The 63,793-nt window shown below is 32.5% G+C and overlaps 9 protein-coding genes across 18 annotated transcripts in view; 4 read left to right on the forward strand and 5 right to left on the reverse strand.

Annotated features, from left to right (window-relative positions):
* The window catches only part of LOC100801380 (putative transcription elongation factor SPT5 homolog 1), an 8,363-nt gene extending 399 nt beyond the window's left edge, over positions 1-7,964 (forward strand). Inside the window, exons 2-23 of the mRNA XM_006581550.4 lie at positions 1-262; positions 2,469-2,707; positions 2,795-2,941; positions 3,035-3,193; positions 3,273-3,356; positions 3,476-3,546; positions 3,643-3,997; positions 4,109-4,264; positions 4,359-4,456; positions 4,556-4,604; positions 4,687-4,839; positions 4,923-5,066; positions 5,146-5,236; positions 5,351-5,509; positions 5,587-5,632; positions 5,716-5,810; positions 5,922-6,000; positions 6,340-6,394; positions 6,484-6,598; positions 6,687-6,830; positions 7,429-7,526; positions 7,664-7,964. The exon at positions 1-262 is cut by the window's left edge and continues 152 nt beyond it. Of these exons, the coding sequence (XP_006581613.1) occupies positions 1-262; positions 2,469-2,707; positions 2,795-2,941; positions 3,035-3,193; positions 3,273-3,356; positions 3,476-3,546; positions 3,643-3,997; positions 4,109-4,264; positions 4,359-4,456; positions 4,556-4,604; positions 4,687-4,839; positions 4,923-5,066; positions 5,146-5,236; positions 5,351-5,509; positions 5,587-5,632; positions 5,716-5,810; positions 5,922-6,000; positions 6,340-6,394; positions 6,484-6,598; positions 6,687-6,830; positions 7,429-7,526; positions 7,664-7,909 (3,045 nt within the window). The 3' untranslated portion in view covers positions 7,910-7,964. The remainder of the gene's footprint in view (positions 263-2,468; positions 2,708-2,794; positions 2,942-3,034; positions 3,194-3,272; positions 3,357-3,475; positions 3,547-3,642; positions 3,998-4,108; positions 4,265-4,358; positions 4,457-4,555; positions 4,605-4,686; positions 4,840-4,922; positions 5,067-5,145; positions 5,237-5,350; positions 5,510-5,586; positions 5,633-5,715; positions 5,811-5,921; positions 6,001-6,339; positions 6,395-6,483; positions 6,599-6,686; positions 6,831-7,428; positions 7,527-7,663) is intronic.
* Positions 7,965-10,288: 2,324 nt separating this feature from the next.
* Positions 10,289-13,488, forward strand: LOC100801918 (alcohol dehydrogenase 1). 2 transcript variants are annotated; one of them, XM_003526625.5, is made up of 10 exons: positions 10,289-10,563; positions 11,075-11,211; positions 11,439-11,485; positions 11,653-11,978; positions 12,071-12,153; positions 12,244-12,319; positions 12,428-12,489; positions 12,607-12,702; positions 12,795-12,956; positions 13,156-13,488. In XM_003526625.5, exons 1-10 carry the CDS (start codon positions 10,524-10,526, stop codon positions 13,270-13,272), a joined length of 1,146 nt encoding a protein of 381 aa, XP_003526673.1. In that variant the 5' UTR covers positions 10,289-10,523; the 3' UTR covers positions 13,273-13,488. The 2 variants fall into 2 exon arrangements, with proteins under 2 accessions (XP_003526673.1, XP_040872352.1); XM_041016418.1 differs by having other exon boundaries at positions 10,329-10,563; positions 12,244-12,489.
* Positions 13,489-14,321: 833 nt separating this feature from the next.
* On the reverse strand, positions 14,322-18,175 carry LOC100802445 (protein trichome berefringence-like 7). The gene is made up of 3 exons (XM_003526626.5): positions 16,688-18,175; positions 15,050-15,208; positions 14,322-14,788 (listed from the first exon to the last, which is right to left on the reverse strand). The coding sequence occupies exons 1-3, from the start codon at positions 17,668-17,670 to the stop codon at positions 14,497-14,499; spliced, it is 1,434 nt and encodes a 477-aa protein (XP_003526674.1). The 5' UTR covers positions 17,671-18,175; the 3' UTR covers positions 14,322-14,496.
* Positions 18,176-21,105: 2,930 nt separating this feature from the next.
* LOC100803335 (serine carboxypeptidase-like 42) lies at positions 21,106-25,155 on the reverse strand. Of its 5 annotated transcripts, none has more exons than XM_003527918.4 (10): positions 24,741-25,155; positions 24,033-24,140; positions 23,825-23,917; positions 23,583-23,675; positions 23,152-23,237; positions 22,731-23,009; positions 22,501-22,634; positions 22,196-22,288; positions 21,964-22,081; positions 21,106-21,819 (listed from the first exon to the last, which is right to left on the reverse strand). In XM_003527918.4, exons 1-10 carry the CDS (start codon positions 24,988-24,990, stop codon positions 21,652-21,654), a joined length of 1,422 nt encoding a protein of 473 aa, XP_003527966.3. In that variant the 5' UTR covers positions 24,991-25,155; the 3' UTR covers positions 21,106-21,651. The 5 variants fall into 5 exon arrangements, with proteins under 5 accessions (XP_003527966.3, XP_040872355.1, XP_014631856.2 ...); XM_041016421.1 differs by having other exon boundaries at positions 23,583-23,637; positions 24,741-24,769; XM_014776370.3 differs by having other exon boundaries at positions 22,501-23,009; positions 24,741-25,098.
* A 3,212-nt stretch (positions 25,156-28,367) lies between these two features.
* On the reverse strand, positions 28,368-30,959 carry LOC100803868 (uncharacterized). Of its 2 annotated transcripts, none has more exons than XM_041016423.1 (4): positions 30,657-30,959; positions 30,504-30,577; positions 29,305-30,428; positions 28,368-28,793 (listed from the first exon to the last, which is right to left on the reverse strand). In XM_041016423.1, exons 3-4 carry the CDS (start codon positions 29,395-29,397, stop codon positions 28,485-28,487), a joined length of 402 nt encoding a protein of 133 aa, XP_040872357.1. In that variant the 5' UTR covers positions 29,398-30,428; positions 30,504-30,577; positions 30,657-30,959; the 3' UTR covers positions 28,368-28,484. The 2 variants fall into 2 exon arrangements, with proteins under 2 accessions (XP_040872357.1, XP_040872356.1); XM_041016422.1 differs by having other exon boundaries at positions 29,305-29,413; positions 30,272-30,577; positions 30,657-30,955.
* Positions 30,960-32,325: 1,366 nt separating this feature from the next.
* Positions 32,326-39,593, forward strand: LOC100802965 (vacuolar protein sorting-associated protein 45 homolog). Its single transcript, XM_003526627.5, has 13 exons — positions 32,326-32,654; positions 33,276-33,477; positions 33,609-33,688; positions 34,111-34,338; positions 34,653-34,778; positions 34,870-34,950; positions 35,050-35,191; positions 35,323-35,501; positions 36,673-36,828; positions 37,160-37,267; positions 37,361-37,482; positions 38,468-38,599; positions 39,010-39,593. The coding sequence occupies exons 1-13, from the start codon at positions 32,565-32,567 to the stop codon at positions 39,068-39,070; spliced, it is 1,707 nt and encodes a 568-aa protein (XP_003526675.1). The 5' UTR covers positions 32,326-32,564; the 3' UTR covers positions 39,071-39,593.
* A 2,118-nt stretch (positions 39,594-41,711) lies between these two features.
* LOC100804401 (protein LAZ1 homolog 1) lies at positions 41,712-47,421 on the forward strand. 4 transcript variants are annotated; one of them, XM_014776372.2, is made up of 9 exons: positions 41,712-41,781; positions 43,496-44,026; positions 44,181-44,237; positions 44,761-44,869; positions 45,139-45,323; positions 45,430-45,518; positions 45,738-45,993; positions 46,619-46,864; positions 46,978-47,421. In XM_014776372.2, exons 2-9 carry the CDS (start codon positions 43,811-43,813, stop codon positions 47,275-47,277), a joined length of 1,458 nt encoding a protein of 485 aa, XP_014631858.1. In that variant the 5' UTR covers positions 41,712-41,781; positions 43,496-43,810; the 3' UTR covers positions 47,278-47,421. The 4 variants fall into 4 exon arrangements, with proteins under 4 accessions (XP_014631858.1, XP_006581616.1, XP_006581615.1 ...); XM_006581552.3 differs by lacking the exon at positions 41,712-41,781 and adding an exon at positions 41,837-41,983; XM_003527920.5 differs by lacking the exon at positions 41,712-41,781 and adding an exon at positions 41,843-41,983 and having other exon boundaries at positions 43,667-44,026.
* Positions 47,422-51,174: 3,753 nt separating this feature from the next.
* On the reverse strand, positions 51,175-54,023 carry LOC100803495 (WAT1-related protein At1g70260). Its single transcript, XM_003526628.5, has 7 exons — positions 53,590-54,023; positions 53,409-53,471; positions 53,107-53,223; positions 52,443-52,686; positions 52,187-52,345; positions 51,742-51,893; positions 51,175-51,612 (listed from the first exon to the last, which is right to left on the reverse strand). Exons 1-7 carry the CDS (start codon positions 53,787-53,789, stop codon positions 51,465-51,467), a joined length of 1,083 nt encoding a protein of 360 aa, XP_003526676.1. The 5' UTR covers positions 53,790-54,023; the 3' UTR covers positions 51,175-51,464.
* Positions 54,024-57,446: 3,423 nt separating this feature from the next.
* Positions 57,447-60,675, reverse strand: LOC102666928 (WAT1-related protein At1g70260). The gene is made up of 7 exons (XM_041016424.1): positions 60,275-60,675; positions 60,094-60,156; positions 59,800-59,916; positions 58,995-59,241; positions 58,702-58,860; positions 58,091-58,242; positions 57,447-57,951 (listed from the first exon to the last, which is right to left on the reverse strand). The coding sequence occupies exons 1-7, from the start codon at positions 60,475-60,477 to the stop codon at positions 57,798-57,800; spliced, it is 1,095 nt and encodes a 364-aa protein (XP_040872358.1). The 5' UTR covers positions 60,478-60,675; the 3' UTR covers positions 57,447-57,797.
* Between the last annotated feature and the right edge of the window lie 3,118 nt (positions 60,676-63,793).

Genomic DNA, 63,793 nt, shown 5'->3' on the forward strand with positions numbered 1-63,793 from the left:
GAGGAGGAGGAGGAGGACAACCACCGAGGACGCGGGGGTGGTGGCGGCAGGAAGAGGAGAAGATCTGGATTCATTGACGACGACGCCGAAGAGGTCGATGAGGACGAGGACGAGGAGGACGACGATGACGAGGATTTCGATGGACGGGGTGGTGGTGGCGGTCGGAGGCGCCAGTACAAGAAGGTTTCCGCTTCTAATTTCTTCGACGAAGAGGCCGTGGTGGATAGTGATGAGGAAGAGGAAGAAGAGGAGGGAGAAGACGGTGCGTTTTTTCTCCCTCTCATATTGTTTTATTAATTTCGTTTGCGATTTGATTATTAGATTGAAAATTGAAATCTATACGATTAGATATGAATGGGGGATGGATGAAATTAGGGTTGGAACTGCGGATTTAGGGTTTTTTTTTCTCTTTCAATTATATGGCCTGAAAAGCTTATTAGCTGTTTGTGGTTGATTTGAATCTGGATTAGATATGGTATACAATCCTTTCCTGCGGAGGTGTTTCAAGTTTTAACTGATTATGTCTGTATATGACTATCGTTTTTTTTAATATTTTGGATTACCTTGGGTATGTTGTTTGATTATGCAAGAACATGGTTTTAAATTGTGGTTGCGGTGAGCCAGAAAACCTTTACATTGCAGGCAATTGCGGGTGATGTGGCTGCAATTGCAGTCGTGATGGGATTGCGGAGTGTCGAAATACCTTGACGCTGCAGATCGCAATTTAACACCATGGGCAAGAGGATCCTGGAATTGAAATTTGTGGGATGCTCTTTTGTTTTATTGTCATGGCTCTTGTGGGAGTGGGATTTGACATTGACAGCCATACTGGGATTTAAAGTTACAGTTGCAGTACATGTTGCTGGCTACTGTAATCTGTACCCTTTGTAATATTGTTGTGACATTTTTCTGCAATTAAGGTGTTGTGGTCTGCTATTCGATCCTTGGTTTGGATCATGTTCATGCTTAACTGACTAGCATAAAAGTTGGATGATGGATCCCATCAACACTGTTTAAAAATTTGAAAGGAACTGGCAAGAAATTGTGTCAAGTGAATGTTATTGTGACCGGGAAGGACTACTTTGTTATTTGAGGTGATGTGTCACTAGCAATAATTATGAATATAATGTCATGTCTTCTAGTCTGTTTTATGCACCCATTTAATTTGTCTTGGTCTTATTGATGTTTTAGTAATATTCTGGTACTTCTTGTGCTGGGTTTTTCAAATTGATAAGACACTTTAAAAAATTGGAATTAGAAAATGGAGACTCTTTTTTTTTTTTTTTTTTCCAGAGGTTATACTGATACAATTGAGGATCAATTTGGTGATTGTGATAAAACATCAAATTTGAACTGCAAACATATACTGAAACAAGCTGAAATTACACGCTACAGCAATGGTATTCTCTGTGTCATTGCTCTCCTGCATCTCTGTTCTCTAACTCATACAGAACGTCATAACTGCACTTTCGCACACTGTTCCTAAATGAAGATTAAGAAAATACACTACAAAGCATAACTATTATATGGCATAACCACCATTCACTACAAAGCATAATAGCATTACTGCCTTTTGACTACACCTCCTGGAATAAACATTCCAAATAGAATATTTTGGAGCTTGATCTGTGCTTCTAAACCAGACACAGGCCCATTAATATCAGATCCAGTAGTCAGTTTCCATCAGATTGATTATATGCTATTGGATTGATGGAAATTTTGGTGTGCCCAGAGTATCAATTTCTCAACAATCTTGATGCATGGGTTAAATTTTCTTGTTGGAACCATTATATTTCTGATGACAAATTTCCACTTAGGGTCTTGGTGGTGTTTTAGAAATGAGACTGCCAGCTGCAACAGTAGCATTGGATGACGAGCATCAATGTCAGTGATGACTGTTTTATAAATAGAGTAGACGTAAACTTGTTATCTGACAGAAATTGGGAGAATAGTGGGGGTGATGTGATGCAATAGAATCAAAGACCATTGTTGATGCTTGATAAGGATGGCAAGATGATTGCAGTAGCATTTGTGGGTGATGTCGTGATTATTGCCGTGGAGGTGGCAACAACTGTAATGGTAGAAGGTAGATGTGGGATAAGTGCATACACTTGATCCCTGAAAACATGTTAAAGAAAACAATTTTAAAACATTTTGCTACTCTACGAACAGATTTTGGATGACAAGTTTTTTAAAAAATGAAATAAAGCTAAAAATCCAAACAGATTTTTGTGTTTTATTCATGTATAATTTCATGAGTATAAATGTATATTTTATTGTGAATTGTGATGCTAGATTTTTCTTTCATGTGTGACTGAATTTTGGGGAAGGATTGAACTTTGTGTGCTTCTGCTGTTATGCACATGTTGAGCAGTTTTTATAAATTTGTTGTCTCAGGAGCTCAGATACTTTGTGTGAAAGACATCCATTATTTATGTAGTTAATTTAACAACTGTTGAAACATGCAGACTTCATCGTTGAAGGTGGAGCGGATCTGCCAGAAGAAGATGATGGGAGAAAGATGCGTAGTAGCCGTATGCTGCCACACCACCAAGAGGATCATGAAGATCTTGAAGCTATGGCCAGAAGCATCCAGGAACGATATGGAAGGCGCCTAACAGATTATGATGAAGAAACAACAGACGTAGAGCAACAAGCCCTTTTGCCATCTGTGAGAGATCCAAAGCTGTGGATGGTCAAATGTGCAGTATGTTCCTATACACTGTGTGATAATTTCCTTCTACTTGCAAGGATATAGAAGCAATGTCATATATTCTTTGTTTTTGTTCATTAGATTGGTCGTGAGAGGGAAACAGCTGTTTGCCTCATGCAAAAGTACATAGATAAGGGGTCTGAATTGCAAATCAGATCAGCTATTGCTCTCGATCATCTCAAAAACTATATATACGTGGAAGCAGATAAAGAAGCCCATGTCAGAGAGGTATTGCCATGTAAAATGTCTGTTCATAAATAACACAGGTCTTTATGGATCAAATTGTGGGGGTGTGTTTTAATATTTTGCGTTTGTTTTCAGGCTTGCAAAGGTCTACGCAATATATTTGGCCAAAAAATAACACTTGTTCCAATCAGAGAAATGACTGATGTTTTGTCAGTTGAAAGCAAAGCTATTGATCTTGCTAGAGATACTTGGGTCAGAATGAAAATTGGGACTTATAAAGGGGACCTTGCCAAAGTATGCATCGCATTCTAGAAAAGTTCATGATACCATCCATTTTGTCTTCTTTATTTACTATCAAATATCTCTTCTATAGGTAGTGGATGTTGATAATGTGCGGCAGAGGGTTACTGTCAAATTAATTCCAAGGATAGACTTACAGGCTCTTGCAAACAAATTGGTATGAAATGTTGCTGTTTTTTGTAAATTCATGCATTCTATTTGACCACTGTTTAACTTCATTGGAAGTTTAAATAGCCTGAGTCTATATCTTTTTTACAAATCACTTGTGTCATGCAGGAAGGTAGAGAAGTTGTGAAAAAAAAGGCTTTTGTTCCTCCTCCTCGTTTTATGAATGTTGATGAAGCAAGGTATTTGCTGGTTCTCTCCATTCTGTTACTGAAAGTCTTCTGTTTGTTGGAAACTTTTCAGTTCCTGGTCTGAATAAATTTATGCTTTCTATTCAGGGAACTGCATATCCGTGTGGAGCATAGACGCGATGCCTATGGGGAACGATTTGATGCAATTGGAGGCATGATGTTCAAAGATGGATTCTTATATAAAACTGTATCAATAAAATCCATTAGTGCTCAGAACATCAAACCTACTTTTGATGAGCTTGAAAAATTTCGTAAACCGGGTGAGAGTGGAGACGGGGACGTAGCTAGTCTATCAACTTTGTTTGCAAACAGGAAGAAAGGCCATTTTATGAAAGGTGATGCTGTAATTGTTATAAAGGGAGATTTAAAGAACTTGAAGGGGAAGGTAGAGAAAGTTGATGAAGATAATGTTCATATAAGACCAGAAATGGAGGATCTTCCAGTAAGTATGAATGGATAATTAACTGGTTTTATTCCGTGTGTAGTCTGCCGGTTGATGATTAATAATAAATTGATTTCATGATGGTCTAATTATCTTTTTTCATTGTGTCAGAAAACTATTGCTGTAAATGAAAAGGAACTTTGTAAATATTTTGAACCAGGAAACCACGTTAAGGTTGTTTCTGGTGCTCAAGAGGGGGCTACGGGCATGGTTGTGAAGGTGGAGCAGCATGTGTTGATCTTAATATCTGATACAACAAAAGAGCATGTGAGTTTTATGGTAGATTTGCTGAAAGGCTCGTTAATTTTTGTTTTCTAATAATATTTAGTGCAGAGATGACATAAACATATCCTCTCTTTAGATCCGTGTATTTGCAGATGATGTTGTAGAAAGTTCAGAAGTAACTACTGGAGTTACAAGAATTGGGGACTATGAACTTCGCGATCTTGTATTGCTAGAGTAAGCCTTTTCTTGTGCCTGAGATTAGGCATAACACCTTGCCTTTGTGTGATATGATATGGTTCAAAGTTTTCTCATTTCTAATTTAACATGGTGCAGTAATAATAGCTTTGGTGTGATAATACGTGTAGAAAGTGAGGCATTTCAGGTCAATACCTTAAGGACTCAATTTATTTTATTAAAGTTTTGAGACATTTGTCATTAAATTAATGCCTATTGCTTTTTTCTAGGTTCTTAAGGGGATTCCTGACAGACCTGAAGTTGTGCTTATTAAATTAAGAGAGATCAAATGCAAGATAGATAAGAAAATAAGTGTGCAGGATAGGTTTAAGAATACAGTATCGTCAAAGGATGTTGTGCGGATCGTTGATGGTCCCTGCAAAGTGAGATTTTTTCTTTTGGCTAGATTTATTTCTTGAAAGATAATATTGTTAATATTTATTTATCTGTTTATTTTTTTGGTTAGGGAAAACAAGGTCCTGTGGAGCACATATATAGGGGAATCTTGTTCATCTTTGATCGCCATCATCTTGAACACGCAGGCTTTATATGTGCTAAGGCCCAATCGTGTGTAGTTGTGGGAGGTTCACGCTCCAGTGGTGAAAGAAATGTAACCATTATCATATTTTAGTTTTTTGTTTTTTAGCCTTGTAACTGTTTTTGCTTAATTTATTCCTTTCCTCCTTAAGGGTGATGCCTACTCAAGATTTGCCAGTCTTAGAAGTCCAAGTCGTATTCCACCGTCCCCAAGGAGGTTTTCTCGAGGAGGGCCAATGGATTGTATGTCTAAATTTTTCTCTGTATTATATGCTGAAACATTGAACCAGTCTATCATTTTGTTGTACCTTTTTTTAAGAAACATTTCTGATGTTAATTTATTTGAATGTGGTATAGCTGGAGGGAGACATAGGGGTGGAAGGGGCCATGATAGTTTGGCCGGGACAACCGTTAAAGTACGCCAGGGTCCCTATAAAGGTTACCGTGGGCGTGTTATAGATGTTAAAGGCACAACAGTTCGTGTTGAGTTGGAATCCCAAATGAAGGTTGTGACAGGTATGTCTTCTTAATGGGGCAAACACCTGTATTGCATGTATTTCTGTATTTGCATGGTTTGATTTGGTGATTTGCAGTTGACCGCAACCATATATCTGACAATGTGGCTGTAACCCCATATCGGTAAGTTATTTGTTCATATGATTTGTGCTTCCTTGTGTGCGTTGAAAGATGTTCAACCATCTGGCTTTTATGTGTTCTTCCAGTGATACATCTCGCTATGGAATGGGAAGTGAAACACCAATGCATCCTTCTCGAACTCCCTTACATCCATATATGACTCCAATGAGAGATCCTGGAGGTTTGTTTGATTTTATTGTTATAGATTTTTTATTTATTTTCTAGGATCAACACGTCTAATGTTTGACTGATAGTTATAACTACTAATTGTTAAATGTACTGCTATTTATAGCAACACCTATTCATGATGGAATGAGAACACCTATGCATAGCCGAGCATGGAATCCTTATACTCCAATGAGTCCTCCAAGGTTCGTCCAGTCGTCATTGGTCCTTGTTGAGCTAATATATACTGCTCTGGTTTTGTTTTACATAGTTTCTGCTTTAATAAAAAAAATTCTTCCTTCCGATTTGTATGCCAGGGCCCTTTTTAAATTTATTTATCCAATTGGAAAAGGAAAAGATTGAATAAAATGTTAAGTTAATCAACCTTCAAAAAGGCATCAATGTCCCAAACAGAAGCTACTAGAACTTGAGGGTTATAATGAATTTGTTAGTTAAAATCATTTTTACCTCTTTACGATCTGCAATACTATTAAGTTTGTAGCACATATGTGATGTATGAATTCTGATGGTGAAAATAAAATCAGGGATAACTGGGAAGATGGAAATCCAGGCTCTTGGGGAGCCAGTCCACAGTATCAGGTCTGGAGATTCAGCAAACTTGAGATACTCTGCAACTTCATACGAGGAACCATATTTTTATTGTTTTTTTTTCTTTTTAATCATTTCAGCCTGGAAGCCCTCCTTCACGGCCATATGAAGCCCCAACTCCTGGTGCTGGTTGGGCTAGCACTCCCGGTGGAAATTATAGTGAAGCTGGAACACCGCGGGACAGTTCTGCCTATGGTAGCACTACCTCTTGTTCCTTCAAATCAATAGTATATTTGTAGTTTTAATTTTATGCTAATACTCTATTCTGGGGGTTGTTTTGCAGCCAATGCTCCAAGCCCATATTTACCATCAACACCTGGTGGACAGCCTATGACACCAAGTTCAGCATCTTATCTTCCTGGCACCCCTGGAGGACAGCCTATGACTCCAGGCACAGGTGGTATGGACATGATGTCTCCAGTTTTAGGTAAATTTGTTTGGCAAATTTGGTTTTTTCGGCTTGTCTTAGTATCATGTACATTTTCTTGGTCTTTTTTGGGCTTGTCTATTTGGTTACATAATCAAACTGCAACTTTGTGATGTACCTCTCTTTATCTATGATAGTAAAGTAACTTATAAAGCATGGCCCTTGAAATGAAGGACGACTAGTGGCAGGCTTAGTAGTGTGTCTCATTGGTTTTCTTAATTATTATTCTACACTTGTTACATTGCATTTAATACGAAAATGATTATTACTCTGCACGTATTTGGTTTGCCACATGTTTGTTTCCTCTTCTCATTTGATTACATACGCTAGTCAAACATGGTCAAGGATAGTGGTTATTCTGGTTCTAACATTTTGCAAATTTATTCATATGGTTTTGTTCAAATGCCATAGCTTGTCTCACATGTCTACCATGGAGACATCCCCATAAGGATAATTGTTAAAATTTTCATTTCTGTACAAAGCTTAATCCTGGATCTATTATGTGTACTACTGATTTGTTTTGTTTGGATCCTCAACAAAAAAATGAAACATATTTTTCTTATGTTAATTTGCCAATCTGGTGGTTTAATTTTTGTAGGTGGGGAAAACGAAGGGCCATGGTTTATCCCAGATATATTGGTCAACGTACACAGGGCTGGAGAGGAATCTATTGGAGTTATAAGAGAGGCTCTCCCGGTATGGTGACCTGACCTAGTAGCTTGCTTGTACATACATGTTCTTTTATATTTGTACGAGGGATCTTCAAGTTGAGACAAAATATGCCCAAACTAAATGTTTCTGTTTAATGACGTTGGCATTTTTTGTTTCTTCAGGATGGCTCTTACAGGGTAGGTCTTGGATCAAGTGGTAATGGTGAAACGATTACAGCCCTTCCTAATGAAATGGAGGCTGTGGTACCAAGAAAATCAGACAAAATAAAGATTATGGGTGGGGCATTGCGTGGTGCAACCGGCAAGTTGATTGGTGTAGATGGTACGGATGGAATTGTAAAGGTAGATGACACATTGGATGTGAAGATTTTAGACTTAGTTATTTTGGCAAAATTGGCTCAACCATGATATAAAAAGCTTATGTAGAGAAATTACTTTAATGCCATATCTTTTCTCGTGTCAACTGTTGCTAGGGGTTTTGTCTGTCTATAATTCGCTCCCTGCACCTTTGTCCGCCCAAGTGACAAGTTCCAACTGCAGATAAACATTTGCTTCTAACAAATACCACTATAAATTATCGTTTTCCTTACATTAGGGTAACCGGTAAGAATAGGGATGGAATCTTGAGAATTGTTGTTATCTTCACAAATATGGAACTGAGCATGGGTACTTTTTCAAATGTGGATATGAAGATGAGCAATGTAGTATTCTCTATTCATTATCATCCTTAGTCCTAACACTACATACTTTTTTTTTCCCTTCAAAAGATAAAAGTGTGATCAAGATTCTTTTGGTGCAACAGTTATTCAAGAAACATCATATCTTAGTATCATAATGTTTCATAAACAATGAAATTAAAAGTGTATTTTTAATAAGCGTTTAAAAAGAATATAAAGACAATTTCATTTTAGTGTTACCCGTTCCGTCTTATATGTGTTTGTGTATATATCTGGATTTTATCTTTATTGGTATCTCACATGAATACTTGAGTAAATTTAAAATTATATTTTATTTTTTTAATAATTTTTTTTTTGTTAAAAATGGTTATTGTCATCATAATATAAAGACAATTATATTATTTTTCTTCAAAATGATATAAAATAAAAACATTAATTTTTTAATGTTCAAACAACGATATAACATCCTAATACAAAATGAGGGTTTTTCATATGCTTGTTTCAATTTGATGATTATAAACAATTGTTTTATTAAAGATTATTTTCATAATTGATTCATTTTTAAGTGTTTTAATCATTTAAATTAATGAAAATACATTTTTACTTACTTATTTATTTATTTAAATACTCTTTCTATTTTTATTTACTATTCTTCATTTCCCAATTTCTTATCTTTATTAATACAAAACACAATAGTGTGTTTAGTTGAATAAAAATAAAATAAAGAGAAAAAACACCAATAAATAGAAAAAAATAATATTAACGTCTAAAAATAAAAAATTAATTTTTTTTTCTTACTTGAATTTTCTATTTTCAATTCAAATTCTAGACTTCTCTTATTCTTTATTTCCCATCCACCAACCAAACATATCCAATATGCAGAAGAATCGAGCTTTATTTTAGAGCACGAACTACCACTTTTAAATTTTAATTATTGCCATCGATGCCTTTTGTGTTTAAGATCGAGGGAGCAAAGTGAAGTTAATATTTTAGTCACCACAAAAGTAAACTATAACTTATTTTTCTTAACTTTTTTGGTACTTTTTTTTGCCGAATTATTTTAAATTTAATTCCAGGATCAACCAAATCGAATAATCCAGATTAACCCAGTAATTACTCTAGCTAGAGGACCAACTTGTCGGGTAATTTAATTTAATTTAAAATTTGAAACATTAAATTAATACATACAAATGCGTCCTTTAGAAGTTTAACCTGGAAAAAAGTTGGCGGCAGAGGAGAAAGGAAGGAAGCAAGCCAATAGAAAAAAAAAATGGTTTACAGTTAACACCTACGGTCATGATGCTTTGAAAATGTGCCGTTGTCGTGGCACGTCGTTTTCTTCATCGGTCATTAGACTAAAGACTTAAACAAACTACTCTTTGTACGTGTCTTATTATTTTATTTATTTCAAAAGTGCAGTTAATAATTACTAATATTAATTTTTAATTGTTAGTAAAATATTATAAACGTAGAATTAATAATTGTCATTTTTTTATATAAATGCATCATTTTAACTGAGAAAACTATAACTTATATTATTTTATAATTCATCAACATTTGTGTAAACACAATTTAGTCTCTTCATAATTTGAGTGACTAAATTTTATACTCTTTCCAACCTTTTTTATTAATTTAAAAACTCCATTAAAAATTTATTAACATCAAGAAAAATAACTTATAAGAAATATTCCAAATTGATTCTTGTGAAAATGAGGAAAGCAGATCTCTAATTTTGATTCTTTTTTATTCTCGAGCAGAGGTGTTGACAAAATTGACTAAAATTTTTCAATGTAATATAATGACAATTGACAAGGATATCATAAAATACTATAAAAATTGATCATCTTTTAAAAAAAATAGAAACTATTTTTTCTTTAACGATGAAATCAATACAAACGATCACTTTAAAATAAATTGTATATGTATATTAGTATTATTTATTTATTTATTTATTAGTAATAATTAAGAAAATCGCTTTCAGAAGAGTTGTGAAAAAAAAAATTAAATGAAAATGGCATTGTAGAATTGCCACTTGCTGGGCCAGTGTCACGAGTCACAGCAAAGAAAGTAAAAATTAGAAACCAGGAACTGTTGGCAGTTTACGTGGCATTGTATTGTGTACCGAACGAAACCATGGCGCCGCTTGGAAACTACTAAACCAAAGTGGTATTGTCATTTGTTTGCAGAATCTTTCGGTGGTCTCTCTTTCTCTCTCTCTCACCTTCTTTGCTTTCTCACTAATCACTATAAATAAAATCTTCACTCTGTCCTTCCACCACACAATTCAATACCATTTATCAACTCACTCATCAATCTCGTTTGTTCTCACTAACTATTACTTCATCATGTCGTCGAGCACAGTTGGTCAAGTCATCAAATGCAAAGGTGACTGACTCATCCACCCTTCTTCTCAGTCTCATCTTATTTTCATCTCTTTTCAGTTTTGATGCTACACATGCCATAGCATATTAGCATCCCCTGCTGAAGTTTTTTTTTCTAGGAAAAGTATTTGCTTTTTTAAGTTCGTTTCTGTTATGTATGGTCACTCGAATTTTAAGAGTGAACCAATCTTAGTCTTGACACTTTTTTTGTGGGGTACATAAACTTGTATTTATTTTTATTTCTGTAATTTAGAAAATATAACGATCCTTTTCCTTTTCTCTGTATCTAACTTGGGTCGTTATTTTTCTTATTATTAAAAAATGTTAATTGCCCTCCATTCTAATCATATTGTTTTAAAGTGCTTAATGATATACATGTTTGTTTACCAGACAGAGTATCGTTTTTTTTGTTAGTAAAAAGTGTAAATTTGGTTTTAAAATTTTGTTATGCCTCGATAGACGCCACATCATGATCAGTGATAATAATGTGTTGATTGAAATGAATATTGTACTAGCTGCGGTTTCATGGGAGGCAGGGAAGCCACTTGTGATTGAAGAAGTAGAGGTGGCACCACCACAAGCTGGTGAAGTGCGTTTGAAGATCCTCTACACCTCTCTTTGCCACACTGATGTTTACTTCTGGGAAGCCAAGGTAAAAAAACACATTTACCTTACTTCAAATTTCCTTTATTATCCACAACAAATCATAGTTAATTTGATCTAAAGAACATGCTAGGAAATAGATCAAGTGATAAGTACCATGAAATTTAACAAATTAATTTCTTGATTACATAATAAAATGGGGGGTGTTTAGTTTCTTACACAAGTTTATTTGTCTGAAATGTAAAAAAATTCTTCTGATGTTTAATTATGTTTCAGGGCCAAACTCCATTGTTTCCTCGTATATTTGGTCATGAAGCTGGAGGGTATGTTTCTCTTCTAACTCTTTTCCTCAGCAATCACACATCATAAATCCTTGCTTCATAATTTGGACTAATAATTCATTTTCTGTTAAGTCTATTTGGTTTCTGACATAATAGGGTCAAACATTCTATGTTATCAATATTAATGTTGTGTTGATGTTGTTATTCAGGATTGTGGAGAGCGTAGGTGAGGGTGTGACTCATCTCAAACCAGGGGACCATGCCCTCCCAGTGTTTACCGGGGAGTGTGGAGAATGCCCTCATTGCAAGTCAGAGGAGAGCAACATGTGTGATCTTCTCAGGATCAACACTGATAGGGGTGTCATGATCCATGACAGCCAAACAAGATTTTCTATTAAGGGACAACCTATTTACCATTTTGTTGGTACCTCCACATTCAGTGAATACACTGTTGTTCATGCCGGATGTGTTGCCAAAGTCAACCCTGCTGCCCCACTTGACAAAATTTGTGTTCTCAGTTGTGGAATTTGCACAGGTTTGGAAGATCCTGACCTCGACATAGTCTTACAATAATAATAATAATGTTGGTAAAAACATCAAACTCACATTTTTCATTCGTGATTGTAGGTCTTGGGGCTACTATCAATGTTGCAAAACCAAAACCTGGTTCTTCTGTTGCCATTTTTGGACTTGGAGCTGTTGGCCTTGCTGTATGTTAACCTTGTGCCTTTGAGTTGTGTGTGTGAGCATTGTACTTATTATGCAAATGATAAAAGACTAATTTTTTATCCAAATTCTAGGCTGCTGAAGGGGCAAGGATTTCTGGTGCATCAAGAATTATTGGGGTTGATTTAGTTTCTAGCAGATTTGAAGAAGGTAGTGTTTTTTTCTTCTTCCAACAAGTGCTTGAAGATTCAGCTCAGCATAAATTAAATGACTATTCATTTATTGATGATATTTCATTATTTTTGTTCTTCTTGGCAGCTAAGAAGTTTGGGGTCAATGAATTTGTGAACCCAAAAGACCATGACAAGCCTGTACAAGAGGTTAGTTCATGGACAATTTAGTAAAGTCTATTATATTTCTATTCTCTTAAAGCTGTGTTTTTGCAATATTGATTTTTATTTTCTGATTCTGATTGAGATGTGAATGTTGCTATCCAGGTGATTGCTGCAATGACGAATGGGGGTGTGGATCGTGCTGTTGAATGTACTGGCAGCATCCAAGCCATGATCTCGGCATTCGAATGCGTCCACGATGTACGTAAATCATAACTCCCTTGCTCAATTTGATGCTAAAAAGTTTATTATATAAAGCCTTCAAAGGCTGAGCCTTGATTTGTTCTTCTCAGGGTTGGGGTGTTGCTGTACTTGTTGGAGTGCCAAACAAAGATGATGCATTCAAAACTCATCCAGTGAATTTCTTGAACGAGAGAACTCTAAAGGGTACCTTCTACGGAAACTACAAACCCCGCACTGATCTTCCTTCTGTTGTGGAGAAGTACATGAATGGGGTAAGCTTCAATATTGATTGAATTGTGCACTCTATAAGGACATTCATTCATATATATTGATGTTTTTTTTTTTTATCGCCAAATGTTAAATGTTAATTGTTAGTAGTGAGATTTGAACTCACGACCTCATCTCACTCCCTTATAACTCTTGTTCATATTGATATTGATATCTTAATTGGTAATGTGGTCTTGTGTGCAGGAATTGGAACTGGAGAAATTCATCACTCACACAGTTCCATTCTCAGAGATTAACAAGGCTTTTGATTACATGCTGAAAGGGGAGTCCATCAGATGCATCATTCGAATGGGGGAGTAAATCTATATCAGACCAATGATGACATGACATGGTCCCTGTTGGGGGACTGAGTTCTCTTTCTGGTTGTGAAAAGAAGAAAATAAATTTCATATATGATATATATCCCTTTAGGATTATTGAATTTGTGAAAACTTGTGAGTTTGAGTGTAGAGAATGATAGGGCCTTTGCTGCTGTTATTGTCTAATGCATGATAAATAAAATGTCGTTTTTTTGTCGATTTGTTGTTCTTATGGTAATTTAAGTGACAGATATGTAGTACCACAATTGTTCAACGCATGTCCAATGGTGTGGGGTTTTGGTAAAAAAAAAAAGTCACGTTCAAATGGCTTGAACTTTATTGGATTTATCAAACTTGATTTTTCATTTATCATTATGTTTGGTAATTTGTTGCAAACTTGATTTGAGTGGTTCAGACTCAAGTCAAGTTGAAGTTGTTTCGAATAGCTTTTACATATACTCTAACATTAGTCTATGCATTTATTCCACTCATACCCCTTGAATTTACTGGGTATGACAGCACATACAATTCTATGTTCAGCTCGGCTAATTCTTGGCTGAATTCATGCTTTATAACCCCTTATATTTGTCACAATACCTTAAATTATGTTAAATATAATTCAAAACAAAAGAGTATATGCTATGGAAATATGTTGTGAGTTTTATGTTGTACATTTTATGCTGTACAAAAGTTATATATAATGTAAATATTTTAATTTTATTTTCATTATATAAAAATATTGCAAAGGTAGTTATTTAATTTTAAATCGTTAATATATATATATATATATATATATAATAAATTACCATACAAATGGCTATATAAAATATATATGAACATTAAAATTCTTTATTAATTATGCCCTCAAAATTAATTTTTTAATAACTATTATTCAAACAAAATTAATGTTACTTAAAATCAATTTTATATTGATTCAAATTCAATTCTACAATAGCATGACCAACCAAAGACACATCCACGTTAAGCAAAAGCCATTCCACATCGCAGGGGGTAAGTGACACATAAACACTTTAGTCCTGGTATCAATTCTTTGCAAATGCCAATTATTTGACATCACTCTTTATAAACATTATTCATTTCCAAATGTACATTTGGCCCTACCGTGTCGTTAAAGGCTAACATGGTTGATGCTGAGTACAATTGAGTACCAAGCTATATATGTGGCTTAGATGATACAAGGACTAACATGTTGGTACCTCTCATGCTAATATGCTCCTTCTTTAGGTAGCAAATATGAGAGGAGAATTTCGTTCCACATATCAGGAACACCGGCTAAGCACCAATGGCTACAATCAGGCACAGATGGCTTGTCACTCCAAGTGCCCACGTGTCCATCACTTCTATATGCAGTCATTGGTGTAACATGCAGAACTGTTACTGGAGCACTCATGTTTTTGACAACTTTGTTGATCATATTTGAAATTGGGTTTCTATCCTTGCCGTTAGTTCTCTTCCAAGGCCTTTGAGTCACTTTGCAAGAATTGTGGTTCTGTCCACTGCCACAAACACAACCATCTTATTGATTAACACTTCATAAGTACCATAAAGTTTGATGGCTCTCATGTCACTAAAGGAATAGTGAACTAAATAGTACTACCTCTGGTCCTTATAAGAAACAAGTGATACTGTAAAATACACGATCACTTATTTTTTATAATCAGAATCAGAGGTATAATTATTTTTGGTTCATATTTAGAATTTAGCTGTTTTCCAAACTTGTTAAACAAATAAATAAACAAATATGGTGCACAACCCACCTCCAATGAGATGATTCAAAGGTGCGGAAGAATATTCTTGTCCTGTTTGTATTAATTGTATTCTCGACCCAAGATGCCCAGGTGAGTAAAGCTGTGTTGAAACCAGAGTTAATTGGCATTCCAAACTTCAGTGAGTTACCAACCTGAAAATACCAGCCCCTGTCTGAAGATCACGTTAGTACCAAATGGTTGATATATAATCTTCACTGAAAAATTTAGTCCTAGTCATGCATCAAACAATCAAATTGTAGAGGGTCACAAAGTCAGTAAAAGTTTAATTTCTACGCTTTGTTACTGTAAAAAAAAAATTACACTGTTAACCAATTAGAAATCATAGTATGGCTTTTAAGATAATTATTATTATAAAAGTCAACATACTTACTATACATAACAATTGGATGATGGGGCAAAATCCAATGTATAAACTATTTTTGCAAAACTAAATCACATTGAGGATGGTAGTGGCTTAAACCATATGCAAATTGAGAAACTATCAACTATCAGCAAAATCCATTTAGGGTCATATATGTCATCGATGATTCAAACAAAATGAGTGTAAGATAAAGCACATTCAAAGATGTTTACTATCGGATCATTATTCCACCGTGATGTTTTACATGATTCCCTTTCTTTAGTTCTGTTAACATGGATCATGACCCTGCACATAAGAAAATCTCAGGCAGAATTCACCAATCCAGCTCCATCTTTAGCCTATCCCAAAGGAGTAAAAGAAAGTCCAAAAACAACAATCTTCTAATTTGTGGAACAAGCTCTATAATTTAAGTCATAACCCTGTTTTTTGTATACAGCTGTTCATCAGAGACCATCAGACCGTTTGAAATAAGCCTAATTTTTTAAGCCTCGTCAGAGAGTAGATGAAGACCAAAATCATCGCAACCTCTCAATAAACTTGTGTCAAAAACATTATTTGGTATCTTACCTTACCAAACCTGATTCTTTGCTTCTCTTTAGAGAAACTGGTTTATACAAGTAATACCATTATTTAAAAATTTTCAAACGACCAGAAGTATTCTAGAAACATACAAAATGAGAAAAATTGTAAAGGCTTCCCAGTAATACTCATGAGTCGTGACAAATATTCAGAAAGGTAATAGTTTTCTGCAGCAAGTGGTCAAATTTACCTTAAGGATGAGGTTATCATTTGAAAAGCTATTGTTTGTTGAATATCTTTTGAACACCCAGGATAATGAAATTCTGAGACATCTATCTTCTGGATTAAAAATTGCAGAGTATCCTTACCTTTATTTATTTATTTATTGGTTTTATGTTAAAATATTAAAATAAATATGTTGAAATTTTTTCAGCCCTTGGATTATGACTGTAGTAGGTGCAGTTAAAAATACAACTGCACCTGATCCGAGGAAGAAACTTAAGTCCAAAAGTTGAGATTCTTATCAATGGTGAAGGTGTGATTTGTAAAAGGCCAGTAAAGCATGCTTTCTAGTGATGCAAAGATGAAAATTAAGTCCAAAAGTATTATCATAAAACATGTTGAGGAGTAAATCCAATATTGAATTTATAAAGAAATAGAAAGCAAGATGATGGCATTAAAATGTATATCTACTATCTACATAAAGATGCAAATCATATCACTAATACGAAAATGAAGCCACTCACATGTCAAAAAGCTTAGTCCGTGTCCACCAGTGACCTGAATTGAATATAAGAACATCAGAATCAATCCACTCGTGGCTAATATCATCAATCTTGTCCAATCTCAGTGCAGTCTTCACCCTTTGGGGAGCATGTCTAGGCACAGAACCAGGCCTCACCAGGAACACTGATCGATAAAAATCGATTCTAACATCAAAAGTACTAAACCTCACACCTAAAAACCTTATCTGTTTTGTGATCTTGTTGCCTTTGATTTCATAGACACTCTTCTTATCCTCAACTCCTGTCATTAGCAAACATATCATGGACTCCCATTGCGTCCTACTCAAAGAATCGCCGACGAAAACCACCCTTTTCCCACGAAGTCGTTCGAGTATTCCACGGACATCAAACCTTGGAATCTCACAGTTCTTAGGTTTCCACCTCCATTTTGTGTAACCTCTATCTTTTCTCCCATTAGCAAGGCAATTAAAACCCCTTTCAGCAAAAGGGCAGTGAGAAGCATCATACAAAGGGTAGCTATCATCCCTCACCCAACTTCCTTCAAACACATTGCATGTGTCCATTGAAACATTGGGTTTTAGAATCACACCATAACTCTGAACAAGTGTGTCAGAACTGTTGTTGGGAATCTCATGACTCTGAACAAATGAGTCAGAACTGTTGTTGGGAATCTCATGACTCTGAACAAATGAGTCAGAACTGTTGTTGGGAATCTCATGACTCCGAATCAATGATTGAGAACTGGGAATTGCATATAAATAAGCCCAAGAAAGGACCAAGAGGAAGAATATGAAAGAACTAACTGTGACCAAACCATTGAAGGAAACAAAGATCCAAGCATTGCAATCACCCTTCACAACTTTGTGACCATAACCAAAAGCTCTTGAGAATAAAGTCCTAAACTTTGCAAATGAGATCCAAAAACTAAACAAACCCAGCAACTGCATAATTTGCAAAACCCACCAACTATTCCATATTTCCATTGTAAGTACTCAGGAATGAAACAATCACAAATCAGGCTCTACATTTAGTCATTTACGTTGTAAGCACAAGTTCTCTAAGAAGGAAATGAGAGAAAAAAAAATGCTACTTTTATTTATAAAAAAATGAAAACATATGCCACTTTCAATGTCTAAATTTGGGAAACCAGCTTACTTAACACAAAATAAAAAACAGAACATTTATAATTATAATAACTCAAATCCAAGACTAGAAAATGGCATGTTTGGAGACAGAGAATTGCAGAGTGATGAGAGGGGAAACAAAAAAAAAAAAGGAAAACAAAGATAAGATAAATTGTGTGGAACTGAGAGGGGTGGGGGTTTTAATGCACAAAGTGGTTGTGGTTGTGGTTGAAGAAGTTGGTTGTGTTTGCAGCATGAAGAGGAGGAAGTATATTTGAGGTTGAGGACAATTTGGTCATTAAAAACATATTCTCTTAATAGCTAAATGATTATGGAATACCTTGGTTGGTTTGGCTACGTTAAGAAAAAGGTCTTAAATACACGGAGAATCAAAGATAATTGCATGCTAAAATCTGTCGGTGCTTTATGAGGAAACGAGCAAGTTAGTTACTGAAACAACCTCTGACTTCTTACGTTTTTTTTTAACCCACTAGCTTTCTTATTTATTTCGGTAAATAAATGCTTTAACAGCTTAGTTGATCAGAAGGGTTGGCCCAAAACCCTGGCCCAAAATTATAAATAAATAAAGTTAAATAATGACAACTCTCTCTATAAGGGAGATTTTTGTTCAACGTGAGAATCCATATTCAACTTTTTTATGTATAAAATTTTATTGGGTTTATTTATTTATTATGTATCGCTTTGTTGAATAAATTCCCTTGGATCCATAAGTAATTTTTAAAAACAAAAATAAGCTGGCTTGCGTCCAACTCAATTATTTTTTACGAATATTGTCATACTTGTTGACAATTTTCGCGTCTTTAGTGAGATGATTCGGTTTGACTAAGATAGCAATGGATAATATGCACCCAACAACCGAAATGACTAATTAATAAATTAAGTTTGGTCGCCTGTTGTTCTATTTGGTCACGATTCATTCCTAATTTGTTATACTTATTTATTATACGGAAATTTTAAACGTAGGGAAGTTTCTTAAAAATTAATTAGTCCCTATACTATAAAGAGCTGATTCAAATAATTAACAGTGATATTAGGTTTGAAAATGTTTGCTCCAACTAAATGATGTAATGTTTGAACGCCTATTTTCGGTATACATAGTGATAGTAATCTTGGATTTTATTTTCGGGAAAAAAATTATAAAAGCTATTAATAAAACTATATTGGGTGAGTGCTAGTGTGAGGCTCAAGGCTTACCAAAGCAATGTGTAATAGCTTTTACATGACAATTAATTGAATGTGTCCACCAACTATGAGATCGATGAGCACAACTTCATAAGACATAGTCCAACGTTTCAGCCAACACAACTAAGAAGGGTTAATGAGAAAGCGACGTAGCACCAGGTTGGTGCGTCTGAACAGAAACATCACTTCTAAGCCAGATTTTGGATCTATGAGGAACCGTGGAGGAAAAACATTCTCTCTTCAAGCCTCTCCCATGCATATTCACGCACCAATCACAATCACCAATCAGTCTTTCAAACGTGCAACTAATTATATCTGGCTAGACATAAAATCTAATTCAAAAGTTGTTTTATTGCAAGTATACAAGCATGATAATGTAAGAGTTTTTTTTTAATCATAATATTAGTATAAAGTTGACGAAAGGGAAGATAAATCTTTGTCGAGTAGGGTGAATGCACACAATATTGATACAATTTTTTAACAGAATTTATTTCATATTTAATGATCAATAAGAATTTGAAGTTTGGACTACTTGATTAAAAGACACAATTCATTATTATTTATATCAATTATTATTGATTTATCTAAAAATTTATAATACTTACCAAAGTCATTCAAACCAATATACAATTAAATAAAGTAATCAAGCTAGCATCAAATTCAAATGCATGAATGAAGGCATATATAATGTTCTTAGCTAGACTTTTCATCCATACATGATTTTTTTTTACTATCATATATAAAATGGTAAGATTCACTATTTGAAAATTTTCAATCCTTTTTTAAGTTCCAAGGTTAAATTTTTTAACATAATGACCATCCACCATCACCAATGAATTAATAGGAACATATTTAAGACCATCAATTTAAAGATAATTTTCGCGAGATCATATTTAAATATTTCAAAATTACGATGATTTTATGTTTTTGAAATGTTAACTTTGACAATTGACGATGATTTTTCGACAATCATCTTTAACATTGTGTCATAAAAAAATGTTTCTTTAATAGTGAGAAATTAATAAAGCATATCCAATCCTTGTGGTTACACTACTTGAAAGACAAAAATCATTCAATTCTTCTACCACAAATGAAAGATATTTGGAAGAATAACTTTAAAATTTATATTTATCATCCAATACATTTTTTTTAATTAGCATGCAAGGGTACTCGATGAAATTTAGTTCTATTTATCATTTTAAGAATTTGGGAACAAACACTTCCCAAGTGAAGGATTGTATTAACTTATTTAGAAATATTTTTTTTTACAATTTGATATAATTTTAAAAGTAATTACTTTTCTAAATTAAATTTTAAAAAATATGATGTAAGTAGTAAGACTTGAACTACTTGCAACAGGTCGCAACTTTCATTAAATGCAAGTAATTATTCATGTAAAATGAACTAGTCTCTAAAATACATAAAAAAATTATATTTCATTCCTTAAATTTTAATAAATTAAATTATTTAAAAAATATGTTAGTATTTATTCATTTTATATAAATACTCCTACACTTTACAAATATATCAAGTTCAAACTTCAAACTCCTCTCAAATAAAAAAAAATCATTTACCACATTCAAATTATAGCCTAGTAAATAAATTAAAAATATATCAGCCTTTTTTATAATAGAAAAGTATTAATTAAATAGCGTTATAAAGTTTAATTTCAAAATATCTGTATATCTCATTTCTTATTTAACTTCTTTTGAAAAGAACTTCATATATTCCCTAGTACAATTATAATTCCAAAATGTTGTTACTTTGTGCTAAACACAATCTTAATTAATATTTAAGCGTATTTTATATTTTAAATAACGTCCTTCAATTTTTAGTTGTTAAATTGGAATTTTTCCGGGCTAGCTAAGAGTGTTTATAAATCAATTTGATTCAATAAAAATTGAAAATAATGAAATTAAAGGGGCTGCTAACATAATACAACTTATAGATGCTATACTTAAAACAGATATTTTGTATCTTGATTTGGTCAGATTAGGATTGGCATAGTTCCGTCCACATATTTTGAGTCTTGGTTTGGATTAAATTCAACAAATGATTCGGTCAAAGTTTCAAAACAAAGATAAATCCCTCTCAACTTGACTGCTTACATATGTTAATAATCAAATTGCGAAACAGAGTATACTTTTTTCTTGTACATTTGGTTTAGGAATAAATTAAGCACGTCTGTGCTTCCAAATAAAGAATGTAGAACATGCAATATGCAACTTGAGAATCAATATATAGGCTCAAAGAATGGAATCTCTCTCTTTTTTATTCCTTTTACTCCCCCCTCTTTTTCCATGCATTGATAAATAATGGCCTAGAGAGACACTCCCTTCTCTTTCACTGCTTCCTCTTTTAGCCTAAAGTCTTGAGATCTAAGATTAATCAACTAGCTTGAGTGTAGAACCTGCTATTAATTTCCACTCGTTATATGGCAGGCAGATATCTATTTTCCTAATTATTAGCCTAAACTGCACATTTGGTTCCTCTATTTCGGTAGAAATAGAATTTTGTGCCCCTGATTTCTAATTCAAACTAGGGGACCAAATGTTTGAATTAGAAACCAAGGGAACCAAAATCTCATTTTTACAAAAATAGGAAAACCAAATGTGCAGTTTAGCTTAATTATTAATATTAATCATCAATTGAAGGACTTGTTGTATTTGGCAATCTCCTTCCATGCACAAATGAACTGAAAAGATGGAGTGCTCTTGAAGGTTGTGCATAGGGTACCATGTGAGCAGCTCCTCTTACAGTGGCAAAAGTCAACAAATTTCCATACTCGGTTACCCAACCTCCAACCTATATATGCATATATATAAATGCCATCAAATTAAGTTAACCGCCCATACTTTATAAATTAAGGTAGGGAATAAAATAGCAAACCTTAACATAGAAAAATTAAATGAAAATTTTTCAATGTGCATAATTAATTGTTACAAATACCTGGCCTTTGTGGAACCAAGCTCCATATGGGACTGTAATCTTGAACTTAAGATCATGAGCTAGTTCACGAATTAGTGTTCGAGAACCTAGTAATGGCACAACAGAATCTTGGTCTCCACTGTGATAAGTTAACATAAATAATTAGTACTGTGCGACAACTAAGAAGTTATTATACATAAATATGGGCAATGATATTGATGACCAGTCTACTTTGTTGAATAGAAGTTACTACCTGAATACCCAAACTGGAATATGGTTTTGAACAATCTTTTTAAGAATTGGAAGGATATCTATGTTAGGATCAGTGTCGCTATAATTTAAGACACTGCAATGAAGAAAATGTAGGAATTAGCTGGACGTCAGTGATGAAAGTAGAAAACAATTCTCCTTCTATTCAAATTTAATAGAAGATATATAAACAAGTTTATGAAATTCAATTAGTGGTATTATTTTGCTTGTCAGTTTGAATCAAGAAGAAACACAGAAACATTACAATTGTTCCATACAACAATTAACATCAAAATATGAATCATTTACCCACTGCACATGGACCATTGGTACGGAAGATTGGTACGGTTTGCATGGAGAGCCTTCTGAACCTCAGGGAGGTTGAAATAAAAACTTCTTTCATAAGTCATACAGACATCTACACCTATGCTTATTTTAGTAGCCTGCATTAAAGTAACCAAATTAATTAGTTTATAATTTATTAAAAAAAACATTTTAAGATATATATCAACAAAACAGAAATGGAAGAGGCATTGTACAATCTTTTTCAATCTCAATTCTTGTTCAACTATGGATGGATAACAAACATCCAAAATCACATCATAGTTGTTTATATAATCGCCAACGATTTCATTTGCTTCATTTATTGCTTCATTGCATGATTTAGACATATTATGTGCACTTGCAAAGACATAATCATCAAAATCGCAATCATTCGTAATGGCTAGGCCAATTTCATCTGAAATCATTCCATGTGACCAGAAGTATTCATATGTTGCTTGTGCATCACGATCAAGTTTCAGAAGTGGGTTTCCAATCTAACAAATGAAAAACAGGGAGGAAGGAGTAAAATAAGTTTCAAATTAAAACAATAGAGGTAAGGTAACAGCGACTAGTCTACAAGTAATACTACAAATGAGTAAATTAATGTCAAAAGATGTCACATGAAAGGGATCTTACAGCAACTCCTTTAATATTGAATTTGAAACTAGTTGAATGAACATTGTAGTCCAAAAGAACATTAGCTAACTGTGGTATATAATGTCCTGGATATCATTATAAATGTTAGTAATAAACAAAAATAATTATAGTTTGATAAAAAAAAAATTTTTTTTTCAAAAGGAAAGAAAGGAGGGGAAAAAACACTTTTTTCAAAAGGAAAATAAAAAAGTAAACTAGGGCAATAATTTTATGGCATGTCCCCTGCTAGGAATGATGACATAACTAATCTGCATGTGCATGAATAATAGAATAAAAAGCTTAATCTTGACTAAATCACGTCAGCTAATGTATTATATATAGAATATTTTTGAACTCGAGACCAAGTTTTGGGAATTTCAATTAAGATAAATAAATTATTAAAATTGAGATAAGATTATTATTTGTTGGACCTGCATAGCTTTCTCCAGTAAGGAACAGCTCCCTTGATCTGTAGGAAGGAAACTTCTGGTACCATTTCAGCAAGAACAGAAGCATATCAGTGGCTGGCAAAAATAAAAGGACTATTAAAGCTCAAGCCTAGTAAAACAAATTGAATAACATTTGAAATTATGCTTAGATAATTACATAAATAAGTCCTCAGCCTTAATAATTACATGGAAATATATTAACTGGTCACTCTATTAATATTTACCTGTGGACGAGTCTCCAGAATTGTAATCTGAAGTTGTGTTTGAGTATGACCAACCAACTCCAGCTGGGGACTCCACAAAGAGGAGGTTGGATGCTATGAAACATACATAATATCAGAATCAGGAATCAATGTAATTATGAAAACCCAAATTATTCTCCAATTTCACAAGGAAAATTCATGTAAAAAAATTTGTGTCACAATGGTAAACCTTTATTCCAAGACATTGAATTTGTTCGGAGACCACGTCCATCACCTTTGGGATAAAAGGGACCCAACTCAGTGAAGGCACCTCCTCCAATGGAGGAACATCCCGGGCCTGAAAACACAATGGTACTTGCTCTGAGTTAAAGGACTTCGACAAGTTTTAGTAAAATAATTGCAACAAGTGTAGACCTTTATAATATATTTGATTGATGTAGCCATTATAATTTTTTAAGAAAAGTTGCAATATTTCTTATTAGTTATTAGTTGTAACTGTAAGCATCTTTCAAAAGCAAGCACTAGAGGAAAACCAGAGTTATTTTAAAGTTTTGATCCAGAGCAAACAGGATTTTCTGAGTAAGACAACACAACCTGAATTGGTAGGGACAAGGAAAGATAAATGACAACCACCTATGCTTTTAAAAACATGAATATGAAAAAAAAAATGAGACAAAGTAACTTAAAAATAAGCAGGAATAGGAAAGAAAACAAGCTAGAGATGATGACAATGTATTGAAATTGAAGGATATGAATGAAGAAAATTGGAAGAAACAAAGATGAAGGTTGACTTCAATCCTTAACCACACATAATTAGGATTCATGAATACTAAAAACTCTCACAACAACTTAGAAAGGGATGATGGAGCAATTATGACAGCTTTAGAAAGTAGAAACTTGATACAATTAAACATGAGCAAGGTTATCAACTACCAACCTCCATTGAGCCAAAGAGTGAGAGGCTTCTTGTCAGGAACATTCTCAGCCTCCACAAAATAGTAGAAGAGGCTTCTCCCATGTTTGACATCAATATCAACATACCCTGCATATTGCTTGAACTCAACTTTGGGTTGGCCAGGTAAACTTACTATGAGATCCTCATCAGGGTGCCCTTCAACTCCAACAGTGCCCAACATGCAGGCACACCCCACCACAATCAAGACCCCAACCAACCAACACCTTTTCATCTCAACAACTCCAAGTCCCACACCGGACACAACTCGCAAGAAACCCAACCTTTTTTATCCATTTCCTGAGAGATCCTCGATTCTTATATACTGGTTAAAATATAGTATTTTTAATGAAAATACTGATATGTACGAAAGTTTTTTCCTAAAATTTGCAAGAACAGTGTATCTATCAAAAGATATTTAATTTATTTTATAGTTTTTTAATTAATATTTATTTTAAAAAAATTATAACCGTTCAGATACGAATTCGTGCATTTTGCATTGTTCTATTTTTAATTACTATTTGCTCTCTATTATCAGTAATATTGTTTTGAATCTGGTCCCATCCTATCATATACAGTCAGAAATTGGAATCAAATTAAAGAGATAAATGCCATAAGAAGAAATTGAAAATATTATATCTCTAGTTCACATATGCTTGAGTTAAAAAATGAATATGACTATTTTTAATATGGTGTTTTTTTTTTTTGGTTGACTTTTTAATTTGGTGCTTATACTTTATTATAATGTTATATTAATATGGTGGGGGTTATAATGGTAATATATAATGATAACAAATTTGAAAATACTATCTATTTAAAGTTGAGATTAAAAAGTTGCCACGATTCTATATAATCCATCACGTAAGGGCCGTAAGGCATATATTACACCGGTTCCCTTTCTCCCTCTTAAAAGGGTAATTTGTTTCTTTATATAACAGAATAAACAGAATTAATTATGATACCATATCTTTAATTGAACAGATTCTGTTAATGGGAGGAAAGAAACAATTGAATACCGGATTTTCCTTTAACAAGTTCCCACCTGAAGATCTGAATTGCATAGAATATTTTATATCGTATGCCCTCAAATCAGATGTGTGGATTAATAATGGTAAGCAGAGTTGAATTTTCTCTGGTCGATTATAACAAGAGAATTTTAACAAAAGTGGTGCCATTTTTGCATTCAACGATGTAACACATAAATAATAGTCCTTAATATTAATGGTTAATGCCGCATCATTTGCATGCAACGAATACACCTTATTCTGGCGGAAACAGAGAGACAGAGCCAAGAAAGTAGCATAGTGGGGAAGGTTAGGACTAAGGGTCGATAAACACTAGACACTTTGTGTAAGGCTGGACCTAGGAAAGTTCGAATATAATATGCTTTTAAACCTAAATGACAAAAAGATTATATAGGATGATGTTAATATTTATGTTTAGAATAATGTGATGTTCACACATGGATAATTAATGTCTGTCTATTAGTTGACATCAATTATGACTATATTTAGGAAATGAATCAATGAACGAAAATATTTTGTCTTGGTTTTTATTTAGTTTTATTTCCCTTTTTACCTTTGTTTAGGTTAATTCTTGTAGACCTGGTTTTAGCTTCCTAACACTTTCACCAACGGTAAACAAAAATGGTCCAAAGTTGATAAGATAATAATCAAAGTGACAAGTTAAAAAAAAAACAAAGTCGGTATCTTCTTTTGGACCTATTTGGGTGGCAGATTCATTGATTCGGTCCATTGCTTGAGAGGGAATATTTATTCATTTATAGTTGTTTATGCGTCCAAGAATGAAACAGAAAGCTTTAAAAAAGGATCAGTTTTCTGTTTCCTTGTCTTGGAAGGAGCAACGACTACTACTCTACTAGCTAGCTTACCTGCAATCTCGCCGCACTTGTTTCTCTAACTTTCTGCGTCTCATCACTAGCCATGCCACATAGTATTGTTTAAGGTTTCTACTTTCTTGGTTGCGTTTTACTAAAAATAAGCAAAGAGGAGGCAAAACACTTTATACCTTTTACAAACATGCGCGGGGCTCAAATTCAGAAAAAAAAAAAACAACTTATAAAGTAAACTACGATGACCTTCCTTAGATTTCTTGAACTTATTTATACATACGTAAACATCATAAGTTTTTTAACGTTCATAATTTCTTTTAAAAATGTAAGGTATAAAGAGTGTCGTCATAATATTTATCATACAATTAAAGAGATTAACGTAGGTATAAAAAATGAGGGGTTTTGAGAAAAATTTGACAGAACTATATACAGAAGTGTTAGTGCAATTTACTTTAACTTATAATACAACCATTGATACTAGTCATATACGGTTATTTTATTACAATACATACAAGGTACAAACATTTACATATACGAATCTAATACATCTTTAGAAGAGAAAGTGAAATACATTGTATACTTTGAAATACACTTACTTTTGAAGAGGCAGATCTTACATTTACATATACACGACGTGGGTGTTCGGGGCACTTTTCTTTTTCATATAAACTAACTATATGCCAATTACACATTTGATTTGAAAATTTGTTCTACACAAACGAAAAATTCAGCACACTAGTTTTGTCTACTTACAAAACAGGACATGAATACCATAAGATAAGATATATCAAAGTTATTGAAGCTACGGAAAAGTACATTTCTCAGAAAAAAATTAGGCTTCCACAATATAATAGACCATTAGTTTTTGCAAGGGGTACCAAACCTGAAACCCGGTTCAAAGTCTGATTCACAAAAATGGATCAACAGACTTTAAATCATAAAAGTCAAACTAGTTGTGTCTGGCAAGAAAGATTTATGTGCATCATTGTCAGTAATGGTACTTGTCAATACCAAAAGTCAAAAGAACACTTAAAGCATTTAGCAAAATGACTTCTTTGTTCAAATTAGCAATTATGTCACTTCTGCAAAATGATATGAGCATTTGAATATGACCATACATCCTAGAAAACTTTGTGTTTAGAGCGATTTGCAATTATATAATATAGTAGTCTTTAGCTATTTCTTCTTGTTTTGTCTAGATAAATTTACCAAACATAATAATTTACACCTTTTAGACTTAGCACCTGAAGAAATGTGGATCATCCAAACATAAATTTGAAGTGAAAAAAAAATCAATTAACTAAATTAACTTGTATCATTTAATTAATTTGATTTGAATTATTGAATTAATCCAAACAATCTTATTTGAATTGATCTAATTCAACAAACACACTTAATAGAGTTACCCAATACATTGAGATTTACACATATTTTCTTGTTTTTTTAAAGATAAGATGACACGTGGATATATAAGTGTTAAAGATATGAAGACTTGGTAATTTAAGTGTTGACATGGACCAATACTTTACAAGAGACTTATTAATTGTTTAGGCATATTTGGATCCAATTGAGTCGATGAGATGATGGTTGGCTCAAGTTTATAGTTAGGAATGATAAAATAATCTCAATCTCATTGTCAAACACACCCCTGGGGAGAATTTGAAACATATTTCTCAAATAAATCCCTCAGACTTTCAAATTATATTTTTTTTTCCCTTTGCATTTCGCATGAAAAAAACAGTTTGAAAAGGAGCAAGATATGTGTTGATTGTTCTACTTATCTATTCATGCAGTTCTTTATGTTCGTGTACATATACACAGACACGCAAACAGAAGAAAGATGGAAATCTAATCAACTTTCGGGGAAAATAAATTATTTAAATATCAGAGTGCAACCGTACAAAACGTAAGGAATCAAAGGGAGTGCTTAAACGCCATTCACTTTGCTTTTTATTCAGTGGTCTTCCTTTCCCTGCTTTCTGTCTATTGACTTTCACATCTGCTAAACCCCAGGTGCAACATTTTGTTTCCATGTCAAAGGATTCAAGCTTGAAGACACCATCACCTTCTGCAGCTGGATTATTTTGATCATCATTAATGGCATATTTCACATACATAGGTCGGTCCTTGAATCGATCTAGGTCATCTGGAATCCGAACTATCCTTTCAACACCAGGAGAAGACACCTGAAGGAACACATATCAGATAAGCGCTAATAGAACCAATAACATGAAACATTGATGATCAAAATTTCAATCCCTTAGCATCATCCCTCAAAATCTAGAGGGAAAAACATAATAACCTTTGCCCTATATGCAGTGACGAATTCAAAAAATTTAAATTGTAGGAGCAATATTCATATATATAAATTTGTGGGGGCAAATACTCAGATGGACTTCTTTACGACATTTCGAGTTATGGGAACAATTTGTAAATATACATATATATTATATTAAAAAATAAAAATCTTGGGCTGCAGGTGCCCCCAAACCTCAAAACCTAGATCCCCCGTGTCTATAAAAACATTGTCGTAGCTGTCTGGGGATTTGATTAAGCCACATGTGAAACTAATAGGACAGAAGAGTACTTCACAATTTGTGCTTACAATTATTGATCATAGTGGTAACCTCAAGCTAGATGCCTATATCTCTCCTCCCAAGATAAGACAAAATGTCAATAAGATACTTGAAATAGTACCTCCAAACATATATTGTCGGGAACAACTTTGGCAATTTCTGCTTCATCCAACTTTGCTCTATATGTTGTAGAGAAGGCTTCAATATCTTCCATGCTGGGGGAACCAGACCTATAGGCAAAACTCAACAATTAAGCCAGACATCCACTATAATAGCAAGTTCAGCAGCAGTTTAAGCAAAAATGTAATATTATTCGAGCCACAAATTGCATTGTGTGAAACACGAAATGATACAGATTATCAATACTTGGTTAGTGCCTGTGTAGTTCAAAGCCATAAATCAATTCATTGAGCAATGTACAGAAAGGAATAACATTTACTGTCTTTAACTATATATGGTGAAAAGTCCTGTTATAGGTCATGAAAAAGGTTTTCACTCAAACTGTGATAAATCAGGCACTCCATACCAATCTAAACACATGGTATAATCATAAAACCTCTGTTTTCTTACGGGGGATAGAAATACTGAATAATGAATACCAATAAACCGCTTACAACTTCAACATTTTCTTTTATGTAGATCTTCTTTACAGACAAGGTGGAACAATGTCACACATACTGACCACATGGTTCCAAATTCTGGAATCTCTCCTAAACACCCTATCAGAGTAAACCAGATATGACCGAAAGAAATAAGCCTCAGAATAACTACAAATAACAGGAGCAGTTGACCTAAAAGAAAGATAAAAGTCAATATAACATCACTTCTCAGCGAAGAAAACATTGTAATATAGCACATAAATTTCACCAGACGAGTATCGCTAAAATTCCCTAGATATCATAAATGCATTATTTCATAGAAAATCCCTGCATATTATATCCAATCCCACAAGTACATAAAATAAGTAAAGATTCGTCACAGACTGTTCAGTATAGATATGTGCCTTTATTCACTGTAACCATTCGATTAATAATAAAGTTTATCATGCTAAATATATACGACTATTACTAATAATTATAATGTCTTACTTTTTGGAAAGGTTCTCAATGCGCACTTGGATGGTGCAGTTGACCAGTGTTCTAAAAGCATAAATTTGCAATTCGCCATCGAAGGAGAGAGTAACCTCTTTAGCAATGGCTAGTGCTTTTTTATCCCACCACGTTCCGGTGAGGGAGATTCCGCCACCTGCGCCGCCATCACCTGCCTTCAAAACGTGCAAAATCACAAATTTAAGAGTCTAATTTTCCAACAAAAACTTACATAAGGCACACCAGCCTCCTCTTCGTATTCCTCTTCTTCCTCATAGTATTCGTCACCGTCACCGTCGTCTTCATCTGTGCATTCGAGAACTTCAACCGAGAGTTCGCAAAGAGAGAGGAACAATGAAAATTAAGAGAATAAACGCAGTTTTACCGTATTCAAATTCGTCAAGGAATTCTTCTTCTTCGTTGTCGTCGTGGAATGAAACTTCTTGGACAATGGAAGGTTCTAGAAGCGGCTCAGAATCAGAGTCTCTCCTTTTTGCCACGTGGAATTGGAAGTAGAGGCTTTCTAGTTCCGCGAGTGTTGGGAGAAGTAGAAAACTGAAAAGAGAAAGTTATTGCCCAAATGGGAGGGATACAGAAGAAGCTAATGCCAGTGACATTAGTGGTAAAAGTGGTGGTGAGGGAATTACACAAGGACAAGGTCCCAACCTCCAAGCCTTTATCAAATCCATTAGTGCAACCAAAACATGTAATTCCGGCTAGTGCAACTGCAACGGCCCAAGCCCACATATCCAATCCTTTTGGGTTCTCTAATATAGCAAGCAGGACAAAAGGGAACTTGCTAAGTTACAAATCAAATAAATACAAGGTTGAGCTTATCTAAACTTCAGAAGAATTTACATACTCTTATAACTAAAAAGACATGGAAAATACATAGACAAAGTGATGAGACAACATTTCAAAAAAGATATAGTTACTAGAAGCATGAAGATACAAATTCTTATTTGTTACACAATAATGAGAATATTAGAGAAATACTTTATCAGAATGTATGTATAAGAACTTTAATTCAACATTTATTGCTAACCAAAATTTATTTTCATATAAAACTCTCATTGACTGAGGGCGAGCCCTGGTGCAGCGGTAAAGTTGTGCCTTGGTGACTTGTTGGTCATGGGTTCGAATCCGGAAACAGCCTCTTTGCATATGCAAGGGTAAGGCTGCGTACAACATCCCTCCCCCATACCTTCGCATAGCGAAGAGCCTCCGGGCAATGGGGTACGAAGTTTTTATAAAACTCTCATTGACTAAGAAAAAAAAATTTGTTTATGTATTTAATGAAGTGATATAAGTAAACTGGTGATCTGAAGAGTTTTTTTTTTCTTTAATGACGTTATATACTGTGATACTTTTTTTTATATAGATTTCTTAAGTATAAGATTGATCTTTAAAGTAAGAAGTTTACATGTTATGAATTTTTTGAAACTATGTAATATATAAAAACAATTATTGTTATTAAACTAATAACTCACTGTTGAACTAGTAATTCACTTTAGTCAACATTATGATCAAGTTAATAATTTGTTCAAATCTAATACCATTGATTATCAAATTGCAAATTTGTACTAAAATCTTACTTGATAAATAATCCTCTTTAGAGAATTTTTCTGGCGCTTAGAGAAGTAATTACAAGCCAGATAAAATTATGTGCAATTTAGGTATGCATAATGAAATTTCTAGGTAAGCTTTTGCTTATATAGCCTTGACTTGACATACATTGATGTCCTACACGGTTTCCCCATCCTACCAATTTTTGTATACCAAAAGAAGTCATCAAATTGAAAATTAAAACTTATCATTTATTCCTAAACTACAACATTTATATTTCTACGAATCAGAATTTCTGTATTTCACATTTCACATGTAGAGCTCAAAGTTTCTTTTTCTCTTATACTTTATTTTTTTATGAACATTTATTAATTATTACAGTGTAAATAAAACAATTTCTTATCTAAGTGAGAATCTGGAAATAATTAACTAGTTAAGAACATTATATGCATATATAGTATATAAAAGTAATAAAGGAAGAAAATAAAAAGAGGTGACCAAACAAAGTTGAAGGAGTCGCAATAAAAATTGTCATAAAGACAAAAACAACTTCTAAAACGGTGCGTTGGAGCGAAGCGTTCGTCGTCCTCGTTCGTCGTGGATCTGAATTCTGAATTGTGAAGTCTGAATCCCTGCGCTTCTTGATTCACCTCCGCTGTAGTTGAACTGGTTCATCGATTCACCATCTTCACCGAGGGATTTAAGTCCTACACTACACGTACATAAGATGGTGGTCTCATCCTCTGCGCGCGATTACATCAATCGCATCTTGCAGGACATCTCCGGCATGAAGATTCTCATCCTCGATTCTCAAACGGTGCGCTGCACTTTCCCTCAACGATATCCCACAATGTTGGGAAATCCGATCAAAATATCCATCAATCGTTTTTTTCTTCTTCTTTTGGATTAAAAGTTACTTGTATTGTTCACCGCTGGATCGATTTTTCGTACTTATTTATTATTTTTCCAATTTTCACTCTGAATTTTGGATGATTAAGTGCCACTCATGGTAGTTCGAATTATCCATTTGCGATTTTTCGTGGACCGTGAGAACAGATTGTATGTTTGAAAGCACTGCGAAGTGACGGTGAAACTCCGCATTATATGAATATGTATTTTTCATTAAGGGAAACAAAATTATGAAGCTCCCTACCGTTGACAATTATAACCGTTTGATTGATTATTATGATATTGGTCTCATTTGACATTATGCTTGTAAGTTATAATGTTGATATGTTTGTGTAAAGTCATTGCCTGTGATTTTATGGCCAAGACACTAAATAATTATGAGTTGGCTTTTACGATTTCGTTTTACTTCATCAAAACCATAAGTCAACCTGCCAAACGGACTGGTTCGTTGAATTTATTTGCTTGTGCTTGTTAAGGAGGAAAGTGGAGTTCTGATTTTGAGTCTACTTTTTTTGGTAAATTGACGCAGGTAGGTATTGTGAGTGTCGTGTATTCACAGTCGGAGCTTCTTCAGAAAGAAGTGTTTTTGGTAGAGTTGGTAGATTCTATTTCCAAGTCAAACGAATCAATGTCGCATCTCAAGGCCGTCTACTTCCTTCGACCTACATCGGAGAATATCCAGCTTTTGCGCCGCCAGCTGGCTAGTCCTAGATTTGGAGAGTATCATCTATGTAGGTTCTTTAAATTTTTTTATAAGATACAGGGCAATCCTTTAGAATTTAATTTTTAATTTCCCCTTGTTATGTAGTAATTTTCTCCCATTGATTTGAAGACACTTTGTGAATCCATTCTGAAATTACAGTTTTCTCCAACATATTGAAGGACACTCAGATTCACTTACTTGCTGATTCAGATGAACAGGAAGTTGTCCAGCAAGTTCAGGTAGTTTTTTATGTGTGCACTTTACTGCATACTTTTTTCCTTCCCGTTTGGACTACTTTGCTATAACCATTTTATGGTTTTTGAACTGCATAATAATTTTGTGATGGCAGATGCTTGTCTGAGAATTCATTTTAAAATAGATAAGAAAAATTCAGATCATTTGGTAGTGTCACAAAAATACTATAAGTTCTCATGAAAAAATTCCTGATGGAACATGGAAGGGTATTTGTTTCTTTCTTATTCCTTCTATAATTGCATAGTTTGCATATTCACTATCCTCTTCTTTATCTGACAAATAACTCCTTATTTGTTGAGCATGAAGCCTTGAACCCCCCACCCTTTATGTTGCAAATTGCAATCTCAAATGTAGGGTTTGTGTTGCAAAGTTTAATTCTGACACAGTTGTTGTCCTGATCATCCAGGAGTTCTATGCAGATTTTGTTGCAATTGATCCTTATCATTTCACTTTGCACGTGCCTTCACATTACATATATATGCTCCCAGCTGTGGTAGATCCTTCAACAGTGCAGCGCTTCTCTGACCGGGTTGTTGATGGTCTTTCAGCTCTTTTTTTGGCATTAAAGCGAAGACCAGTAATTAGGTATCAAAGGACATCTGACATTGCAAAAAGGATAGCACAGGAAGCAGCTGTGAGTTCATGTCACTTTTTCTAACTCACTGCATTTTTTTTTGTTTATATTAGACAATTATATATGCATTTTAGAAATGTGGTTACCAGTTTCTGTGATAAATTCAAGCTTTTATATCTTCATCATTTATATGATTTTGAATCGGATAGAGCTTTTCTTTGAGCACATGCATACTGCTGTGCACACATAGTTAATGTATATGTTCTTTTAGCTGGCATTCTGGCAATGTGTGTATCACAACATGCCATATTTATCATTAATGATTGTACTGGCATACATAGTGAAAGCTAATTTACGTTACTGGGTTTGAACAGAAATTGATGTACCAAGAGGAAAGTGGTCTTTTTGATTTTAGGCGAATGGAAGTTTCTCCACTGCTGTTAGTGATTGACAGGAGGGATGATCCTGTAACCCCATTACTAAATCAATGGACCTATCAGGTATCTGGGAGATTAGCACCAAGTCTAGTACTTATAATCTGATAAGTTGTTTATTCATATAAGTAATGCTCAATTGTGGTGTTATACACAGGCTATGGTTCATGAATTAATAGGAATCCAAGACAACAAAGTGGACTTAAAATCCGTTGGTAAATTTCCAAAGGATCAGGAGGTTGGATACATTTCTTATTCTGGGTAATTATTTCATTAGTATTGCAGTACAGAATTTGTGCTAATTAAAAAGCAACTTTTTTGCTATTTTTTGTTACAGGAGATTGTGTTGTCATCAGAACAAGATTCCTTTTTCAAAGCTAACATGTATGAGAATTTTGGAGATATAGGTATGAATATCAAACGGATGGTTGATGAATTTCAGCAAGTGTCAAAAAGTAACCAGAACATCCAAACAATAGGTTTGTATTTTTATTCTCTCACATCAGAGCAATAAATTTCTGTCACCTGTTACAATTACAAAGGTAAAAACTAATTTATACTTGGTGTCATAGTATAAAATTCACTGATTTTATGATTTGACTCTTGGCAGAGGACATGGCCAAATTTGTTGATAATTATCCTGAGTACAGAAAAATGCATGGAAATGTGACTAAACATGTTACTTTAGTAACTGAAATGAGCAAGATAGTTGAAGAGCGAAAACTTATGTCAGTTTCACAAACAGAACAGGAGTTGGCTTGCAATGGAGGACAAGGAGCTGCTTTTGAGGTATATATTGTATACTCTTAATTTATTGAAGCATTCTCCTTGCTTTTGCTCAAATTTCAAAAGCTTTGGATGATCATTTAATAAAGGTTAAATTAAATAATTTTTTATTGAGTCCCTGGGCTAGGGTTCTGATGGGAACTAAATTGAAAAATAAGAACTGAAGGTATTACTTATATGGAAGTAATCACTGAATCCAAAGGAATGCCTCTGTTACAGTATTCAAAACATAAACTATATGAAGATTGAAATCTTGAGCAGGAGCATGATAGGGACTTGGGTATTATGGAGTGCCTAAGTCCCACATCGAGTAGTATGAGATGCTTGGTGGAGTACTTAAGTGGCTTGGTACTCCCTCTTTAACTGCTACCTTTTAACGGAGATTTCCTCAAGTGCTTGGATGCTTATCAATTTGTATCAGAGTTGGTTTTCAATGTCTTGGAAAGGGCTACTTATGGAGGGGATGACCATACGGCTGAGTGAAGCATTATAGAGTGCAGCCGCTGGAAAATTGACTCTCAAGGGCTGTGCTTTGATAGAAAGGACTGACTCCTACTCTCTACTCTCAGCTATTCCCTAATGATCCTTTGCAAATTCTGCCATACCTTCCAACCCACCTCCCCTTTTCCCACTAAATTGTTACCATCCCTCTCCATTCATCAATTGTTCTAGTCCTTTCTGTTATGCCCATCCTTCCCTTACCCCTTCTCTTCTTTATTTGCTAGCTCCTAACTGCTGGCTCAGTATGCCCAACAATGGGTTACCCATTAAGCTTCATATGCTTTCCCTCAGAAATTGGTATTTTCATGGATGAAATGAGTTTTTGTGACTTACTCTGTACTCATAAATCGTAATTCCATTTTTTTCGCAATATGGGACTTCTTCACTCACATTTGAATTCCCAGCAATGATACAAAGTAAAATCAACAATCAACAGTGAAGTATAAGAGTAAACAAATACTTGAATAATATTCATCTTTACCAGTTTAGTTTCACTTGGCCAAAAAATCATGTGTAACATAACAGATTATATGGTATACGAAGCAATCTTGTTAGTTGTTATTACAACCCCCTTCCCCCACATAAAAAAGGTTTTCTATTTTTTCTTGTTAATGAAAGCTTTAAAACAATAAAAGGTGATAACTTATGTCGTCTCTAATGTAATCTTCTGCAGGCAGTGACAAATCTACTAAACAATGAAAGCATATCAGATGTGGACCGACTACGTTTGGTCATGCTGTATGCTTTACGATATGAGAAAGATAGCCCTGTTCAATTAATGCAGCTCTTCAACAAACTGGCTTCCAGATCTGCCAAGTACAAACCTGGGGTAAACTAATTTAAACTGTTGCTTTTCTTCTTAAATCCATTATTCTCATGCATGAATGTCTGAATGTTAGCCTTTAAACCTTATGGGAACATTTACCTTTTAATCCTTGGATAATTGAGTGGTGATGGTGACACTATTTGGGGTTGTGTTGTCTTGCCATATCACTGGCTTTGGATTCTCTAAGTAGAAATTTACGTTCAATACTTCAATTAAATTAAAATTTAAATTAAGAACAGCATGTTGATGGATGCCACTGTTGTTTTTTTATAGTTACATGAAAAAGTTACAGATATTGATTCATTTGATTGATATCTTTATTGTGGCACAACAGCTTGTCCAGTTTCTTCTGAAGCAAGCAGGTGTTGACAAGAGAACAGGTGATCTTTTTGGAAATCGAGATCTAATGAATATTGCCCGTAACATGGCTCGTGGTTTGAAGGTATGCATAGAAATATTATGATTATTATACCATATCCTTGATGAACCAAGTCTTCAATCTTAAAAACTCTTGCTTTTCTGAGTTTTGGTGCAGGGTGTTGAGAATGTTTACACCCAGCATCAGCCACTTCTGTTTCAACTCATGGAAAGCATTGTCAAAGGGAGGTTGAGAGATGTGGACTACCCATTTGTTGGAAATCACTTTCAACAGGGAAGGTTTGTGCTATTAAATATAAACTTTTCTTTGTATCTTATTTGTGAATTTCTAGATGTAACTTGGTGTCTATCATGATTAGTGATGCCACTACATTGTTGCCTGATTGCTAAATAATGTTATATTTAATGAAGTGACAATAACAGTGACAAACTTCTTAGTTTTTAGCACTGACTATTTATCAAATTGATGTAGAAAATTATTTCAATTGTCTACAATGTAATGTGGCACCGCTTATGTGACAAATTATATCAGAAATTCAACATGTAACGGGGTAGGACAGGCTTCACTTTGGGAACACATTAGTAAAGGTGCACTATCTTGAGTCTTCACAACACATTAGTAGTGGGTTCACACACTTGATAAGTACAGGATTCTGCAATTCTTTCTGTATTATACTTATAATTTATTTTATCCATAGTACAGAACCCCATAATAGATTGGTGGCTATGGCCTCCAAGGGAAGACAAATACTAATCCCATTCTGCCTATCCTTACAAAGTTTTAACCACCTTAATCTGAGCTATTACTGTTTATAACTTCTGCGATGTGGTAGCATTGACATCACATGATTTTATCCCTTGCAGCTTTGGTCTATGCCCTATACTTTTCATACCCTCTCACAAATCTGTAAATTATGCAATCTGTTAAATGCCTTGTGTTCGACTAACAGCCGTAAGAGTAAACTATATTTTTTGGAGTTAATCTGGTTAGTTATCTGATAATATCATTGTAGGTCTATCTAAATTTTTCATGTGCTTCAATTTAAAAAGGATTATTTAGAAGTTTGCAATTTTCTGATGCAAAGTTTTCTGTTTAATATCTGTTCAACATCCTGAGTCCTGACAAATCATCTAGGAAAGGGCTTTTTGACCAGTACAGACAGCGCATGTGTAATAGAAATTTTTAATTTTTATTAATAGCCATTATTACCATAGAATTATGGAATAATCAAATCTTTGTTGTTGACGACTATATGAAAAGCAGGCCGCAGGATGTGATCATCTTCATTGTTGGTGGGACAACTTATGAGGAGTCACGGTCTGTTGCTTTACAAAATGCCAGCAATACCGGTGTTCGTTTTATACTTGGTGGTTCTTCTGTTCTTAATTCTAAAAGGTATGATTAAGTCATAAAGAGTTTGGATTTGATTAGTGGAGATGTTCACTTTTGTTTGTTCCAATTATGCTTTCAATTTTGGCATGCTAGAATTGATACGAATTCTTTAATTTACTGCTCCAATTTTAGCTTGTGTAATGTGTGACTGCAAAACATAAAAGGAGACATAGTTTGGGCTAGTTAGTCATTTTAAATGTTGCTTGAAGTGAGTTGTTGGCCTAGGTTTAGGTGATAAAGATCATTGAGTTGGTTTTGACTTACAGATTGATGGCTTTGTTATATTTGGTTGTTCATTGTTTGGTTCAAGTTTAAGGTGCTTCAGTTAACTGCAAAAACATTCAACTTGCTCTGCACTAGGTAACAATCTGGATTTCTTAGTAACAGAGGTGTTTTTGTATTTGAATTTACAGGTTTTTGAGGGACTTGGAAGAAGCTCAAAGGGTAGCACGTTCTAGCACCACTGTTATTTGAAGTTTATGCTGACACATTTTGCATCTAGAGGGCCAGAGTTTTTACAGCTTCAGGCTGGGGATTTCTGCTTTGATATATGTATTAAAATATGTTGCAGAAGGAGCTTGATGTGCGGAATCAGACTCAATCCATTGTTGCTGCAGAAGACGATCATCAACCATTTAACAGTTTAGGTACTAGTTGGTTCATTGCAGATGAGTGCGATTTGAGATACGAGTATGAGAACTTCAATGTCAAACCGGGGCCCCTCTCTTTTGTTCGTGGCGGAAAAAGTAGACACGGAACATATAGGTACGATGAAAGAAACCTTTTTTTTGGTCATCATTTTGGCTGATCAAGTCTAATGGTTTTATTTGACACTTGCTAATGAAAGAACAATTTTGTATAATCATGTAATGAATGCCCTATTCTTTTGTATACCAACAAATGTCTTCCATTTGTAGATTTACGGATCCATAATAAGTTCAGGTTGAGACAAAGTTGCGATTAATATCATTTTTATACAATGCACTTGTTGATGCCATTTTGTGTCTGTTGAAGGGGTGCCTATGAGTCTAGTGCCAATCTTTCATCCTAGTGAATACTGAATGTTTAATGATAAGCCAATTGTGCCAATATTTCATCGAGACTTCACAAGCTTGTGCATTTCTATATTTCTAGTGCAGCATATTGTTTTTTTTTTTTTTTATTTCAACTGAAAAAAAAGAGTAATAATAATTCCACAATTATCGTTTATGAAAAATTTCACCCTTTGTAAGTTAAACCAGTGGTAATAACTGTATACGGTCCCAACAGTACTTTAGCCTAACATAACATTTTAATTAAAATTGATAAATCGAAATACAAATTCCAACTTAATGAAATATCGAGACTCTTAATTCATGTTTTTAATTGAATGAAATATATTTTATTTTTTATTTGTCCTTTTTTTTGACAAATTAATAAAATAAATTAGAAATTAATTATAGAAGATGACAATAAAACTTGTTAGCTAGAAAAGTAATATTTAACTCGGTTTTAAAATATGTAAAGAATGAATGAAGTTTCAAATTCAGGTCATAAAACATAACAAATATGTGTATACTCTAGGTTAAAATGTATGTTTTGTCCTTTTTTCTTAATAAAATTCATTTTAATCTTTTATTTTTAAAAATATTCATTTTGGTTATTGAACTCTTAAATTTGAGTTAATTTATTTTCATCTTTTATCTTTAAAATACTCATTTGCTTTCTTAATTCTCAAATTTAAGTTAATACGATCCTTTGTATGAATGATCTTTTTCGATTTTATAACAGATTTTTTTTTATATCGGTCCATGTTAGTTAAACTTCCCTCTAAGTTTGTTTCACTAGTTGAAGTAACACAAATAAAATTAGTATATACAATTAGTTAAAAGTATTATATTCAGACGTTTGACTATTTGTTAATCAGAGGCATTCTTAGCAAGGAAGACAACTTGGTTAGCGTATATAGTAACAATTCCTTGATGACTGAATCAAGAAAATTAGTATTTACACTGTTTCCCACTCCTTTCATATCATTATTTGTATATTAACATTGAATTTGCTACAGAAAAAAATTTCTTAGCATACCACTTATTATATTTTTATTTTATTACTTACACTCCATGAAACAATGCGAGGAAATTACTATTCAGTTGAACATTTTTACTTTTTAAAGGAGCTACTTTTTAGATTTAAATATTTTTTTATCTTCTTAAATGACTGATTTTTATGTTTGTTTCATAATAAATTTTTATTTTATATTTAATTTCTAATAAAATAATAATTTTATTTTTAGTATTTCATACTTCTTTTAATTCATTATAAATTAATGAATTTTGATATTTGTTCCCTTTGGTAAAAAAAATTGATTTGCTATTAGTCGGAATTAAAATAAATTTTGTTAATTTATCTAAAAATAAATATAAAATTTATTAATTTATCATAAATTAAAAAAAGTATCAAGATAAAAAATAAAATTATTGTTTTATTAATAATTAAACTAAAACAAAAAATTTATCAAAAAAATAAATATAAAATTGAATATTACAAATAAAAAATATATTATAACTTTTTTTTATCTTAAGAACAAACATAACGACAACAACCAACCAGTCTTCTCCGCCTCTGACTGTTTGGCAAGAAGAATAGGATGTTTGATTATATCAATGAGCAGTGATTCAATCCACAAAATTAGTGATATTGTTAAAAAAAAAAACTACTTTGTTGTTTTAGTTTCAACGTGAGGTAAAACATAATTTTAATTTTAAAGTCTTTAAAATTTATATTTTAATTTTCAAAAAGTATTTGTCGCTAAAACTAACTTGTGAAATTAAAAGAATTTAAAAATATTTTTTTTTAAATTATAAACTTTAGAAACTAAAAAATATAAAAACTAAAAAAGATAAATTTAAAAGGAAGACTACATAAATAATTAAAACTTCTTTTCTTACACCAACATAAAAATATTTCTGTAATATACAATAATTTCTCCTATTTGATGTCCCAACATTTCATTAAACATTCACCCACTTCTTCGTTTGCCACGTACACAAGCTGACGTGGGACAATCAACCTTTCCCATATCACCAGCCGACTATATTCTTAACGTCACAGCCCTCACAAAGAAACTCCAAATAAGAAAAACCATTCAAATCAACGACTCCGATTGCAGCTGTGACCAAAAAGCATTTTCTTTCCCTAGTCAGGTTAGCATCTCCCTCTCTTATCTTTTCTGACGAATTAAAAATTAAAAAGATATCGTAATTTACGTTTTCCAACTACCGAAGCAAAATTCCGTTGTTTTTCTTTTCTTTTCCGATTGCTTCTCCTTCACTTGCGTTCTATTTCTCTGGAATATCCACCTCGATTTTCCCGGAAAAAAAAAAGAGAAGAAAATGCTGAACGCAGGTTTGAACTCTCTCTTAAATTTTCCTTCCATGGTTTCTGCAAGTCATTGCCATCGTTCACTTCTTGTTCCTATTGCTGCAGCGATTTTCGTTTCGGTGCATGGCGTGTTTCTTTTACTCGTATGCATATACTCGAGGTCTAGGGTTTTGGCCTGTTTTGCATCTCCTTTTCTCCTATCTTATACGCGATGACAAAATGTAGCGTTTCGTTAAAAAAATTACCGGTGAATTGCGCCTTTGCGATTTCCGAATGGAACGCTATATGTTTCTTTATTTGGATTGAGAATCGATGTTTGTTGCTGAATGCCTCGTCGGCTTAATGCATTTTGTTAATGAAATGTGAAGATAAAGGTTGCTTATAGAATAGTTTTTTATCTGTTAATCTTCAATTTTTTTAACCTTGCTTTGCTGAAGTATGTACTTCATCACCGCTTCATGTTTGTGTCATAAATTGCATTGCAATTATGTGTGGTTGTGAAATTTGGTTGTAATCTTTAAAAAAGTAAGTATTCATCCTTTTTTTGCTAGTGAGAAGTAGAATTATTGTTTTGAAATACTTTATTCTTTGATATTTGTCTTCTAGTACTCTTAGAAACCGTGAATACTAATTAAGTTACTGACAACTTTGAGAAACAACTTAAACAAGTGTGTTTGTTGTTTAACCTATATATAATACTGGACATGGTATTATATGTAAAGCAATCTGCAGTCTGCACCACTTCTGCTTCTAATGGTGGTGTCATCTTGAGTCTTGGTTTCATAGCATGGCAGCAATATTGCAATGAGACGTATTAAGATAATTGATGTAACCATATTGGATTTTGAGATAACGAAGAATATTATGACTACATTTTTAATGGAAAGAGTTTGCTATTTTGTCTCTCTTAACAAAACTTGTGGGATGTTTTTGTGTCCCATTTGTTATTTAGATCCCCTTCCTTCAATGTAAACTTTTAATATAAGATTGATGCTATGGGGCACTCTTGGTGGACCTGATTGTGCTCTATGATCATGTCTAGCTAAGGGTAATTGATATGATGGTGGCTAGCTAATGGTTAGCAGATTGCACTGTACTTAAGTTATTATATTGTTATACACTTTAAAGTTTTTGGGTTCTTTTGTAACATTCTATACCTGATAAAAAATGGCATGCCAGATGAGTTCTCTGGTGTTTGACTTTTTCTATCACCCTATTAAACTGTGGCTCTCTGTATATAGTTATTCATTTAGTTAGAGTTTGGGAGTTATTGATATCTTGATGTGTAGAAATTGAATGATGCTTCAGATTTTTGGTTTTTCTGGTGCACATGCACTTGCTAGAGTTTTGTGAGTTTCTTATATTTTATATTTCTGAGATTTATCATTATTAAATCTTGTCATATTCTTACAGTGGATGTGCTTCTTACTAGTTGAGCTACCTGTACTTGCTTTGAAAGAGAATTAGGAGTTTCTTTTTTAATATATGTATATAAATATTATTTCTTATTTCTTAAGTTATTTGATTGTAATGCAGGATAATTGTCCTATCTCAATTTGGATTTTGTACATGTATCAAAAGCAAATACCATTGTCAGCTGTTGGTTGACTATGTTAGTTGCATGTTGAATTTGAAGAATTGCTATCGTACCAGAAAGGTGGTTTTCTTGTGTATACTATATCTTACATGGTACTGGTTGCCATACAGAAACGACAGAAGGAGGGAAAGTTATACGAAATTGAAGGTCTTGTGGAGTGGAGACCCTTCACATTGTCTGGAATATAGTAAAGCATAGAATTGATCAAATCAAGGGAAGACCACTTGTTACAACGAATTCTAAGTTTCTGGTGTATGGGTTTGTTGGATATTCTATGCTCTTCTGTATTTCTTTTTACACTTGTTGAGGCCACTAGCCAATCAGGGATCATGTGGCCAGTAAAAATAGGCATGGAGTCTACTGGAACTATTAGCTTGACAGTCTTCAGTTCAAGCATATTTGTGCTTGTAGCTCTTGTTCTCTCCACTTATCTGATTTTTGAGCATTTAGCTGCCTATAATCAGCCCGAGGTTTTTTCCTTATGCTCCTTTACTTTTGGATTTTACTTACCTTTCCTCCTGCACTACTATACTTACTATTTATATAATGCCTACCTTCCCTTTTCTTACTGCTTCTTATAACTGCACCTTTTAACTGACTTAGCTATTATTTCCTTTAATTCAGGAGCAGAAGTTTTTGATTGGTCTCATCTTAATGGTTCCAGTTTATGCCTTGGAATCGGTAAGGGATGCTAAGTAAATCCCAAATATTATGTGTTCTATTTACGTAGCATCTTTGTATGGAATCTAAACAATTTTTGACTTGCAACTCTTTTAGTTTTGGCTAAACTTTTGTTGATATCTCATTGGATATATTGGAGCTTACCTATTGGTGCATGCTGGCTGATTAGGTTTTCAGCTTCGCTGCTGTTAACTTAAAGGACTAATTGTACATTTTGATGATTAAAGAATTTATGCGTGTCTGTCATGGTCAGACTAAAATACTGCTTTTTCACTTCTTCATAGGTTATATGCTTCTTTTAATAATGATTTTTATGATATCTAAATGATATTGACACTGAAAATAAAACTGCCTCTTTTTTTTATACATATCATACTCAAAGATTTTGTTCTTGTTTTAATTGATGATATAATTTCAGAAAAGCTTTGGTTTTATTTCCAGGAATGTATTAATAATGTGCCTGCTTTCTTTTTAACATAATTTTAGCAGTAAACTAGTAAGTTCTGATGTTTTTATGATGCAGTTTTTGTCACTATTGGATTCCAGTGCAGCATTTAACTGTGAAGTTATTCGGGACTGCTATGAGGCTTTTGCATTATATTGCTTTGAAAGATACTTGATAGCTTGCTTAGGTATGTCAAACAGATTGTGTACCTGCATGATTTTCATTAGTTGTAGTTATTATTCATGCATATTATATTTTCCAGAAATGCAAAAGCTTAATGATTGAGATATTTTAAGAGATTTTCCTCCCTTTTCTAATCTCAACTCTAATTCAAAAATCAAAATCTATTTAATCTTCAAGGCTTGAATATAATAACTTGTGATTAAACGATGTCATACAGAATTGTGTTGGATTTGTCATGCCCTTTAATATAAAATTGTCTATGGTTGCTTGTAGGTGGTGAGGACAAAACAATTCAATTTATGGAAAGTATGAGCCTAACAGAATCCAGCACTCCTCTCCTAAAAGAATCGTATGCGTATGGAGTTGTAGAGCATCCATTTCCCATAAATTGCTTCTTAAGAGACTGGTATCTTGGCCCTGACTTCTATCAATCCGTGAAAATTGGCATTGTACAATATGTATGTTGGATTTTGGTAAATTGTGCTTTCGTTCCACCACTCTTCTCTCTTACTGGGGAAGAATAATCAATGTCTTTCTACTTGTTAACTAAATTATACATTCCAGATGATACTGAAAATGATCTGTGCATTGCTGGCAATGATTCTCCAGTCTTTTGGGGTTTATGGAGAGGGAAAATTTGAATGGAAATATGGGTAAGATTATATTGGCTTTTTCTTTTTCCTTTTTTTGATTCTGCCAAAATGTGAGATTATATTGACTTGTACCTATGATATGCATACTACAATTCATATATATATAATCTCAATTCTCAACCACAAAGATTATTGTCTATCATAGACAAAATGTGTTTTTGGGATTGGGGTGTATTTTTATGACCCTTGTTGAAGCCCAATTCTCCTATGTGCTTGCAGGTATCCCTATTTGGCATGCATTCTTAATTTTAGTCAGACATGGGCCCTGTATTGCCTTGTACGGTTTTATTCTGTCACAAAAGATAAGTTGGAGCCGATCAAACCATTGGCAAAATTTCTGACTTTTAAGTCAATCGTCTTCCTGACATGGTGGCAAGGTGTGGCTGTTGCATTTCTTTTTTCCATGGGAGCATTTAAAGGGTCATTGGCTCAAGAGCTGAAAACACGTATACAAGACTATATCATCTGTATAGAGGTATGGTATTCTTTTGTTTTATAATTTTATTGTCATTTCTAATATGACATTACTAAATCATCTCAATTTTGAGTACTAATATATACAATCATCTGCATGTAAGTATACTTTAGAAAACTTGGACTATCGAATATCTGTATCATATATGAAATTATGAATGCATATAAAGTTACAAAAGTGTGATATCAATGGCCTTGTGTCATTTGATATGCTGATATGCTCCTTACATGTGTATGTGCACTAGGCTTCCACTGCCGTGAGCTCTAGGGAGGCACATACATAGATGAAGACATACTCCAATAGGACTTCTGTAGTATGAAATGCTCGTTCTGGCATCTATATATGAAATATTAGGTTATACTGTGTTTTTAAGAAGATCAATGGACTGCTCTGCTTTAGAACTGAGACAGGGACTCGTTTTGATTTTAAGCTATGTGAGTCAGCTGTTATATATGTCTAAAATGTTACGTCAGGTTTCTTCTTTATTAAATATGTTATTTGATGCCACTGTTTAAGCTAAAATTCCTAGGAGTATCATCATCAACTTGGAAAAACTTTCAATCAATTTTGTAGTTCTTGGTTGGCATTTTTTAATTTGATTCCCCATCTTAAAATTTGTTAACAGATGGGCGTTGCTGCTGTTGTGCACCTTTATGTCTTTCCTGCAGTACCTTACAAAAGAGGAGAGAGGTGTGTCCGTAATGTAGCTGTGATGACCGACTATGCATCACTAGGATCACCTCCTGATCCTGCCGAGGTTCAAGATTCTGAACGCTCAACTAGAATGCGGCTGGGTAGACATGATGACAGAGAGAGGCGTATGAAGTTTACCCATAATGTTCGTGATGTGGTTCTTGGAAGTGGTGAAATTGTGAGATACGAAACACTTGAACTTTCAAACCTTTGAATTTTCAAACCTTTGAATTTTCTCAGTCATCTATCTCTGTCAAACTCATCTGTGTTGTTTGTGCTGTTTTATTTCAGATTGTCGATGACATGAAGTTTACAGTTTCACATGTGGTAGAACCTGTTGAAAGGGGTATTGCAAAGATAAACAAAACCTTCCATGAGATATCAGAAAATGTGAAACGCCGTGACGAGGAGTGGAGGAGAAGCACCAAGGTCAAGGATGACAGTTACCTTGTTCCCCTGCGTTCGTGGAGAGCAGAATTTTCTGATGTTCATGACAGACTTGGGGAAGGAAGTGTCAGTGATAGTGGTTTGCCTAGCAGTAAGAGACAGCATCTCCAATCCAAAGCGTCAGCATCCAGGATGAGAAGATAGTAGTTTATCAAACAGTTGAACAAAGTATAACTTTTGCACATACAATAGAAAAATTCTAATAGATTTTGACGTCAAATTGTAACCCAAAAGTACATAATCTGGTTAGCATTTAAAAAAAGACTTAATTATTATTTTAGTCTCTAACTTTGGAGAACATCATTTTAGTTCCTAAAATTTTAAAATATTTTTTCTATTTTCTGAATTTTGACAATTTGTTTTTTAATCATTGACACAATAAATTGATAGTTTATGATGATTTTTAGCTCTTTGACTATTTTTTAGTACTATAACAATTTTAAAATACAAATTCAAGCAATTAAAAAATAAGAATAAATTTATGAAAATTAAAAATTATCACAAAATATCAATTTCTTATACTAGAGACTAAAAAAAATAATATCAAAATTCAAGGAAAAAAAGCGAACAATTTTAAATTTTACGAACTAAAAGAAAAGGACATATTCTAAATTCAAAAATTAAATCAGTAATTAAATCTTGTTTAAAATTAGTTTTAATATTAAAGATCAATTTTTATATTTATTTTAAAATTTGTTGAAATTAATTTGATAAGAAAATAGATTGATTTTTTGACAAGTTATAATATTTGTTTATTTTGAATTTGTATTTTAAAATTGTTATAAAATATTAAAAAAATCATTACATACTAAAAATTGATATAAAATATCAATTTATTATATTAAAGATTAAAAAAATAATTTGTGAAAATTTAAGAATTAAATTTTTTTTTTAAATTTGAGAGATTAAAAAAACACACATCCTAAATTTAAGAGACTAAACCAGGAATTAATCTCTTTTGTACAAGTATCTTTGGCCACTTTCGTTTTTGACATTTTCAGCCTAAAAAGAAAAATAAAATAATAGAGGGCAACCAAGGCATGGACTATGTTATGCCGTTGAGGAGATGAAATATGCATAATTTAAATATTAGGCCCGCAGTGAGAAACTTATTTCTATATTATACTATATTCCTAATGTGAGTCTGTCTCTCGTACTCTTATTTTTTACGCGATAGTTAGTTTTATCATTTTTTTAAATAAAATTGCTTTTTTTCAAATTAAATTAATTTGTATTATTTTACGATAATTTTTCTGTTACTTATATTTTGAAATTGATTCTTTTATACAAGATTTTAAAAATTGGACGAGTGAGTGAACCGGTGAAAACACTGTTCAAGATTTAAGATTTATTGGTTCAGTTGTAGTTGAATTGGGGTTTAACCATTTTTATATTTTTAATATTATACAATATTTTAATTAATAAAAAAACTAGACTTGTAAAAAATTAAGATCTAAAGAATTATAAATTAATATAAATGATTAAATTATATGTTTTATTAATAAAAACTAATAATAATAGAAAAAATACTTGATACATAATTGAAATATTTAAATTATGTATTTGTAATTATCTTTAAAAATTAAATAAAATTATAAAAAAATAAAATAAAAATTAAGAAGACCAGTTTGATATCGGTATAACTTTGATTTTTACTGGTTTTGGACCAGTTTGACCGGTTCTTTATCGATTCCCGCTGGAGTTAAAATATCATGATTTTTAGGTGTGCAAATCCGTTACTAGGTAGGTTTCTAATTGAACAGCCAGCTCTAATCCAATTTTTCATTTTTATATATCATGTTTAAATTATAAAAAATCCTAGTGAAACTTACCATTTTAATTGAATGAAACACTTTTTATTTATGATATAAAAAATTCAATATTTGATGTGAATGGGGAAAACCCGAAAAAGTGGAAAGCAAAAAAAAAACTGCAACTATTTTAAATTTAAATGAAATTTATAAATAAAATCAAAAAGTAGATATTATTATTATTAATTTAAAATTTTATTATATTCAATAAAACTAATAAAATAAATTTAAAAAATTATTAAAATAAAAAATCTATTTATATAATATTTAAAAATCAAAATTTAAATTCAAATTCAAATTAATATTATAATAATCTTAAAATTTAATCTATCTAAAAAAAGTCGGAGTATATTAAAAGTTCTACTTTTAATTCTCTAACTATGATATTCATTAAAACTTTTCTTTATTCGATTAATATTGCATATAATGAGAAATAAAAAATTATCAATTAAAATATTTTTTAAAATTAAAACTTCAAATATCTCTATTTATATTTTAATTTTATATATTTAACCAACCGTAACAATAAGTGACGTACGCAACCAAATCACATGTCAAAATTGGAAAACAAAATTTTATTAATTCAATCATTAAATTTATTTTATTATAAAATAAATCAATTGTATAAAATTTCGCAGTTAAAAAAATTAATTGACACTTTATAATTTTACTTTATTTTTATTTTAATTTATAACACACCATTTTAAATTTAAGTAAATAAATATTATTCAAGTACATATCTATTAAATCATCATGAAAATATTACATGATTTAATAGGTTAACGGATAAAATTGATCCTGGTATATATATATATATATATATATATATATATATATATATATATATATATATATATATATATATATATATATATATATATATATATATATTACATGCACTTATAAATATTAATAATACTTATTTATTTTTTCCATTTGAATCTGAAGTATTTTTTTTAATTATTACTACTTTGAGAATATTTATTTTTTAAAAAAATTATCCTTAAAAATTGAATAAGTTTTCGGAAATTTATAATACTCCCACATCTTATTCAACTTATTGAGGTAGATATTTTCTTAAAAAACGAAAAGCTTAGTTTTAACTGTGATTTCCACCATTTTAGAAAATATACAAATTCCGTATCATTCCATAATTAAACAAGCACTTATATATGTTTGAGAGTCAAATCTGGAGCAGCTGAAAGGAAAGTGGCTAAGACGTGCAGTGAAATAGTAGTTCAGGTTTATTAGAAGTGAAGATCCAATTTTGAGTGTGAGCACTGTCGCGTCGGTTGCATCCTAGTGGTGGCTCGCACATCGTTGTTACAGGTTTACTTGTGATTGGGAAAGCTCAAGTTCGAAACTCAAGAGTCAAGTTAGTAAAAAATCTTGGCCCCACTAATTTTATACGTTAATCAACGCCTGATATATATCAGATGAAACAACCGTAGCCTAATTTTTTTATGACTGTAGAACAAAAGACCTTCCTTTTCAAAAAAAAAAAAGGAACAAAATATCTTCTGTAATAACGTTAGCCAATATCTGTTTTAAGACAGATTCTTAGCTTGGTTTTTTTTTTTTTTAATCCATAAGAATAGAATTCTGGTAGGGAGGCTTACATTAACTTTTAGTTCAACAATCTAAGCTATATTCCCTTTGGTAGACTGATTCTTAGCTGCATCCAAAGTTAAAATGCAAAACATAATTTAAATATAAAGCACTGTTTAAGGTAAATATTTAGATGTATATTTAATTTAAAATAAATGCATTTGATCTGGGCAAGTTTTTTATATGACTGTAAGTTATGCCACTGATCGATGATATACATTCATGTATACTCATACAATAGATAATTCTTTCAAGTAAGAATTGTAGTCTTTGAAATAGTAACTCCACAGTATTGATTTTATAAAAGTTTTACTTTAGCTTTTGATTTTATAAAAATATCATTCATTTTTAATTCATAATTTTTTAGTTGGTTTAATTTTTTGTGGAAAAGATCATTTTGGCTGTCTTTTTCGACAAAAAGAAAGCTCGTTACAATGTGTATCAGTACAAGGAAAACGTGTACTGATTTGAAGTGTCCATGACGCCTACTGTGCATGATTTTTCCAGTCTTTGGCTGATTTAATGCGTTCATTTTATATAATCACGATTGGAAATTTGAATCATTCCACAACAATTTGTGAATCACATATTTACCAAAAAAACAACTTGTGAATCACATATATCAGTACAGTAAAGCTCGAGATACGTGTATTACATATATTTACAGAGAAATTTTTTGTACAACGAAAATATAAAGGTCTCAAATAAAAATTCGACCACCTTTTTTTGCATGCTACTTACATGTTTCATGATTTATATATACACAGTTGGAGTTAATTACAATTAAAATATTTGCAACATGGGAGAGACTTGTATTTGTATCACAATCGTTTGAAACGAATCAAACGAAAGGGAGGAAGATTCTGAAAAATAGGTGAATTCCTCTGCCTCTAGAATCTTTCGAAGTTCTATTCACACTTCCATCTTTTCTTGCAAAAGGGGTACCATCTTGTCCAAAGAATCAGAGCTTTCGTCACAGCTTGTCTCTTCTTCATTTTCTCTGAGTTGTCCATACATTACTGTATAATGCCCCATTCCAAGTACAGTTGTTCCTATCACACTGCACATTTTTTCCACAAATAAAAACAAATTATATAGGAGACATAAAATTCTTAGGCATAATTAATTTAAAAACACGATGTTTAAAAATATCCATCTGGAGTCAACAAATGAAAGAGAATCAAAGTACCTTCCATAATGAAGGCTGTTTGAAAAGAAGCAAACTGCAAAAGTAGTGGCAAATGCAATACCAAATGGCTTGAAAAGTGGCACATAAAGTGGACCCTTCATGCGAGTGAACCATACTTGAATATTAGGACGAATCACTCCCCCAACTAGTGCCTGTAGTATAGCGTTACATATATTCTATCAGCATATGTATTTTTATTGAATTATTGTTATGCCTTTTTATATGAGTTTAACTGTCATACAAGTAAAATAGTTTTACACCCACAATTAATTAGGAATTACTATTGTTATAATTTTTGAAATAATTATTATAAAAATCAATAAATTTATTATACATGATAATTTGTGATTTCGAATGATCATATAAAATAGTTTGTGCATTATCTATAATCTTGCTATTTAATTATGTAAATCAAAATCATATTGAACGATATGTTGATACTCACAGTTAGAACAATGAGAATGACATCCTTGTTACGCTTTATCTTCCAAGCATTTATGTCCCTCTCAACTATCCCCGAGACTATTGCACTAAGGATAGTCCCAAGTAAGCTAGAATAAGAGAGCAGCTTCATTGGTTCTGGATATTGCTTGAGAGTTTCTTTCTAGCAGGGTCAAAAGAGAAGAAAAAACTTGAATCATCACAAAGATTCAAAAGGAAAACTTGATTTTTTTAAGAATAGAAAAAGAAAAGGAGTATACCTGAATAAAGTTGGAAATTGAAACTGAGAAGGAAGCTGCAGCAAGCAAAGCGCCACCAAGAACCCAAAACTCTGGTGTTGAGGAGAATACCAGATATTGCTTATCAGTGTGTCTAAGGTGGTGAGAAGAGGGTCTTACAAGTGGTCCCTTAAAGAATTCAGCTAACACTGCTCCCATTATTGATACCAAGATTCCAATCACTTGGACTTGGATACCAGGGCTTCTCAGATTCAACTCTGTCTTCCTGAAATAAACACAATAAATTAAATTGATTTATTACACACAGTAGAAAAAATACTTCAAAATTTCAATCTCAAGGATATTATTTAGCTTTATGTTTAGATTTTCAATTTCAAATCTAAACAACATCTTAAATATTAGAAAATATATTTTACACGCATGTAGACTTCAAATTTTTACATATGGTAGATTTTAATTTTTTTTTTACACATAAAAATGTGCTAATATACACACACATGTAGACTTTCAAATATTTTTAATATAAAAATGTACTTATACAATTATATATGTCAAAATTTATTTATTTTCCACTCCAATCTTTGCAAATATTTTTAGATCCATCCAGTACATGGCAAATGGACTTCTTGGTAAAAATGAAGAGATAATATAAACAAGCAAATCACTGAGTTTTGATATGAGGAACCTGAGAATGAGAGAGAGCAGAAAATTAAACGTTGGGATCAAGTGGCTCATGGCACACACAAGTATTGGCGAACTATAGCTTAGACCCAGGAATAAAAAGGCCTGAGTCATCGTCATCCTGCAAAATCCATCAAAATGTAAAAGAATGTCACTAATATGAATACTACTGTTGAGCTAACAATTCTCAGCACTTAATAAAAAGAAGCAAGCAAGTACAATCTTCAACTATGAAGATTCTATTTGAAGGTCATAAACAACAATTATTTCAATTATCCAAAGGCCAATATCAGTGTGTATGTATACCCTATAAAACCGAGGAACAAGAACCGCATGAACAAAGAGAAAGTAAAAGATGGCCTCTCCTTTCTGTGCAAAAAAGAGAAAATTGAAGATCAGAACCAAAACAAATCCTCCATGCAAAAAACTTCACGCAAGAAAGCTAGCTAGAATCATAAGGAGAAGCAAAAGAGGAAGAGAGAGAGACCTGTCCTCTTGGTGTGGTAAAAAGAAACAAGGGAACAGTATTATAGTGGCCAGAGCATTGGTATAAACAATGAACACAAATGGACTCATTCCATTAGTTATTGCAGTTTTTGCAAAAATCGTGAGTCCTATGGTCCAACCTTCCATAATCACCATCACTATGAATGGTAGCACTTCAGACATCTTAGTCCTAGCCTCCATTGAATTTAATTTCCTTCTTTTGCTCTCACTTAGAGAGTTCTAATATATATGTTAATGATGATATAAATAGCACTTTCTTCCTTAATATATCTATAATTAGAGAGGGACTATGAGTATGTGGTATATGATCTTTGTGTGTGTGCGCCCCTAGTTGGAGCTTGCACAAGCACCAAGAAACCCACTTACCCTCTCTTTATTGAGCTTGAATTGATAACACTTGTGTGTATATGCTCTTATAATATAAGAAGCAAAGGTGGATGAAGATGAGATGAGGCGATCGATGCAAGTGTAACCTTTCACAAAAAGGGGAAGCTACTTTGGAGGTGAAGTAGCAACTCGAGTGTCCCAAATTCTTAAACAAGGGACCAAAAGATGACGTATGAGGGAGTTTTAAATCATTGAGGTTATTTTTCTTTTAGGTAGATCTTGTGCACATGTTCTCTGTTCATTTGTCCTCTTTTCTTTTTGGTCTTAATTTGGCATCTTTTGTTTAAACCAAGAGTGATAAAACACTTGTATATGTACTATTGTTTATCACTCCTTGGCTTATTATACTTGATCTTATGGAGTTATTTAACCATGGTATAATTTATGAATAGTTCCGGACCAATTAGCGAAAGCTTTCTAGTATGGTAGCGAATGCATTAGTGGCACACATCTTTTATGGCCCTACCATTAGATGATATTTAATGTGATAATGATGTTACCTGCCCCCATTTGCGTCATTGCCGTGTAATTAAGAAAGATTCAATTAGAATCTGAAGAAGAAATGTTATTCTGTGGAATATTTTTTTGTGAATCTTTCCGGTCTACATTAAAATGAATCAAACTCAACCTGGTTCGTCATTTTCGTATTTTGTATTTTTTTATTTAAAAACTACGCAATTAGTTTCGTAATTAATAATTGACAAATGCTAATAAGTGATTTTAAATCATTGATTAAAGAACTAAAAGGAACAAAAAATTATAAGGATTTACAAAATTGTATTCTAGATGTCTTTTTTTTCTTCATTTTCTCATGATTTTAATAATAAATACTTTTTTTTACAGTAATTCCTTAATCATTGTCTTAAGGAAATAAGAGAAATGTTAATAATACGCTCTATTTTATTGGTTAAAATTTATTAAAAATTATAAAAAAAATTATGGATCTCATATATTATTTAATGATTCTCTCCTAATTTTATAATTTTTAATAAATTTTAATCAATAATAAAGTGTATTAAGAGAAATGTGTTAGAGATCGAGCATGTAATTAGTACCGCTAAGGAAACAAATAAATAACATAATATATATTATTTATTTGTCAAACTCATTTATGGAGGTTTATGTTGTCTTGGTGTAGGCTTCCTTTCTAAATGGAAAAAGGTTTAAAATAAAAGTTTATTATGAATTTCAGTTGTCTAAATAGTGAGAAAGAGAGAGATCAATTTGAAGAGTGAACTATAAGCCTTCGAAAGTAAAGAAGAAAAGGGAAAACTATTCTCAGTTACATCGCATTTCCAACTTCCTTAACTATTGCATCATACTGAAATTTTTCATTTTATATTTACTTTGGGAAAAATGAAAACTGATCAGTTCCAACCTTCAACCGTTCTCTTGTACATTACAAAAAATGTGAATTCAATGTCATTCGTTAATCAATCAAGCACTTATAAGTAGGGAGTTAAATCGGGATTCGGGAGGAATGGACAAGAAGCTAAGATGTGAAATGTATGACCATAATTCAGTTCAGAACCAATATTATAGCTAAATATGAAATTTCAATATTTCATAGACTGTATTTTTTTTCTTCTTATTTTGATTATCTTGGGCACCATTTCGTGATGATATGATATGAGGTGGGACCCAGCCAGAAGGTGGTGGACCCGGCACGCAGATTGACGTGGAAGAGAAGAAGTGGGAAACGTAATTGTTAGTCAAGGTTCAATCCTACAGTTTTAAACTCAAATTACACTTTGCCTTTTCTTTCAGCTTAGCCACATTAATTCATCAACGCCCGATATCAGATGAAACTTCTGTAGTAAGCCTTATTAATAAGACAGATTCTTAGCTGCAACCAAAGTTTAAAAAAGACTAAATTGTAATTTTTATTATTTTTTATTTTTTTAAATTTGTGATCTTTTTTATTTTTTAATTGAAATATTTTCTCTTTTACTTTTTTTAAAATCTAATTTCATTTATCTTATTTTTAAATTAAGATATTTCATTTCACATTTTTTTAAAAATTTATGATTTTAATCTCTTTTTCAATTTTAGATTTGATTTTATATTTTTTTTTTAAAAAAATTAATTAAATAATTTAAAACAAATTTTGCATGTGAATAATAAATAAATATATGTCTGTCAACGTTTATAAAATACATAAATTAATGTTTAAAATTATTCATAAGTCTAAAATTGTGAATTTTTAAAAAATAGAACATAAAATGTTTTAATTAAAAAATAAAGAACTAAAATTGTAAATTTTTTTAAAAATAAGAGATGAAATATCTCAAATAAAAATAGAGAGACTAAAATCATAAATTTAAAAAAATAGAGAAACAAAAAATACATTTTTATCTTTAAAAAAAATACTCATTTTATTACATAAATTTTATCTTTTAATTCAGACATGTAAAATATATTCATTTTAATTTATGTATAAGCACTTCCATATCTTTTTAGTTCTTAACTACTGTTACATAAATTTTATCTTTTAGTCCTTATTTTAATGTATAACACAGACACCAAAAGAAATTCAAAAGTATTTGTGTAGGAACCAAAAATGATAACTTTTAAGTGTAAAGCCTAAAAAGTAAAATTTATACATCTATAAGTGAGTAATTTTTCCTTAAAAATAACATGAATTAAGAAAAAAATCATATTTAAATGTAAAACAACTGTATAACAATATAAATATTTTTCTCTGAAAAATATAAATATTTAGATGACGATTTAATTTAAAATAAATGCATCGATTATTAAGTAATTTGATCTACACAACCGTTTTATAAGATTGTATTATGCCACCGATCATGCACGTACAATAAATGTAACAAAAAAAAAAAAAATACACACACAATAAATAATGCTTTCGAGTATTGCTCGGTGTCCTCAATTATATATCTCTTGGACTTGATTTAAGGTCATTCATAAAGATGGTTAAAGGCTAAGATGAGTAGTGTTGAATGCTCTTTTTCAAACTCATGTATTAATCATTTAATCATATATCTTATATTTTTTAACTCCATTAATATAACCACTTAAAACTATTGTAGTGCGATTAAAGTATCTTTTGTACTCCTCATCTTAATAAATTTTTGCTTGTAAAAAAAATCTTCCAAGTAAATCTACACTCCAGTCTTTGAAATAGTAAGTCTATAGATTTTGTATAACTTTTACTTTAGCTTTTGATTTTATAAAATATCATCCATATTACATGCACTTTAATTCATAACTTTCTAGTTTGGTTAATTATTTGTGGCAAAGATAATTTTGGGTGTCTTTTTCAACAAAAAGAAGGCTCATTAGAATTATAACAGTACAAGCAAAATGTGTACTGATTTGAAGTGTTCATCACGCTTATACTGTGCATGATTTTTGAAGTTATTTTTTATAACCAAGAGGGTGATCATGATTATGAATCACTCGACAATAAATATGTGGATCACATATATCAATGCAGTAACGATCGAGATACATGTACTATATATATTTATATTTATATACACAGATAGAAATTTTTTGTACAACAAACCTATAAGGCTATTTAAAGGTCTCAAATTCCACCACCTTTTTATTTTGCATGGTACTTACATGTTTCATGATTTATATAAATAGTTGTTGGAGACTTATATCACACTCGGTTTGAAACGATATGGTATGGAGTAAGATTCTGGAAAATAGGTGAATTCGATCCTCTGCCATATAATTAATCTTTTGAAGTTTTATTTATTCTTACTGAAGATAGAGAAAATCATAGATGTGTGATGGAAGATGAGAAACTGATAGTGTATGACAATATATTCACACTTCTTCCATCTTTTCTTGCAAAAGAGGTATCTTCTTGTCCAAAGAATCTGATGAGCAATCGTCACAGCTTGTCTCTTCTTCATTTCCTTTGATTTGTCCATACATTACTGTATAATACCCCATTCCAAGTGTAGTTGTTCCTATCACGCTGCACATTTTTTTTTCAAATAAATTAAAACAAATTACATAGGAGAGAGATACAGACAAATCAAGTGAACCAAAATTCTTATGCATAATATTACTTCAGAACAATAGGCGTATTAAAATATAAAGAGAATCCAACGTACCTTCCATAATGAAGACTGTTAGAAAAGAAGCAAAGTGCAAAAGTAGTGGCAAAGGCAATACCAAAGGGCTTGAAAAGTGGCACATAAAGTGGACCCTTGATTCGAGTGAACCATACATGAATATTGGGACGAATCACACCACCAACGAGTGCCTATAGTATAACGTTACATATTTCTGATCAGCATATATTTATTTTTTGCCGTTATATAATTATATAATTTTATATATATATATATATATAAAAGAAGGAATTCACCTATTTTAAAAATAACTCTTTATTCATATTATTCATTTTTTTAAGATCTAATGATTATAATAAATAACTAATCTTAATTATTATAAAAGAATTGTTCTTAAATTCCATATATATATGGATTGATAACACATGTTAAACTTGTAAGAGATGATTTATATTTGATTTTTGCATAATAAACTTTTAAAGAAAGATAAAAAAATGTAAATGCAACTAAGTTTCACACAAAAAATTACTCTCATGGTCGATTTTAAACTTTGAACCGAAGCTTGTGTAGATAATCCGATTCTTACTAGGAAGCCATATGCCCTAATGGTTGAAAAAAAATATGATATTTAATTATATGCTGATACTTACAGTTAGAACAATGAGAATGAGATCCTTGTTACGCTTTATCTTCCAAACATTTATTTCCCTCTCTACTATCCACGAGACTATTGCACTAAGGATGGTTCCAAGTAAGTTAGAATAAGAAAGCACTTTCATTGGTTCCGGATATCGCTCGACGGTTTCTTTCTATCAGGGTGAAAATAAAGGACAAACTCAAATCACCACCAAGATTCATTCATAATTCAAAAGGAAAACTTGATTTGAAGAATAGAAAAAGAATATGAAAAAGGGTTTAAAAAAAGAAAAGGAGTAACACGTACCTGGAAAAGGTTGAAAATTGAAAGAGAGAAGAAAGAAGCAGCAAGCAAAGCGCCACCAAGAACCCAAAACTCTGGTGTTGAGGAGAATACCAGATATTGCTTATTAGCGTGTTTAAGGTGGTCATGAGAAGAGGGTCTTACAAGTGGTCCCTTGAAGAACTCTGCTACCACTGCTCCCATTATCGATACCAAGATACCAATTAATTGGACTTGCATACCAGGGCTTCTCAAATTCATCTCTGTCTTCCTGAAAAGGAATGCATTTTACCCATTAATTCACACCGAGGATATTAACCATCAATTTTAATTATACGGTTGAGATCATACCTTTCATATCTCTCTTTACCATGATTATTTTAAAAAATTAAAAGATATGAATTTTTTATTTAGATCATATAATTATGATATATTTCATGATATATATTTGTTAGAGTTTAATTTTTTATGTATTATTGTGTGTATGTGTGTGGTAAACTATTATGCATGATTGTTAACGGGTGGGTTGGAATAAACGTTAACATCCAATTTTTAATACGTTACATTCGTGAAATTAAATTTATCTAATTAAACACGATTTAATGTCAATTATCATTTTACATTTTAAAACTATATAGGGTATATTTTAAATTTTTATATATAAAATTTTATGATTTACAAACAAATTTATATATATTAAAATTAATATACTTTCGCCCTCCACGCTTACAAATCTCTTGATCCACCCCCATACATGGCAAATGGACATCATGATCAAAATGAAGAGATATATATATAAACAAACAAATCATAGAAAGTTTTGAGGAACCTGAAAATGACAGAGAGAAGAAAGTTAAACGTTGGGATCAAGTGTCCCATGGCACACACAAGTATTGGCGAACTATAACTTAGGCCCAGGAATAAAAAGGCCTGAGTCATCGTTATCCTGCAAAATCCATCAAAATGTAATAGAATGTCACTAATATGAATAAGAATAATACTACTTTTGAGCAAACTCTCTTCAGCACAAAAAATTAAAAACGAATAAAATTTAAATTCAATTATTCAAAGCCCTAAGTAGGGAGAGCAAATATCATAGAGTATTACATATATAAATATATACCCTATAAAACCGAGGAACAAGAATCGCATGAACAAAGAGAAAGTAAAAGATGGCCTCTCCTTTCTGTGCAAAAAAGAGAAAATTGAAGATCAGAACCAAAACAAATCCTCCATTCAAAAAACTTCACGCAGTAAGCTATAGCTAGAATCATTAGCAAAAAGGAAAAGAGGAAGAGAGAGACCTGTCCTCTTGGTGTGTTAAAAAGGAACAAGGGAACAGAATTATAGTGGCCAAAGCATTGGTATAAACAATGAACACAAGTGGGCTCATTCCATTAGTTATTGCAGTTTTGGCAAAAATCGTGAGTCCTATAGTCCAACCTTCCATAATCACCATGATTATGAATGGCAGCACCTCAGACATCTTAGTCTTATTAACCTCCATTGAATTTTCCTTCTGTGTTCTCACTTAGAGAGTGATAATATGTTAATGTGGTGGTATAAATAGCACTTTCTTTCTTACTATGTTGATAACTAAAGAGGGACTTTGAGTATGTGCAATGTATATGTGCACCCCAAATAGGAGCTTGCACATGCGCGCACCAAGAAACTCACTAAATTACCCTCTCTGTATTGAGTTGGTATTGAGAAGCTTGTATCTTCTCTTAATATAAGAAGGGAAGAGAGAGGAAGAAAAGTGATGGGGCCATGCAAGGGTAACCCTTCACATAAAGGGGAAGCTACTTTGGAGGTGAAGTTGCAACTCGAGTGTCGTCCCAAATTCTTAAACAAGGGACCAAAGCTGACGTCTCAGGTAGTTTTAAATCAATGAAATGAGAAATCATTTCTTTTTTGGGTAGATCTTGCGCACATGTTCTGTGTTCATTTGTCCTCTTTTCTTTTTAGTCTTCATTTAACATCATATATTTAAACTAAATAAGAGTTAACAAAGACTTGTATATGTACTATTGTATGTTGATCACTCTTTGGCTTATTATACTTAATATTATGGAGTTATTTAACCAAGGTATATAATATATGAAAGATTACAGACCAATAAGCGAAAGCTTTCTAGTATGGTTGTGAATGCATTAGTGGCTGACATCTTTCGTGGCCGTAGCATTAAAGGATATTTAATATGACATTGATATAACCTCCCCATTTGCGTCATTGCGTGTAATCAAGAAAGATTCAATTAGAATCTGAAGAAAATGTTATTCTGTATAATATTTTTATGTGAATTTTCACACTTTTGTCAAATTTGAGATGAATCAAACTCAACCTTGTTGTTGTCAATACTCATGCGCTTTCAAAGTTGGTGGGCCTATTGTCCAAGCCTAATAAGCAATCAGGCTGACAGAGTCAATACAGTGTTGGGGCAAACTAGCTAACTGAGCCCATTGCATAGTTACTGTTGCTCCTTCACAATTTGAAAGGTTGCTCAGAGGAGAGGGCTAAATTTTTTAAATAAAAAAAATAAGCATAGCAGAATTTTCGTTTCACATACCGAAGCCCCTCACAAAAATGTTTTATACAATAATATCCACAATGTGCTAGCACTAAGTTTTGATTTTATTTTTTAAAAGAGGTCAATGATATATATATATATATATATATATATATATATATATATATATATATAATAGGCTTCTTTTCAGAGGATATATAAAATAGGCTTAACGGGGGCAACTTAGTGACAATTTAAATAAAGAAGCATCCTATTGGATAGCTACTAACAAGTAGATAACTGCTTATAACATTTCATTATGTAAGGTGGACCAAAAAAGATAGACAATGTTTTTTTTTATTATTAAAAAAATGACATTGTGATAAAATTACAGTATCTAATGATGCACATCACATATTGGTCTATAACTCTATATGCCGTTAAATTAGTGGAATGCATTAATATGATTTTCCTTGAGATAAACAAATCATTTACATAAATTTACTTAAATGGAATTAGTATATTGGACTTATAATGTTTAATATGTAATTGGCATTTAAAAGGGAAAAAAATGACTTTCTTTGCTTCCTCATTGCATTTAAAAGGGAATTAGTAGATTGGACTTCTTTTTTTTGGTTACAAGATTGGACTAATAATGTTTAATATGTAATTGGCATTTAAAAGGGAAAAAAGGACTTTTATTTGCTTCCTCATTGCAAGTTAGAACTTATTCTTTAGCGACCTCTGAAATTTTTAAATCAAGAAATTGGAAAGTTTCTTTCGCATGAAGTGGAAAAGCGAAAAATAGAAAACATAACTTTGACGTTGTTAAAAAACAGGGGAGAATGATGTATAAGGTCGGCGTGTTTACAAAACAAAATGTTTTAGTTTGTTTATCCAAATAATATAATTAATTAATGAATTGATATTGTAATAATTTACTTATGCTAGATATTTCCTTCTTTATATTTAAAATTACAAAAAAGATTCATGGGCACACATGTGCTCATAAACACCACAAAGACAGAAAGAGATAGAAAAGAAAGAAGAGTAGTAATGAAGAATACAGATAGAGAGAAATAAAAAATATCAATCAAGTGTATGTACTGTAAGATGTCCATATATCACAACTCTTAAAATTAAGTACTGATTAACTATTGACTAAACCACTTCAACCAAAATGTCCAACTTTAGAAGCACTGGTACCTTTCTCATCATTCTCCTAAAAACAAGTTGTTATTGCGTCACAAAAAATAATTTGACCTCAAACTCTGGAATTAGTTCTTCTTTAGCATACTGAGGGTTTAACTATGACCCCCCACCCTAGTAGATAATTGGAACAATCATTATCTACACACCTAACCAAGCACGTGTTCTTCCACATCCATTGACCAATGTGAAGATCAACTGATCTACCTGAAGGAGTTTACTCTCTTATAATAACGAGTTTCATTCATTCAAAGTCAAAATGATAGGAGCTACATTGCAAGCATGATAGAAATGGCATCATCAAACTGTCATCTAAAATGAAAGTCATAGTGTATGAATACCAAAAAAGTCAACAAGTGCTCTTAGAAACTAGATGATTATGTCCTTGCCTGTTTTAAAAGTTAGAAAATCAATTCTCCCATTTTCAATACATACGTCCCTGTCAAAATTTATAGTTTACATTCATGATACATTCCTCAGTTACATTTAATGGTTCAAAACTAATTATACCAAACTTGAACCAGGACATTGTGAATAACAATTTACTGCACTTTTCTTCATTGTTAAGTGTGTTCACATCTTTTTGTGTTTTTGTGTGCCTCCTAGGCTCCTACATGTATCCTCTTCTTAATGACATTACTTGTTGCTTAAAGGCACCTGTAGTCCATGTAACAAAAGGAAAGGAAAAGAAACAGCAACAAAAAAAATGCATTTTTTTGTTTCTTACATGTATCTTCCTTTGAAAGCAATCCTATTTGAGTTACAATTGGATGCTAAGCGTGAGTATCTCTCCTATAAAAAATTCTAACCTTAGTCCGTTATATTGTGAAGAACTAGTCTTTTTCACTAGGCCCAATAGTAGTGCATTCACATCTTTGGTCATGCTGCATCACTTGTGCAAGTCCCAACTTAACTCTTCCAATGCGGATAGGAGAGAAATGTTCATAGTGGCTCAATTGAGAGGAAATGAAAGTCAATCCTCCTTTCTTGAACATAAACAAATGAGCTCTGCTTCTACAATGGGAAATAATTGTATTTGTTCCACAAACTTTTATGAAGACTAAAAGTTTTTTAGTCGTTCAGAAAATAGTTGAGAAATGTGTTT

Source organism: Glycine max, chromosome 6 (assembly GCF_000004515.6).
Source record: "Glycine max cultivar Williams 82 chromosome 6, Glycine_max_v4.0, whole genome shotgun sequence".
Lineage (NCBI taxonomy): Eukaryota > Viridiplantae > Streptophyta > Magnoliopsida > Fabales > Fabaceae > Glycine > Glycine max.

Bases quoted from the DNA above. Each gene is read 5' to 3' on its own strand.
- LOC100801918 (XM_041016418.1), top strand. From the start codon at position 10,524: ATGTCGTCGAGCACAGTTGGTCAAGTCATCAAATGCAAAG. The intron at 12,703-12,794 runs GTACGTAAATCA...TGTTCTTCTCAG, and splicing joins CATTCGAATGCGTCCACGAT to GGTTGGGGTGTTGCTGTACT. The intron at 12,957-13,155 runs GTAAGCTTCAAT...TCTTGTGTGCAG, and splicing joins TGGAGAAGTACATGAATGGG to GAATTGGAACTGGAGAAATT.
- LOC100802445 (XM_003526626.5), bottom strand. From the start codon at position 17,670: ATGGAAATATGGAATAGTTGGTGGGTTTTGCAAATTATGCAGTTGCTG. The intron at 15,209-16,687 runs GTGAGTGGCTTC...ATCTTCAGACAG, and splicing joins CGGACTAAGCTTTTTGACAT to GGGCTGGTATTTTCAGGTTG. The intron at 14,789-15,049 runs GTGGGTTGTGCA...TGTTTGTGGCAG, and splicing joins TTTGAATCATCTCATTGGAG to TGGACAGAACCACAATTCTT.
- LOC100803335 (XM_014776370.3), bottom strand. From the start codon at position 24,990: ATGAAAAGGTGTTGGTTGGTTGGGGTCTTGATTGTGGTGGGGTGTGCC. The intron at 23,010-23,151 runs GTAAGATCCCTT...TTCATTTGTTAG, and splicing joins TCAATATTAAAGGAGTTGCT to ATTGGAAACCCACTTCTGAA. The intron at 22,289-22,500 runs GTAAATGATTCA...TCTTCATTGCAG, and splicing joins CAATGGTCCATGTGCAGTGG to TGTCTTAAATTATAGCGACA.
- LOC100803868 (XM_041016423.1), bottom strand. From the start codon at position 29,397: ATGGAAGATATTGAAGCCTTCTCTACAACATATAGAGCAAAGTTGGAT. The intron at 28,794-29,304 runs GTACTATTTCAA...GTGTTCCTTCAG, and splicing joins CCGACAATATATGTTTGGAG to GTGTCTTCTCCTGGTGTTGA.
- LOC100802965 (XM_003526627.5), top strand. From the start codon at position 32,565: ATGGTGGTCTCATCCTCTGCGCGCGATTACATCAATCGCATCTTGCAG. The intron at 35,192-35,322 runs GTTTGTATTTTT...GACTCTTGGCAG, and splicing joins CCAGAACATCCAAACAATAG to AGGACATGGCCAAATTTGTT. The intron at 35,502-36,672 runs GTATATATTGTA...AATCTTCTGCAG, and splicing joins GACAAGGAGCTGCTTTTGAG to GCAGTGACAAATCTACTAAA.
- LOC100804401 (XM_014776372.2), top strand. From the start codon at position 43,811: ATGGGTTTGTTGGATATTCTATGCTCTTCTGTATTTCTTTTTACACTT. The intron at 45,324-45,429 runs GTATGTTGGATT...TATACATTCCAG, and splicing joins AAATTGGCATTGTACAATAT to ATGATACTGAAAATGATCTG. The intron at 46,865-46,977 runs GTGAGATACGAA...GTTTTATTTCAG, and splicing joins TTCTTGGAAGTGGTGAAATT to ATTGTCGATGACATGAAGTT.
- LOC100803495 (XM_003526628.5), bottom strand. From the start codon at position 53,789: ATGGAGGCTAGGACTAAGATGTCTGAAGTGCTACCATTCATAGTGATG. The intron at 53,472-53,589 runs GTCTCTCTCTCT...TTTTTTGCACAG, and splicing joins TTACCACACCAAGAGGACAG to AAAGGAGAGGCCATCTTTTA. The intron at 52,687-53,106 runs GTTCCTCATATC...TGTTTATTTCAG, and splicing joins CTGCTCTCTCTCATTCTCAG to GAAGACAGAGTTGAATCTGA.
- LOC102666928 (XM_041016424.1), bottom strand. From the start codon at position 60,477: ATGGAGGTTAATAAGACTAAGATGTCTGAGGTGCTGCCATTCATAATC. The intron at 59,917-60,093 runs GTATATATTTAT...TGGATTTTGCAG, and splicing joins TTGTTCCTCGGTTTTATAGG to GATAACGATGACTCAGGCCT. The intron at 58,861-58,994 runs GTACGTGTTACT...TCACCCTGATAG, and splicing joins CAATTTTCAACCTTTTCCAG to AAAGAAACCGTCGAGCGATA.